This window comes from Neoarius graeffei, chromosome 2 (assembly GCF_027579695.1).
Source record: "Neoarius graeffei isolate fNeoGra1 chromosome 2, fNeoGra1.pri, whole genome shotgun sequence".
Taxonomy (NCBI): Eukaryota; Metazoa; Chordata; class Actinopteri; order Siluriformes; family Ariidae; genus Neoarius; species Neoarius graeffei.
In genome coordinates, this window is record NC_083570.1 from 96,220,325 (window position 1) to 96,292,413 (window position 72,089).

At 40.5% G+C, this 72,089-nt stretch overlaps 1 protein-coding gene across 3 annotated transcripts; it reads right to left on the minus strand.

Annotated features, from left to right (window-relative positions):
* Nucleotides 1-8,892: 8,892 nt before the first annotated feature.
* Nucleotides 8,893-41,961, minus strand: cpeb4a (cytoplasmic polyadenylation element binding protein 4a). 3 transcript variants are annotated; one of them, XM_060910645.1, is made up of 10 exons: nt 41,813-41,961; nt 40,179-41,353; nt 35,064-35,154; nt 24,976-25,026; nt 24,507-24,683; nt 22,375-22,464; nt 21,660-21,778; nt 19,379-19,493; nt 11,134-11,315; nt 8,893-9,180 (listed from the first exon to the last, which is right to left on the minus strand). In XM_060910645.1, exons 2-10 carry the CDS (start codon nt 41,286-41,288, stop codon nt 8,953-8,955), a joined length of 2,163 nt encoding a protein of 720 aa, XP_060766628.1. In that variant the 5' UTR covers nt 41,289-41,353; nt 41,813-41,961; the 3' UTR covers nt 8,893-8,952. The 3 variants fall into 3 exon arrangements, with proteins under 3 accessions (XP_060766628.1, XP_060766637.1, XP_060766642.1); XM_060910654.1 differs by lacking the exon at nt 24,976-25,026; XM_060910659.1 differs by lacking the exon at nt 11,134-11,315 and having other exon boundaries at nt 9,080-9,180.
* Nucleotides 41,962-72,089: the final 30,128 nt, after the last annotated feature.

A 72,089-nucleotide genomic window follows, 5' to 3' on the forward strand; every position in this document is an offset into this window, starting at 1 on the left:
ATGCTGTCAAATTCATCCAGAGGAATTTTTATGTTGATGATGGACTGGTGAGTGTACCATCTGAGACTGAGGTGATTCAGCTCATCAAGAAAGCAAGATGTCTTTGTAGCACAGGCAAACTAAGGCTACACAAGTTCATTTCAAACAGCAAGAAGGTATTGAAATCAATACCAAAGGAAGAGTGACAGAAGTGTACCCTAGCTCTGATGGAAGAGTTAGAAAGGTGATGCTGTTAGTGACTCAACTTTAGACAAGGGAAAACGCACTACTAAACCAGGCAGCCTTGATAGGCCTGTACATAAGACTGTTCTACTGCTTGAAGCAGAATAAAGGTCAGGGTTATTCTCCACAAGTTTGAGTTAATTTGTGAGGTTGAAATGAAAGTGAAGTGAAATCACACAAAAACTGTGATTTGGTGGGAGTGTAACTGCTGTGGATGTTATTTGCAATAATGAATAATAATTTGTTTACATATATGTTTACATATATTATTTATGTGTTTATTTCTTGTGAAGATTTATTTGTATTGTGCAACTCAAGCCCAAGCCTTCTCAGTCCTTCTTTCTACATGTCTGAACATGTCAGAACATGTCTCAGGGTTTACATGTACGGTGCCTTGCAAAAGTATTCATACCCCTTGAACTTTTTCACATTTTTCCACCTTACAACCACGAACTTAAAAGTGTTTTATTGAGATTTTATGTGATAGACCAACACAGAGTAGCACATAATTGTGAAGTGAAACAAAAATGATAAATGGTCTTCAAAATTTTAAACAAATAAAAATCTGAAAAATGTGATGTGCTTTAGTATTCAGCCCCCCTGCATCAATATTTCATCGAGCTACCTTTTGCTGCAATTACAGCTGCAAGTCTTTTGTGGTATGTCTCTACCAGCTTTGCACATCTAGACATTGAAATTTTTGCCCATTCTTCTTTGCAAAATAGCTCAAGCTCAGGGAGATTGGATGGAGAGCGTCTGTGAACAGCAATTTTCAAGTCTTGCCACAAATGCTCAATGGGATTTAGGTCTGGACTTTGACTGGGCCATTCTAACACATGAATATTCTTTGATCTAAACCATTCCATTGTAGCTCTGGCTGTATGTTTAGGGTCATTGTCTTGCTGGAAGGTGAATCTCCTTCCCTGTCTCAAGTCTTTTGCAGCCTCCAACAGGTTTTCTTCCAGGATTGCCCTGTACAGTGGTGCTTGAAAGTTTGTGAACCCTTTAGAATTTTCTATATTTCTGCATAAATATGACCTAAAACATCATCAGATTTTCACACAAGTCCTAAAAGTAGATAAAGAGAACCCAGTTAAACAAATGAGACAAAAATATTATACTTGGTCATTTATTTATTGAGGAAAATGATCCAATATTCCATATCTGTGAGTGGCAAAAGTATGTGAACCTTTGCTTTCAGTATCTGGTGTGACCCCCTTGTGCAGCAATAACTGCAACTAAATGTTTCCGGTAACTGTTGATCAGTCCTGCACACCGGCTTAGAGGAATTTTAGCCCATTCCTCCGTACAGAACAGCTTCAACTCTGGGATGTTGGTGGGTTTCCTCACATGAACTGCTCGCTTCAGGTCCTTCCACAACATTTCAATTGGATTAAGGTCAGGACTTTAACTTGGCCATTCCAAAACATTAACTTTATTCTTCTTTAACCATTCTTTGGTAGAATGACTTGTGTGCTTAGGGTCGTTGTTTTGCTGCATGACCCACCTTCTCTTGAGATTCAGTTCATGGACAGATGTCCTGACATTTTCCTTTAGAATTCGCTGGTATAATTCAGAATTCATTGTTCCATCAATGATGGGAAGCCGTCCTGGCCCAGATGCAGCAAAACAGGCCCAAACCATGATACTACCACCACCATGTTTCACAGTTGAGATAAGGTTCTTATGCTGGAATGCAGTCTTTTCCTTCTCCAAACATAACGCTTCTCATTTAAACCAAAAAGTTCTATTTTGGTCTCATCCGTCCACAAAACATTTTTCCAATAGCCTTCTGGCTTGTCCACGTGATCTTTAGCAAACTGCAGATGAGCAGCAATGTTCTTTTTGGAGAGCAGTGGCTTTCTCCTTGCAACCCTGCCATGCACACCATTGTTGTTCAGTGTTCTCCTGATGGTAGACTCATGAACATTAACATTAGCCAATGTGAGAGATGCCTTCAGTTGCTTAGAAGTTACCCTGGGGTCCTTAATGACCTTGCTGACTATTACACGCCTTGCTCTTGGAGTGATCTTTGTTGGTCAACCACTCCTGGGGAGGGTAACAATGGTGTTGAATTTCCTCCATTTGTATACAATCTGTCTGACTGTGGATTGGTGGAGTCCAAACTCTTTAGAGATGGTTCTGTAACCTTTTCCAGCCTGATGAGCAACAGCAATGCCTTTTCTGAGGTCCTCAGAAATCTCCTTTGTTCGTGCCATGATACACTTCCACAAACATGTGTTGTGAAGATCAGACTTTGATAGATCCCTGTTCTTTAAATAAAACAGGGTGCCCAGTCACACCTGATTGTCATCCCATTGATTGGAAACACCTAACTCTAATTTCACCTTCAAATTAACTGCTAATCCTAGAGGTTCACATACTTTTGCCACTCACAGATATGTAATATTGGATCATTTTCCTCAATAAATAAATGACCAAGTATAATATTTTTGTCTCCTTTGTTTAACTGGGTTCTCTTTATCTACTTTTAGGACGTGTGTGAAAATCTGATGATGTTTTAGGTCATATTTATGCAGAAATATAGAAAATTCTAAAGGGTTCACAAACTTTCAAGCACCACTGTATTTAGCTCCATCCATCTTCCCATCAACTCTGACCAGCTTCCCTGTCCCTGCTGAAGAAAAGCATCCCCATAGCATGATGCTGCCACCACCATGTTTCACAGTGGGGATGGTGTGTGCAGGGTGATGAGCAGTGTTAGTTTTCCACCACACATAGCGCTTTGCATTTAAGCCAAAAAGTTCAACTTTGGTCTCATCTGACCAAAGCACCTTCTTCCACATGTTTGCTGTGTCCCCTACATGGCTTCTTATGCCTGTCTTTCAACAATGGCTTTCTTCTTGCCACTCTTCCAAAAAGGCCAGATTTGTGGAGTGTACAACTTATAGTTGTCCTGTGCACAGATTCTCCCACCTGAGCTGTGGATTTCTGCAGCTCCTCCGGAGTGATCATGGGCCTCTTGGCTGCTTCTCTGACCAGTGCTCTCCTTGCTTGCTCTGTCAGTTTAGGTGGACGGCCATGTCTTGGTAGGTTTGCAGTTGTTCCATACTTTTTCCATTTTTGAATGATGGATTGAACAGTGCTTCTTGAGATGTTCAGAGCTTGGGATTTTTTTTTATAACCTAACCCTGCTTTAAACTTCTCCAGAACTTTATCCCTGACCTGTCTGGTGAGTTCTTTGGTCTTCATGATGCTGTTTGTTCTTCAGTGTTCTCTAACAAACCACTGAGGCCTTCACAGAACAAGTGTATTTATGCTGAGAGTAAATTACACACAGTAGGACTCTATTAACTAATTAGATGACTTCTGAAGGCAATTGATTGCACTGGATTGTATTAAAGGTATCAGAGTACAGGGGGCTGAATACTAATGCACACCACATTTTTCAGATTTTTATTTGTTTAAAATTTTGAAGACCATTTATCATTTTTGTTTCACTTCACAATTACAGGTATGTGCTACTCTGTGTTGGTCTATCACATAAAATCTCAATAAAAAAAAACTTTTAAGTTCGTGGTTGTAATGCGGAAAAATGTGAAAAAGTTCAAGGGGTATGAATACTTTTGCAAGGCACTGTAGATGTGAGACTATTTAAGACACTTCTGCCAGTGTAGTGAGTAACAGGTGCTGAGGGAGAACCATGTGAGGACAAACAGTGCTAATTTCTGCTGGAAAGCACCACATCTGGTGGGATCACAGCAGGACGCAATTAATTGCAGGAATCCACCAAGAAAGTTTCAAGAAATTGTTTATCCTCTGTGTTCAAGGTGATCCTAGTATTTCCTATTTTGAGTTTGAGTTTTTTTTTTTTGTTCAAGATTCATTCCCCCTGTGTTGTATGCAGCCAGCGAGTTCGACGGTGGATTGTTGACGGTGAATTGGAATGAAGAGAAAAATAAATTCATCTGTATAAAGAACCAGCATCACTTATTTCATGGAGGGAGTTATAGGTATAATGGGGCCAGTGTAATTGGCGCAAGCTGTAGTGATTTCCCAGACATAATGTGTACATACACAAATTTTATAATTCTGTATTTGACTGCTTTGTACAGTGTATAAGTGATACTGTAATGCAAAATAAAGCATGTGTTTGTTCATATTGTCAAAAAAAAGCTAAAATGTTGGAAATTATGTGAAAGTCATGTGTCATGCACCCAGTGCTCATGACAAGCATGCAGCTATGTTTTTGTTTTTTCCTCTCTCCACATTTTATTGTGAATGGGAGGCTTTTGGGAAATGGCCTGAAAACAGTGTGGCCAAAACATAAAAACAGACTTTTCAAAATTACCAATTTCAGTACATGGCATAATATATGAAATGGCACAATTCTAGGACAGTTAGGCCTGCAGCACCATAAACTGCCTGAAGGAGAATTTGTATTGTCACGAGAATACATATTCTGATTTCTTAAGACACACATTTATTCCATGTGTTTTTAAAAATGCCTTAGGCTGGTACTGCATTTATGTCTGTACTGCTCCACTTCTGCAGCAGCACACCCTTTAAGACAAAATCTAAAAATAGATTTGACCTTGTGCCAGAAAACCACAAGCTACCTGACTACCTGGGATTTAGGTTACACACACACACACACACACACACACACCAAGGGCCATTTCATAATCATGCATTTTCCGATCAGAATCGACCATTAAGGCAGTTCTTGCTATTAAGTTTATTCATTCAACATATCACAATACAAATACTTAAAAATTAGGCATACTGTTATAAATAGCTGGCTGCAAATAATCAAGACATCGGACTCAACTACAACAGCACACTGACTAACCTGACTATAAAACAATGGATTTTTCCCCCACAATTCCATATGGTGGTAAAATATATAAAAAAAGAAAATCTAAACTTATAAATGGCATAGCAAAAAAATTAGACCTCTTATAAAAATCTATTGATAAATACAACCTTCTGATAGTTATAAACTATGTCAATTTAAATTAGCAGTTACACCGAGAATATTCTGATACTTTTCTTATTTTTCTGTAGACATGATGCACAATATTGTGATTAATAAAACTTGAAATTCTAAGTGTACTGTTTTACCAATCGCTAGTTATGTTTGAATGACAAAAGTTCAACATTCCAATTGAAAATATAACGTTTCATATGTTCGTCACTGAATATTTACAGGTTTTAATCACAGTAGCATAAAATTAAGTAGGAAAATATGTGAATACACAAAAAGTAAAAAATAACTTTTTTTTTTACACATATTAGTGGCATTTTAGTACAAATCAGAGAATGAAGAAAAAGTTATAATGAGAAGAGGTGGGTGTGTGAGCAACTCAAGAAATACACTGTAGAGATTGGTTTTGGAGAGACAACCATATTGCACATAATTTGAGGTTATTTTGCAAGATGTATCACATTCAAGTCTCAGAGGCCCTAATCACTGTGGGCTTTATGAAAAAAAGAAAAAAAAAAAGACTCTTTGAGGTCCGGGGTTCTGGATGTTGGAGTATATTGGAGAGAGCTAATATTGGAGTTTACCCATCTTGAGAACAAGAAAGCTATAATTCAGTGAGGCTGGAAAATGTTTCATATAATAACTGTAATTTTAATTTTATCATACCATATTAGCTTAAATTTAGCTCATGCATGTTAATATACATATTACCTTTTCTTGCATTCGGGTTTATACTTATTATAATTTATATACACTACCAGTCAAAAGTTTGCACACAGTATGGCGAGTAGATATTTTACATTTGTCTTGAAGACATTTTGATTAAAAAAAAAAGTTAAGGTTGAAAATTGCTTCTAAGTCAAACGTACATATTAAAGTTAGCGATTCAGATATATTTCTGAATCAAAATATATTTTAATAAGAGGTTTTTAACTGAAAAATGAGATGATGGTTTCTCCCCCAATAAGTAAGTGTTTATTTTGAACTTTGGAGAAGGAACGAGGAGCTCTAGGAACTTTAAGAAAAGCTCATGAAGCAAGTTGAGATGATGCCGAGAGTGCAAGATCAGGAACAGTGTGTAGGAATTTAAAATATAAAATGTTTTTTGATGTTAAAACTGTGTCACTATATAATTCCAAATATGCCATTTCGTTGTGTTAATTATAAAATGTTCTCAGTGTTACTTGAAAATAATAAAGTATATAATAGTAACAATGTATGAGTCAGTGTGTCCACACTTTTGCCTGGTAGTGTACAAGTACACTTACTTCTATAGTGATAAGCATTGATATTTCACTATGAAACATTCCTAATTGTGGTATAAAGTACAGTCTATCATAAACCTTATTTACATGTAATTTTATTTCCACAATCACTAATGAGGAACATAATTTCATTATGGACAGCAGGTTGGTGTTTGATATATTTCTAAAAGTATCACATTTCAAAATTTCCTCCTTTTGAAGTCAATATTTACTTCTGCAATTATTTATAAAAAGCTTAACTGAAAAATAATGACTTTTTTTTTTTACTTTCTTAATTGCTTACTTGCCATATTTCCAGGTGTCTTCATAACAAAAGGTACAAAATCTCTACCCAACAACTGAAAAAGAAAAAAAAAATGAGGTATTGCAAAAAGACATTGTTTGTGGAAAAAAGTGCCTAAATGATTTGAAAAAACAATGTATAGAAAAAGTAGTGCATATGTTCATGTTAATGAGAAAATAACCATCTAGAAAACACAGTACAAAAATCAGCGTACCATGTATAAAACAATATCTGTTTCTCTGTGACAAAATTCTTCAAAATGCGTTCAGCTACTACACTGTTCAATCAGAACGGCAAAAACTCTTAGGGGGGAAAAAACATGCAATAAAGCACTATCAATACACCACATGGTAATTCTCATTAGCACTACAATATTTGCACAAATTCCCTGACAAGTGAGCAATGTTACCGCTGTTACCATCACAAGCATTATTATTCTTAAGTAATCTTATTAGATGTGTTTTTTTTTTAATCAAATGACATGAACACTAGTCTGTCCTACTTGCTTTGCACAACAGTAATTTCAGGGAGGTCAAGACATTTATCATCTCTAAGGCTTATCTTTGGTCAGTCTGACCTGTGGAACAGGCAACACAAGAGCGTGTGCTTACTCCTTGAGATCTTTAGACATACTGAGCACATCATGCGAGTATAATCCAAGATGATCATGTTAAAGTGATTGCAAGTGCCTGCAGTGAATGAAATTAATATGCATATTTATATAGACTATTAGCAGTATGTCTGCCTCAGTGGCCAATGCAGTTCCACTTAAACATGCCAGTGATGCTCAAACAGCCTTGTAAAAACCTGCATCTTGTTAGTTTTACAGTAGGTTTGGTCTCTTGCTAGTAAGGTCTGAGTGTTTCTTGCTAGAATAGTTACTACATATGTTTATTTGTGCAACTATTTGAGCTTACGGTCTCAAAACTAGTCAATACCATATGTTTTTTTTAATTACAGTGAAATGTGCACCTTTAATAATCCTGCCGCTTTTTTCTGCCCAGTCAACTACTCTTTTAAAGTGTAGTTCTGTCCATGTCCTAAATGCAATCCATCACAACAAAAAAGGCAAGGTCTCAACAGTAGTATGATAAAAGTAAAACAGAAATTTAGAGTCAAGTCACTCTAAACACCTATATTGAGAAGTCTAAAGCATTCAAGTTTTCATGCACACCAAATTAAGACATTCATTAAATTAAAACTTCATTAATCTAAGTTAGCCGGACTGCAAATGCAGCCAACAGGCTGATAAATTACTTCCCGGTTAACATGTGTATGCAGGTTCCAGGTGATCCCCCTCTTCCTCCATGTTGAATGTCAATGAGACAAAGAAAAATTGTCATGCTTTGGGTCAATATCAAAAATGTATGTGATGTAAAATATAGATCATAGAAATACAGATCCTATATTCCTGGTATAGATCATTTTGTTTGGCCTAATCCAGGTTTCTAGTATTTCTTTAACCAAATAGCTTTCATTATCTATGTTCAAGTGTATTAGCTAAGTATCATAATGGCTATATAGTGGTGAAAGGATCAAATTTAGATTTGCCCAGATCAAGCTTGAATCTATTTCATAATAGCTAGTGTGACTGAGATATACATGTTGTGTTCACTCCTTAGTTGTAAATAAAGCCCTGTTGGCTATTATTCAACTAACACCAAAGAATATAATCAATCATTCTTGGACATGATTCAAGTGTCTATATAAGTATCTGTCCATGATTAGCAGAGTACCAATGTGTGGCAGCCATTTATTGCTGCATGCAGTGTTCACTGTTTTTAAACTATTTTTTTTTTGCATGTGAATATTGCAGCCTCAGCAAATAAATAAATAATTGTTCATATTGCCAGTCCAAACCAAAAATCAGGATCTATATTGTATGAGAACCCTTTAAGATCTTTTGCATGTGTGATTCAACAATAAGGAATTAGTCAGTCATTCAGTCAGTTAGGGATATTTACTATTCTTGGCCAATCTATTTGGCAGTCCGGCAAAAAACAAAAAAACAAACAAACAAAAAAACCCCACAACCCCACCCAACCAACCAAAACAAAAAAAAAACAAAAAAAAAAAAACTGAGATTACACTTTTTTTTGACATTTCCAAAAAATTAAAAACTTAAATTAAATTTTAGACTTTAAAAATAAATCTAAATAAAAATAATGGAACAAACAAAAGGGAAAAAAAAGGAAAAGTGCATGTATGCTAGGTCAGTCATCCTGTGTGCTGGGTCAGTTCCAGCGGAAGGAGATATGGCGAGGCCGGTCTCCTCCCTCTTTCACCAAGGGCTTGTGGAACTCTCGCCCTGCACGTGAATGTATGGCTGCCCAGCAGTATTCACAGTAGTACTGCAGACATGTGACATTAGCACAGAAGAAGGGTGCAAACTTGCCCCCACAACGTGTGCCCTGGCACTCATCACACAGCTGGTCATCCAGGACATATGGCTTCACTTCCACCTGAAGAGCAAGAAAGATCATTAGCACCAAATAGAAAGGAATGGAAGATGGCTACAATAACAAATAAATAATTTGATTCTGAAGAGTACAAGATTCTCTCTTCTAGGTTACAAGCAATGTTCACTGGTGTGACCAAGAAGCTAACCCTGCTAACCCCTGAAATACTTCCTAAAAGTACCCAACCAAAAAAATGAGATAAAAATATAATTATTTGAAACTCTACTTTAAAAATGTGATTTTTTTAATTACAGTAAAGGTTCAAATAGATTGGCTGTAATTTTGCTCTGTGGCTATATAATTCAAAAACAGGAAAAAAACAGTCATTGATTATTCTGATATGAGCCACAGTAGGCATATTCTTGCGTAGAGACACCAGCAAGACAAAATGTGCGTTTTTGTCAATCAGCTCATGCATTGTATATTCTGACACACCTTTGACTTTTTCACAAAATGCTGTTCCATTTGTTACCGTCTTTGTGTTCATATTTCCTTAAACAAAACCATGGCCTACTAAAATATCACAAATATTATTTGATTGGCACTATTTAAGGTTGTACAAACCGAGTTGCACATGACAGACAATTAGTATGCTACTGTGAAATAATATATCTGAACCAAAACCTACAATTTTTCGGTCCATCAGATGTTTCAGTGTCAACAATTAAGAACACAGTATAATGTTTTCCTTCCATATGCATGACGTAAATGACATTATTATAATGTCATTTATGTCATGCACATTCTATCTGGTTTTAGAATGAATAGGAGATAATATAAAGGTCAGATTTCCACCTTAGCCATGCTCTTTAGCAATTTGAATGGAAGACCATCAGATTAAAAAAAATAATAATAATTAATTATACAAGTCTAATGCCGCTTTTCCACTACAAACGCGGCTGAGTCGGGCTGAGCCGTGCCGTGCTGAGTCGAGCTGAGCGGGGCTATTGGAGTTGCATTTCGACTACAACCGCGCTGAACCATGCTGGCTGGAAGTGGGTGGACACATTGGGTGGAGTTAGCGAAAGTGGGTGGACGTCACGTGATGTCGTTAAGCGGCGCAAACAGTGACATCAGTGACCTTTTAAGCGGTAGTCTCACGACCCGGATAGTAAACAATAAACATGGAGGACATGGAGTCGTTAGTGTTGCTGGTCTTGGTTCTGTGGCTTGTTGTCACCGACAACGCCAACAGATACTAGCAAGAGCGTATAGATGAGGCGAGGCGCGTAAGGCTTCAGAAATTCTCGTAATTCTTCTTCTTCCGGGTTTACGGTGTTTACAGATCCCAGCGTGCTCGCGGGGCGTGTGTGGGCATGTGAGGACACTCCTCCTCACCAATCAGTGCACAGCGGAGTGTCTCCTCACGCCCCCAGCCTCACTCAGCTCGGTTTGGCTCGCTTCAGCCCCACTCCAAAACCGTGCGAGTTTTGGGTGCTAAGCAGGGCTGAAGCGAGCTGAGTCGTGCTGTTCTGAAGTAGTCGAAACGCGAGCCGTGTCGGGCTGAAGTGAGCTGAAGCGAGCTGAAGTGAGCTGAAAAAGGGTAGTGGAAAAGGGCCATAACTGACTGTTGTCAGGTACCCCCCGTCCCCCATTATAAAATATTACCTGCACTACTACTGGTTATTTGGTGCATGATTAATTTATTTGCAAACAATCTTTGCATCAATTATAGGTCCCATTTTCTGAATATCTGACGGAGCAGCTTCTATAAATCGGAGTGAAGTCATAGTATAGCCACACTGTAGCTGCTGTCGTCCGGTTCTCTCTGATTACCAATGTTAATTATGGTGTTGGAAATGTAATTGCATCTTTCCAGCCTTGTGTGGGCCATGAAGCTATGTGATTGGTTGTGTGAGCCATGAGCTTTAAAATGCTGAGCTGGAGCCTCTGATCTAGTTATTTGTTTCTCAACTACACCCCCATCCCCCTACCCCATTGTGCACCCTCACCAACCCGTTTATCAATCTCGCCATGCTGCAACTGCACAAATCGAGCACTGATAGCAGCTATGTAGCTCTGCTGGTTGGAGAAGGCCACGCGTCCGGCTCCCTTAGGATATTTCAGCTCAGGGTCAGTGTCAATGCCAGCATAACACACCCCTCCATACAGCCTGTCCATAATCATCGCCAGCTCCACTGCCACAGGGAAAAACACACACACACACGTACGTCAGCACAACTGAAACATTTCTGTCCCAGAAGACACGCTATAACCAGTGACTGCAGCACTGCAGTATTAAAACCTTTCATGTCTTAGCATACATTTCTGAGAATGATCATAATCACAAAAAATAGTGGAAAATTAGTCTTCTTTTGATTCCATAATTAAATCAATAAGGAGCCACATGACATGAGCAATACTGAGATAAAGTTATCCTACTGACTGAAGTTAGATATGTACTGACTTTTGTGCATTAAATCACTATGGCTCATATCAAACTCTGATGCTGTAACCTTGGCATGCACTACTAGCTCACAAAGCTTGCCATACACTAAACATCAGCCAGTGATGGATTCTGGACATCAGTAGTAACTTGTATTACTCATTGGATTAATTAGCCTACACAAATGACAGATGACCTTTTCAGAATCAGGAACATGTAGAAATGTAGAGACACTGACAAAACAGAGTTAAAAAAAAAAAAAAATGTACACTGCAGCGTAAACCTATAACATGCACCAATGAGCCATAACATTAAAACTATTTACACTGTCTACACACGATCTGCATTTTTGGCCTATTTTTCTTGCTATTAACAATGCCAATTGCAACTAATAACCCAAACAGCCCTGTTCAGGGCCAAAGCTCCCGGAACATCGGGAAAGCCCTACGTATCTACCAGCTGAACATTTAAGGACTGTCAAGTGCAAAGAATGACATCTCAAGATCTGCAAAAGATCTTGAAGATGATGTTCTCCTTCTTCAAGAGACACGCATCACTGATATGACGTGTGCTTCTAAGTTCTGTATCTACGGTTACAAGCTTGTGGCTGCAGTGTGCCATGAAAAATATGGTATTGCCACCTACATAAGGCATGGCATAGAGGACTTCAGCATCCTGAATGAATCTAGCTCAAACAAGAGCTTCACCGCTACAGTGGGGATTGGGGACATCGCTAGACTTAGACAACCTTTATTGTCATTCAGTATGCAACAAGTGTACACCGAACGAAATTTCATTGCAATTTGGCTCAGCACAGAATTAAATATGAAGTGTATTAAATTAAATTATGCAGCAGCAAAAATATTATAAAAGTGCAATAGTATAAAGTAGGGCTGGGCGATATGGCTGAAATCTGTATCACGATATAAGTGTTTCATATTGGTCGATATCGATAATTATCGAAACATTTTATGACCTATTTAAAATAAGGACCAGGAGAGAACAATACTAAATTCAAACATTTATTTTAAACTTAAACTTCCTCTGACAGCCAATAAGCAAGGAATGTCAACACGCATGTTCAATGTTACGATCACAACAAAAACTGAGCAATTATCAATAATAAAGTGCTTAAAAAACTCAAGTGTTATAAAAACATGAGCAAAGTGTTAAATGTAAACATAGCAAAACCTGCTATGTGAGAATGACTGTCATATTTTTAATTTTTTACTGCGAGTTTAGTGCAAAAAAAGTTCACCCTCTGGTGAATAACATTTAAAAACAAATAAAAATATGCAGTGCTTTATAAACATAAAAGAAATTGAGTGAAACTGAGGTAGACTTAGACCATTCTTAAACTCATCTCATCTCATTATCTCTAGCCGTTTTATCCTTCTACAGGGTCGCAGGCAAGCTGGAGCCTATCCCAGCTGACTACGGGCGAAAGGCGGGGTACACCCTGGACAAGTCGCCAGGTCATCACAGGGCTGACACATAGACACAGACAACCATTCACACTCACATTCACACCTACGGTCAATTTAGAGTCACCAGTTAACCTAACCTGCATGTCTTTGGACTGTGGGGGAAACCGGAGCACCCGAAGGAAACCCACGCGGACACGGGGAGAACATGCAAACTCCGCACAGAAAGGCCCTCGCCGGCCCCGGGGCTTGAACCCAGGACCTTCTTGCTGTGAGGCGACAGCGCTAACCACTACACCACCGTGCCGCCCCCATTCTTAAACTATTCAAGTATATTTTCATTGAAGGTTTAATAAAATAAAAATAGTGTTTTGTAAACATAGAAGAAATTAAAAGTAAAACTGAGGTAGACTTAAGACTTTACATCTGTAACATCTGACCTTACTGACTTTATCCACAATTTCCTCGCTCGTTCCGGCACTCATCTTTCTTTTCTTGGCCACGCTGTTTCTGGAAAAAAAAAAAAAAAAAAAACACGACCACGAGACAACGAGGTGGCGCAACCAAACGCGATACTGTTACATGATTGGCTATCAGCGTGTCACTCCCTATGCGTTGCTAGGCACCAGAGGACGAGTGCCTTTGCTCATGCAACCAAGCTTGCTTCGCAACAACAGTTGATTAAAAGCGGACCTAAACCAGAGAGGGCTCTGGCTAACGCTTGTTTCTTGAAAAAAAAAAAAAAAAAAAAAAAAAAAAACACATTCTATCGAAACGTTCTATCGAATGCATTTTCTATTGATATCAAGTATGTGTCTATCGCGATATGCATCGTTATCATTTTATCGCCCAGCCCTAGTATAAAAGTGACTTGTGGAATTAGGAATGTTCCAGTATAAACAGAAGTTTAGAGTTTGGAGTTCAGCAGTCTGATGACCTGGGGGAAAAAGCTGTTATAGAACCTGGTGGTCCTGCACCTAATGCTCTGGAACCTCTTTCCAGAGGCCAGAGGTGAGAACAGTCCATAATGAGGGTGTGAGGGGTCACTGATGATGTTTTTGGCTCGAGACATGCAACGCCTTGGTGCAATGTCCTGAATGGAGGGAAGAGAAGTCCCAATGATTTTCTCTGCAGTCCTCACCACTCTCCTCACGTTCTTCCAGTCAGAGGCACTGCAGCCTCCACACCACACAGAGATGCAGCTGGTTAGAACGCTCTCTATGGTGCTTCTGTAGAATGTAGTGAGGATGGGCAGGGGCAGGTGGGCTCTCCTCATCCTATGCAGGAAGTGCAGATGTTGCTGTGCCTTCTTGACCAGTGACGCAGTGTTCACAGACCAGGTGAAGTTTTCTGTGATGTGCACCCCCAGGAACTTGGTGCTATTGACCACCTCCACGGCTGTGTTGTTGATGAGAAGTGGAACGTAGCTGGGTTGGCTTTTCCTGAAGTCAACAATGATCTCTTTGGTTTTGTCCACATTCAGGATCAGGTTGTTTTCCCTGCATCAGCTGCTCCACCTCCTCTCTATAGGCCAGGTCGCCATCATCCCTGATGAGGCCCACCACTGTTGTGTTGTCCGCACACTTCACAATGTGGTTGCTGGTAGCCCTGGGGACACAGTCATGTGTCATCAGAGTGAACAGCAGAGGGCTCAGGACACAGCCCTGAGGGGAGCCTGTGCTGAGGGTGAGGACACTGGAGGTGTTCTGTCCGACCCTCACTGACTGGTCTTTCAGTGAGGAAGTCTAGCAGCCAGTTGCACAGGGGGGTGCTGAAGCCCAGGGGACCCAGTTTGTTCACCAGATGCTTTGGAATGATGGTATTAAATGCTGAACTGAAGTCCAGGAACAGCATCTGCACGAGTGTTCTTCTCCTCCAGGTGTGCAAGGCTCAGGTGAAGAGCAGAGGAGATGGCGTCTTCAGTGGAGTGGTTTGGCCGGTAGACAAACTGGAAGGGGTCGAATGTGGGAGGGAGCCTGGAGGTGATGTACTCCTTTACCAGCATCTCAAAGCACTTCATCATAATGGGAGTGAGTGCGACGGGCCGGTAGTCATTGAGTGATGTGATTTGAGTTTTTTTTGGCACTGGGATGATGGTGGCAATCTTGAAACATGATGAGACTTTGGCTTGATCCAGTGAGGTGTTGAAGATGTCCGTTAGAACATGAGCCAGCTGGTCTGCACATTCCCTGAGCACCCAACCAGGAATATTATCGGGGCCTGGGGCCTTCCGTGTGTTGACTCTCCTCAGAGTCCTCCGCACCTCAGCTGTATCAAGACAGAGTGCCTTTTCATCCTGATGAGGAACAGCTTTCACTGCAGGAGTGTTATTTAGTGCCTCAAACCTCCTGAAGAAGTTATTGAGTTCATTGAGGAAGTCTGCATCATCATTACACTTGAGAGGGGCTATCATGTGGTTTGTGATATCCCGTATGCCTTTCCACATATCCCTGGTGTTGGTGTCGTCATGGAAAAAGTCCTGGATTTTTTTGACTGTGAGCACACTTTGCTAATCTGATGGCACAGTTCAAGTTTGCTCTTGCTGTTCTCAGTGCCTTCTCATCGCCAGACTTGAAGGCTGAGTTCCATGCCTTTAGCATTTTGTGAACTTCATAAGTCATCCACGGCTTTTGGTTGGCCCGGGTGGTGGTGATATTTATGTTGCTGATGTCCTCCATGCATTTGTTGATGTAGGCCGACACAGACATGGCATACTCATCCATGTTGGTATGATCATTATAAGTGGCAGCTTCCTTGAACATGTCCCAGTCCGTGCACTCAAAACAGTCCTGTAGTGCCTCCATAGCCCCCTCAGACTACACCTTCACCTGCCTCACTGTAGGTTTTCCTCTGATCAGCAGGGGCTTATATGCAGGGATCAGCATAATGAATAAATGGTCAGAAGAGCCAAGGTGGGGGCGGGAGGCTGCTTTGAATGGATCCTTCATTTTGGTGTAGGCCATGTCTAATGTGTTCACTCCCCTGGTTGCACAATCCACATGCTGGTGAAAATGAGGGAGGACTGTCTTCATATTGGCCAGGTTAAAATCCCCAGCCACAATAAAAAAAGCCGTCAGTGTGAGCAGATTGCAGCTCACTGATAGTCCAGTAGAGAACACTCATAGCCTCCTTTGTGTTAGGACTGGGAGGGCACATGCACAGCAGTGATGGAAACTAAAGTAAACTCCCTGGGCAGATAAAATGGTATACAGTTTACAGCCAGAAGCTCAATGTCCAGTGAGCAATGGCTCGAGAAAAACTTAGCATTTTTACACCAACTGTTATTGATATAAATACACCACCCCCTCGGGATTTACCGCTTAGTGCGCAGGTCCTGTTGGAACGAAACGTAGCTAGCCCCTCGATGCTAACAACATTGTCCAGGACTGAAAAGTTAAGCCATGTCTCTATCACTATCACCAATGTCTACAAGCCCCCATGGACCATATGGCCAGTCTCTGTGCTACCCACATACCAACACCCAGAGATACATGCTGAAGCCATAATTCTTCTTGGGGCTACCCAGCCGGTGACCAAAATGGGGAACTACTGGATGAATGGGCATCCAACAATGACTGCTACCTTCTTCATGATGCCAAGCAACCAGGCACTTTCCATTCGAGCAGATGGAGCTGTGACCATTTCTGTTTTACATCAAAAACTGTCAGTGGCCTTCCTTTTCATGCATCATGCCAGATCCTCTCACATAGCCAACACAGACCAGCACTGATAAGCATCAGAGTGCAAGTCCCTGTGATCTCATCTAAACCATGCAATGCTGGAATTTCAGAAAAGCATATTGGGAAAGCTACATGGCAGAGGTGGGGAAAAAAAAAAAAGATTTCAAACCTTGAACCTGTCCCAAAGAACTACAATTCTTTCTGGATGATCTTGAAGGATGCGGCAAAGAGGCACATTCCCAGAGGTTTTTGAAAGGCCTTCACTCTTTGCTGGCTCCTAGAAACAGAAGAACTCTTGAAGCAATAGGTGTCCACAGGCAATCCAGACATTGGCACAGAACTTCTAGATTCCTTGGATGCAGCAAGGCGTTAACACTGGCGAGAGACAGTAGATGATTTGGACTTCACACATTCCAGCAGAAAGATGTGGTCTCTTCTTTGTCACCTTGGTTCAGCTCCTCCAACTCAGTACAAGCTCCCCCAAGCTGTCTGCAAACACGGTTGCTTCTCACTTTGTAGCAAACTCAAAAGGTACCCTCCATCAAAGAAGCTCAGCAAACAGTAAGAAAGGGACTGGAAGAGTCAGTCTCTTCTTCCCCATACTCAAGTCCCAAATAGAGGTAGACAAAGGCCTGTCTTCAACCAAAGCCTGGAAAGCTGCATGAGTTGATGGGATCTACCCAGAATTTCTGAAGAATCTTGGCTGCAAAGGTCACAACTGGCTGGCTGCCTTATTCACTTATGTCCCACCATCAGAACCACTCCTAAGGTCTGCAGAGAGTCCAAGATCATTCCCCTCCTCAAACCTGGGAAGCCTGCAGAGGATCCGGCCAGCTACCAACCCAGTTCCCTCCTTTGTACAACATACAAGTTGTTTGAGTGCCTACTCCTAGCATGGCTCTCTATTTTGGTAGAGTCTACCCTGCCAAGAGAACAAGCTGGCTTTAGACCTGGTAGAAGTTATGCAGATCAAGTCCTGACCCTCACTACCAACATTGAGGCTGGCTTCCAACACACCCAGAAAACTGGACTTGCTCTTATTGACTTATCAGCTTATGACACTGTCTGGAGACATGGACTACTGCTGAAAACATCCAGGATTCTGAAGTGCCAAACTACTATGCGCTGCTCATCATCCATCCTCAGCAATCACAAAGTCCTTGTATCACTAGGGAATCAGTCCAGCTTTGTCAGGACCTTGAACGACAGCCTGATAGTTCTAACAATATATAAACAAAACCATGCTCCTTCTACATTAACTGCATTGAATTTTCCTTTAAGGCATATTCCTTTAATTATAGTGATAATTATTCAGCTGTTTGCCTGTGTATGGAGTAAACATACATCATAGGGCCAAGTTACCAAACTCACATTAAATCATAGGCACTTGTTTCTATATAACTATTTGATCACCCAGAATGATGTACAAATGAATTTCAGCTGGATTCATGAAAATGTGCAGTGAATTGAGCACAGCTGAATCAGCTTCAAGTGTGTGGATGCAAGCTTCTGCCCACTAGTCCCATATTTACGTCATATGGATATGGCACACCCTAATGGACTCTCATATACAGGGGGCTGCAAAAGTAGGTATACAGTAAGAATTATACGTGAACAACAGCAGCAGGACGACTTCTACTTTCAGCAGGATGGGGCGCCACCGCACTTCGCACTCAATGTGCGTGTGCTACTTGACAAGGAATTTTCCAACAGGTGGACTGGATGTCGGGGAGCCGTTGACTGGCCACCACATTCGCCAGATCTCACCCCATGGACTTCTTTTTCTGGGGATGTGTAAAAGATAGGGTTTTCACACGCAAGCCTCGTCCTGTTGATGCCATGATTCAGTTCATACAGGAGGCTTGCCGGGAAATTGATGCTGATGAAGACCTTTGTGCCAGTGTATGCATGAGTGTCCACACTCGAGTGGAGTGTGTGAATGCTGGGGGCAAACAGTTTGAACATTTGAGGGATTAAAATGTTTATTATTGATATGTTTGTATAATCAATAAAATAACGTTTTGTGCGAATGTTTGGTTTTTCATTACTATATACCTACTTTTGCAGCCCCCTGTATGCTATATGGCAAAAAGTTTGTACACACCTGTCCATCACACTCACATGTGATTTTTGTACATTCCATTCCAGATTTAATCCCCTTTTGTTGTTATATCCACCTAGAAAGATTTTCCACTACATTTTCAAGTGTGGCTGGCTTATTATATAGCATTAGCGAGGTCAGCTGCTGAATGTCGGGCTAGGAGGCCTGGAGTACAATGCGTGTTCTAATTCATCCCAAAGGTGTTCAGTGGGGTTGAGGTCAGGGCTCTGTGCAGGACACTCAATTTCTTTCACTCCAAACTTGACAAATCATGTCTTCCTGAAGCTCACTTTGTGCACAAGAGCATTGTTATGCTGGAATAGGTTTGGGCTCCAGTGAAGAGACATCCTATACGCCACAATGTGCTTCCAACTTTGTGGCAGCAGCTTCAGGAACGCTCATATATGGGTGGAATCTCAGGCCATATAGTGTACATCTAAATTTAATGAAACACCTTTATTTAAAAGCATTCATCAGGCTATAGTCATTTCCAGATATACGAGAGAGAGAGAAACAGGTCAGTGAAACTGAATACAAGTTTGGCTTTCACACCGTGTTCATTTGAGGCGGGGGAGGGGTGGATTATGTCTTAAAACCCCCAACTCTGTACCTGCTCGAAGAGGTCGCGGAACTCCTCCAACGAAGATGGTTTTCCTGGGATCCAGAGGCTGAGAGCCATCCATCACAAAATCACTGTCATTCAGATTCCATGGACGGATTTGTACCTAATAATACACACCAATATTCTTGACCTCAGCTGTAAATAACTTATTATAAATAGGGATGCACTAATAACTAATCCAAGGTAAATAACATGGTTAGCTAATACACTTATGTACCCAACATTACAAAGCATGAGTCTTGTATCATGTGTGCATAATGTGTGCATGGCCATGTATGTGCTTTTCATGGCCACTACATAAACTGAAGAAACACAGACAGACAGAGATAAATAACATGGCTTCACAAAGTTGTTGTGAATTTTGCATTTTGAACAAATGAAGGACTGAAAAGTTTAGACCAGAATGTTTGTTTACTTTTGCCAGTAAAAAACTACAACCCTGATTCCCAAAAGTTGGGATGCTGTGTAAAATCTAAACAAAAACAGAATGCAATAATTTGCAAATCATGGAAACCCCATATTTCATTGATAATAGTACAAAGACAACATATCAAATGTTGAAACTGAGATATATTGCTTTTTGAAAAAATATGCTCATTTTGAATTTGATGTCAGTAACACGTTTCAAAAAAGTTGGAACAGGGGCATGTTTACCACTGTGTTGCATCACCTCTACTTTTAACAACACTCTAAATATTTGGGAACTGAGGAAACCAACTGCTGCAGTTTTGAAAGAGAAATGAATGTCCCATTCTTGCCTGACATACAATTTTCAGTTGCTCAACAGTTCGTGGTCTCCTTTGTCATAGTTTACGCTTCATAATGCACCAAATGTTTTAAATGGGAGAGAGGTCTGGACTGCAGGCAGGCCAGTTTAGCACACGGACTCTTTTACTCTGGAGCCATGCAGTTTTAATATGTGCAGAAAGCGGTTTGGCACTGTCTTGCTGAAAGAAGGAAGGCCTTCCCTGAAAAAAAGATTTTGTCTGGATGGCAGCACATTGCTCTCAAACATGTATATCATTCAGCATTAATGATGCCTTCCCAGATGTACAAGCTACCCAGATTATGTGCACTAATGCACCCTCATACCATCACAGATACTGGCTTTTGAACTGTGCACTGATAAACCAGATGGTCCCTCTCCTCTTGAGCCTGGGGGATGTGGTGTCCATGATTTCTGAAAAGAATTTCTACTTTTGATTCATCAGACCTCGGGCCAATTTTCCACTTCGCCTTAGTCCATGGTAAAAGAGCTCAGGCCCGGAGAAGGTGGTGGTGTTTCTGGATATTGTTTATATATGGTTTTAACTTGCATTTGTGGATGCAGTAATTAACTGTTTTCACAGACGATGGTTTTCTGAAGTGTTCCTGAGCCTATACAGTGATTTCCACTACAGACATGTGTCTGCTTTTAATGCAGTGTCGCCTGAGAGCCTGAAGATCACAGGCATCCAATGTCAGTTTGCAGACAGAGATTTCTCCAGATTCTCTGAATCTTTTAATGATATTATACATCACAGATGTAAGCCCCAAATTATTTGCAATTTTACATTGAGGAATGTTAAACTGTTGCACTGTTTGCCCATGCAGTCTTTCACAGACCGGTGAACCCCTCCCCATCTTTACTTCTGAGAGACTCTGCCTCTCTGGGATGCTCTTTTTATACCCAATCAAGTTACTGACCTGTTGCTAATTAACCAAATTAGTTTTTTTTTTTTTTTTTTGTAGTATTACAGTCTTTTGTTGCTACTGTCCAAACTTTTCTGAAACGCGTTGCTGACATCAAATTCAAAATGAGCATATATTTTAAAAAAAAAATCTCAGTTTCAACATTTGATATGTTGTCTTTGTACCATTTTCAATGAAATATAGGGTTTCAAGGATTTACAAATCTTCATATTTTGTTTTTATTTATGTTTTACACATTGTCCCAACGTTTTTGGAATTGGGGTTGTAGAATTCCAAAAGGTGGCATAATGCATTTCATGCTAATACCCTCAATTTCACATCTTTTCAGACTATAAAAAAACCCTGCAAGGAACCTGATGATGTGAGTTTTGGCACTGCAACACAGGTCCACTGACCCATATGCTTTGAAAATGGAGCACTGTGTGTGCAGAAATCCAGACTTACTCTGTAGGTTTATATTTAACTGCACCTACTTTGAGAGCACTGTTGCAAAGTGGCCACCGCCTCCTGTCATGGCTCATGTAGAATGTTAAAAATACTCTGAGGTGAAGTGGATATGTAGGCTGGTGTCTCTTACAGGCTTGTCTTTGATGGTGGGGCTTGACACACACAGGTAGAGCTTCCCTTCCTCCTCCATGCAGGCATCTATCAGCGCTTGGACTGAGCTCTCCTCTTGAAACAGTAGAAATGCATAACCTGGAAAAAGAGGACATGTTTGCATACTTATTCAAAGTAGAGAAATAGCAACTTCTATAGATTTACCCCCAAAAATGTTTATTTCTGTATTAACTTATGTGGTGATGTCTGTATAAGGCTAAACATGTACCTCCAGCATGGATTACTTACAGTGCTTAGACCTAATGACCCAGGTCAGTAGGCTTTTAAAATTAGAGCATTTATCTTAATGAGCTCCTATATGAAAATGGACTTGAATTACAATAGCTTTAATATCCTGCTTAACTTGCAACTAGCATCTGACCATTAACCCATTTATTGTACCTTGTGCTGACTGCAACCTTTGTCCAATCCAGGGACAGGCAGGTACAATTTATTTTTTGCCAATTAATTTGGAGAAAGTCCATGAATGTACATCTCCTTAATGTAAATATATAAACAAACAGGACTCATTTGGAATGAGAATTACAACTGATGACAGGGATTTGTGACTGCAGGGTTTACGTCAACATTTATGCTACAAAAGTGCTCATCTTGTGTGGATTTGATGATTTATTCACCAATATGGGATAGTCATATGCATCAGGACAGAGCATGTACAACTTTAAATGATTTACCTTTGGGTGGAAAGTAGGACTTGCTCTCTGCTTTGTGAGGCCAATCCACAAACAAGTGTCCAAACCGACGGAAACTAGCAGTGATTTCATCTAAAAATAAGACATTAACACCATTACCAACAATACTATTGTTTGGATATATACACACACACAAACAGACTTGAGTGTTTTCCTGGGAAATATGGCACTAGTATTTTATACGAACTACAACTGTGACATAATTAAATAATATTGGCTGAATGGTATATCTGATGTACTCCATTCAGCTAGCATGATATTGAACGAGTCGAAGACAAGTTTTTAAGAATATCCACTGAAGTTTTAGTAGCCTTTTGGGTGTTCAATACGTCTTTCTCTTTCAAAATTGTCTCAAAATCTTCTGTATTTAATTAAACAAACCTGGCGGCCATGTTTGTTTACAAATTGTCACAGTCGCTCACCAGCACGGAAGTTGTGTGTAATACACATCTTATGGCATTTTCAATCCACTGCAACAGTTTACTGCCGGTGAACAAAGAAATGCTTCAGCGCATGCACAGCAGAAAACTCTCTCATTGAATATTTGCATCAGCTCCGATGTGTGACGTTGTCTTGACAATCATGCAATATCAAAAACCATATTCAACGCTCATTCTCCATTGGATAGAGTGACGTAATACATGTAGGATAAGTGATATGATAATATTGCATGCTATCAAACCAAATGAGTGAAACCCGCTGGAAGGGAATAGAATACATGTTTTCATTCCATTGAAAAAGCGTCCTGTACGTATAAAAATTCCCAATATTTCACTCTGATGTCACTCCCAGTTTTTTCCTGCTGACTTGACGCGCGTTGTCAAAATGGCGAATTGGTTCAAAATGAAAAGTCTTAACTTGCATTTTTGTTTGTGGATGTATCTATATAGTAGAAAGAATATTACATGGTGGTGTGAAGATATCAAGTTTATCTTCTCATGTTGAAAAATATTTCACTCGTTCGCTATGCTCACTTGAAGTATGTCCACCACTCGAAGATAAACTTCATATCTTCGTGCCACCATATAATATCCTCTCATTCATCCATCTATCTATCAAAAATACAAATCTACGTACACACACGCACACACACACACTTCCCCACAGGAGCTTTAGAGCATTTCCACTGCAGGAACTAGGGATGATTTTATTTCTAGAGCAATGTGTTAAGGAAACTTTTTAGTTCCTGCATCAAATTATGTAATTGCCTGTGGACTAGAATCATTTGGGCAGAGCTCGATAAATCCTCTTACCCAATTTAAAAAAAAAAAAAAAAACACTAGTTTTACATCAAACAGCACAACCAGCAAAGCAGAATGACCCTACAGTGCTTTTGGCTTTTAGTGAGGAGTCAAAAACAAAGTATAAAACCTTAACATAACTTCAATCTCAACTATATCTATGCCCACTTTGTTGCTGTAATTTTGCTGTGCACAGTTTGCATCATTCTGTTAACGGTTGCATAAGCTCTGTCACAGTAACAGCACAGTAACAAGCATGGTTACTGCAGTACAGCGGAAACACAAAACAGGAACTCATCCATGAGTTCCACCGGCATAGTAGTGTAGTGGTTAGCACGGTCACCTCACAGCAAGAAGGTTCTGGGTTCGAACCCAGTGGCCGGCGAGGGCCTTTCTGTGTGGAGTTTGCATGTTCTCCCCGTGTCTGTGTGGGTTTCCTCCGGGTGCTCCGGTTTCCCTCCACAGTCCAAAGACATGCAGTTAGGTTAATATGGGACGGCCTTGGGCTGAGGTGCCCTTGAGCGAGGCACCTAACTCCCAATTGCTCCCCGGGCGCTGTTAGCATGGCTGCCCACTGCTCTGGGTATGTGTGCGCGCTCATTGCTCACGTGTGTGTTCACTGCAGAGAGGAAATTTCACAAGTGTGTGATGAATAAAGTTGTGCTTTCTTTTCTTTTTTTCTTATAGTTCTTATTCAGGAGAATTTTTGGAACCTTGGTAGAAACATGCATATTACAAAGTAACTGAATAGAAGAAACAGCAAATATATCATCCAAATCAAATTAACATAAACTGCGCAAGTTGCAATAAGCCGGTGTGCCCAATAAGCACAATGGGCAAAAGTTAAAATTACAGGTTACACTTTTAGATTACCTTCATCTATATCAGGAGGTAGTCCACCAACAAACACTTTACGAGAGTAGCGCTCGATACGCTCGCCATTCTGATGAGGAAAGCAGTGTGGGGAACCCAGGCCACCAAGACTCTGCTCAGACCTCTCATCATCCCCAAAACTGCGCTCATCCTCCATGGGGAACAGGGATGAGGGACCTAGCACACACATGCATAAGCCATTATTATCATTCAGTGATTAAATGGTAAAGGACAAAAAGATGTGAACAATTGGGATGTATAATAGGTAAGAAATTTCAACCTGAGCATATACATATAGTCAAAGACCTGAAGCCAAACTAAACACAAATGCACCATGCAGCATTTACCTCGTCGTCTTCCATAATTCCTTGCTGCATGCAAAGTAGGACAAAATAGATTTCAGGATAGATCTTACTCTGTGAAGTCTAAATGTGCATGGTAAAGGGAAACTTTGAGAAATATGGCATACCATTCCCAGAGAGAGAGCCTTCCTCAGGTGGATGGGAAAAGCCAAAGCGACCTACAGCAAAGCCAAGCACAGACTATAAACATCCTATGAGCCAACACATAAAATTAGTTCAACACTGGTCTGCTTTGTTCAGTACAGTTAATATTGACTGATAGATCTAGGCATCTGGAAAGCCGTCACTTCTGAGCACCAGATCACTGAATCTCTGGAACTGACCTTTGGGTCCTAATACTGTTTGACGTTTCATGTCAAGTGACAAATCACTTATAGTTAGTCACTTGTGAGAGTGTAGTGAACGCTACTGTTACTACTTTTGGATATGCAGTGTCCAACTTTTTTTCTTTTTAATTCAAGTCAGTTTATTTGCAATAAATTCTGCTTGATGTGATGTCAGTGCCAGATCTTGGCAGACTTTTACGGCAATGGTTCCGCTCACCCACCAGACCTCCCTGGTTCATCTTGAAGCTCTATTCCTGCAGCTTTGCAGCACCAGATAAAGCGGCAAATTGCTTCTTGTAGCTGTGAATAATCTCACCTGAACATTGTAGACCTAAGAAGAAAAGACTTTGTCTTTTCTATATATGATTGTTTTGTAAAAATATATAGATGACTATAGAAAATCACGCACACTGATTGGTCGAGAAATTCGGACTATTTCTTGATAATCACCTCAAGCAACTTGGCAAAATGGCTGCCAATTGCTTCGTCACTGTAAGTGAGGAAGAATTACAAATTATGCTGTTCCTAAAAGCACTTAAGATACAAAGAAAGTTTGGTTTAAATCTATTCAGATGTAAGGTGGAATTGTGATTTATTTTATCCATTTTAAAGCAAAATATTTTTTGTGACTTGCACAGATTAGTGACACCTCTGCACCATGCCTTTATTATATTTGCATGCTATTTTTGAAGATTGAAAAATATTTAATACAATTTTTTTTAAATAAAAATCACCCATGTATTTATACTAAAACAATTATCTACCCCAGGCTCAGTGAACATTGGTGAATAACAACCTCGACTTCATCTTGGTTACCATTCACCGATATTCACTTCGCCTTTGGCAAATAATTGTTAAATACTGTAATGATTTATAAACACCACTATCCAGTGTCACCCAAGAAAAGAAGACTGGTTCCCCTCAAGGTTTCTTCCTCATGTCATATCTCAGTTTTTCCCCCCTCAACACCAGCTTGCTCATTTGAAATCTAAACCTACAGCACATCCAGATTTCTGTAAAGCTGCTTTGTGATGATTTCTGCTGTTAAAAGCACTATACAAATAAAAACAAACTGAATTAAAAAGTAGAAATAATTGTTTTAATATTGACACTAAATAGGCTCATTTATGAGTGTATTTGTGGTGCAGTTCTATTGGAATATATTCTTGATGAACGTTGTAAGTAAGGTAAAATAATTTCAAGTTAATATGTCATGTCACATTAGTGATTAATATTCAGTAAATTTAGTCAAATTGGTGTTTTCTGATATGTAGTTATGTACAGTGGTGCTTGAAAGTTTGTGAACCCTTTAGAATTTTCCATATTTATGCATAAATATGACCTAAAACATCATCAGATTTTCACACAAGTCCTAAAAGTAGATAAAGAGAACCCAGTTAAACAAATGAGACAAAAATATTATACTTGGTCATTTATTTAATGAGGAAAATGATCCAGTATTACATATCTGTGAGTGGCAAAAGTATGTGAACCTTTGCTGTCAGTATCTGGTGTGACCCCCTTGTGCAGCAATAACTGCAACTAAACATTTCCAGTAACTGTTGATCAGTGCTGCACACCGGCTTGGAGGAATTTTAGCCCATTCCTCCATACAGAACAGCTTCAACTCTGGGATGTTGGTGGGTTTCCTCACATGAACTGCTCGCTTCAGGTTCTTCCACAACATTTTGATTGGATTAAGGTCAGGACTTTGACTTGGCCATTCCAAAACATTAACTTTATTCTTCTTTAACCATTCTTTGGTAGAACGACTTGTGTGCTTAGGGTCGTTGTCTTGCTGCATGACCCACCTTCTCTTGAGATTCAGTTCATGGACAGATGTCCTGACATTTTCCTTTAGAATTTGCTGGTATAATTCAGAATTCATTGTTCCATCAATTATGGCAAGCCATCCTGGCCCAGATGCAGCAAAACAGGCCCAAACCATGATACTACCACCACTATGTTTCACAGATGGAATAAGGTTCTTATGCTGGAATGCAGTGTTTTCCTTTCTCCAAACAGAACGCTTCTCATTTAAACCAAAAAGTTCTATTTTGGTCTCATCTGTCCACAAAACATTTTTCCAATAGCCTTCTGGCTTGTCCACATGATCTTTAGCAAACTGTAGACGAGCAGCAATGTTCTTTTTGGAGAGCAGTGGCTTTCTCCTTGCAACCCTGCCATGCACACCATTGTTGTTCAGTGTTCTCCTGATGGTGGACTCATGAACATTAACATTAGCCAATGTGAGAGAGGCCTTCAGTCGCTTAGAAGTTACCCTGGGGTCCTTCGTGACCTTGCCGACTATTACATGCCTTGCTCTTGGAGTGATCTTTGTTGGTCGACCATTCCCGGGGAGGGTAACAATGGTCTTGAATTTCCTCCATTTGTACACATTCTATCTGATTGTGGATTGGTGGAGTCCAAACTCTTTAGAGATGGTTTTGTAACCTTTTCCAGCCTGATGAGCATCAACAACGCTTTTTCTGAGGTCCTCAGAAATCTCATTTGCTCGTGCCATGATACACTTCCACAAGCATGTGTTGTGAAGATCAGACTTTGCTAGATCCCTGTTCTTTAAATAAAACAGGGTGCCCACTCACACCTGATTGTCATCCCATTGATTGAAAACACCTGACTCTAATTTCACCTTCAAATTAACTGCTAATCCTAGAGGTTCATATACTTTTGCTACTCACAGATATGTAATATTGGATCATTTTCCTCAATAAATAAATGACCAAGTATAATATTTTTGTCTCATTTGTTTAACTGGGTTCTCTTTATCTACTTTTAGGACTTGTGTGAAAATCTGAAGATGTTTTAGGTCATATTTATGCAGGAATATAGAAAATTCTAAAGGGTTCACAAACTTTCAAGCACCACTGTAATAAGCTTCATGTTGAGGTCCTGACTATTTTGCTTTTAGGTAATCCTGTACTTCATTCTTCACTGTTGCTTTAATGTTGCATTAGTTACAACTTTCTGAGGAAATACAGCACTGAAATGAAACGGTTTCTGATTTAATGGAAACTAAAAACACAGGTACAGCTTCATCAGAATCAGATGTCTGCTTCCTGGGCTGAATTAGACTACATCTGAATTTTGGTACATAAACATATTGCATTTATATACATTAAAAAGTGATTTAACATGTCTATGCTTTTTTTTTCATTTTATTTAGCATGTCTAAAGCTTGTTGAAGAGCAAAATCTGATAGTTAAACATATTTAACAATACTTAATGCTTCCTATTAACTATCCACACATATTGGGTTTGCCTATGAACAAATATACCAGAACAAACTAAAGAAAAACTTTCAGTGATTGAGGGGTTGTACCTGATCATGCAGAATAAAATTAAACTGGTTTAAATACTTAAAGGCATTAGGATTTCATATATCTCACAACCTGCCACAGCTGTGGCCTCAAGGTCCAACACAGATACCCGTCTTGGAAAACGCAGCTCTTATCAAGTCCTGATATCAATGAAGTGAGAAAATTTAGACTGACTTCAGTGTACTATATTATTGTTGTGAGGCTGAGCTTTGCTCAGATTAAAACCCTTGCCAGAAAAGCTTGTCATGAGGAATTTTTATAATCCTGCCACCTGTCATGTTTCAAAGTTGAACCAGATTCAGTGCAAGCTAAATATCTGCTTTTATATCAAGTGACTGACAGACATTATGTCCAGAATCAAATCAGTGCATCAAGTCAGCTGAATTACATTCACATTTTCACTGCTGCTGTCAGTAAAGCAGAAATGCTAACACCTGCTATAACAGGGCAGGCCTGAATAATTACCGAATGAATATTCAAATATTTCTTCATTACCTTGGCATTTATTTAGTATTCACAAGCCTTGTACTTTTTAGTTCCTGTATAACCGCACAATGGTTTCTCCACTTATGTAATGCACTATACAGTATGATGAAACTGAAAGCTATTTGGGAAATCACCCAAAGGCAGATCATGTTTAGGAACACTCGTGACCTAAAATCACCTGCTACTTTATAAACTGTTAAAGACAATTTCAGACATATACAGTGCCCTCAACAATTATTGGCACTACTTGTAAAGTCTAGTTAAAAGGATTAATAAAAAATAAAAAGAAACCCTACCCACACCTTTTGGTAAAGTAGCTTCATTTCACATTTGGTGTGTGTGTGTGTGTGTGTGTGTGTGTGTTTAAAACCCGATCTTTAATTGAAATAAAACGAATCCCTCATCAAAAATTATTTGTTTTCAACAAAAACACGTGTCACTATTATTGGTATCTCAGGAAATTACAGCAAACACAATGTAACTGAAGCATGCTTCCCCTTTAAACTGTACATTTTTGAGTTGATTGGAGTATGCAAGAGCTTTCAAGTTGTAATCCATGACTACCCAATTAACTGGTGTGTTGACCATAAGTCAGGGAATGGTTATTTAAAAAACACCACACACTACTCCTCATTTGAAAATGCCCATTTCTACTATTTGGGCAATACAAACTTGCTTGGAAAAGGACACACATTTATTTTGCCCCCACGTACAGGTAAGAGACTGCTGGTGAATTACAAGAAAAAGTAAAATATTGAAGTGACCAAGTCTCTAAAACAACCATCAGATGTCACCTCTATACTAACAGATTATTTGGAAGGTCTGAGAGAAAAAAAGCCTTTTCTGTCAATTAACCACAAAAGTAAAACACTTGAAGTTTGCAAAATGCTACAACTTTGATTGGAACCATGTTCTGCGGTCTGATGTAACACAAATGGAGCTTTTTGGCAATAATCACTCAAGGTGGATTTGGCATAAAAAGAAGGATGGTGATAATGAAAATAACCCTGTCCCAACTGTAAAATATAGGGGAAGTTCTGAGATGTTTTTGGGGCTATTTTTCCTCCAAAAGGTCCTTGAAACCTTGTTGGGGTACATGATATCATGGATTCCATGAAATACCAGAACATTTTAAATCAAAACCTGTCTGCCAGGAAATTAAAACTGGGTTGTCATTGGATCTTCCAGCAGGACAATGAGCTGAAGCATATGTCCAAATCAACACAAAAATGACCACAGAATCAAGCTTCTCAGTCCCATTGAGACTGAGACTGGCCATCTCAGTCCCCTGACCTGAAACCCATTGAAAACCTGTGGGGTGAGCCGAAAAGGAGAGGGCACAAGAGAGGGTCTAGGACCCTGGATGATCTGGAGAGATTGTGTAAAGAGGAATGGTCTCAGATGCCCTGCTCTGTATCTCCAACCTTATAAAATGTTATAGAAGACTGAGGGCTGTTTTACTAGCAAACTGAGGTTGTACAAAGTATTAAATGCAGGGGTGCCAATAATATTGGCACGTTATTGTTAATATTTCTTTCTTGCTGAGGGATTTGGTTTTCTCTGAATAAGTTTTTTATTAATTAAAATTAATATGTTGGATTTTTTTTCTTCAGTGTGAGATGAAGCTACTTCACCAAAAGGTAGATTTGTTTCCCTAACCCTTTTTGCTAATCTTTACCAGGGACACCAGTAATTGTGGAGGTTGCTGTAGGTTATCTCTCTCTCTCTGTCTCTCTCTCTCACACACGTCCAAAAATATTTGGAGAATGACTTTCATAATTTTTGCCTCTTTACACCAGCACAATGGATTTGAAATGTAGCAATCAACATGTGATTGAAATGTTGACATCCAGCTTTAAGTCAAAGGGTTTAAAACATATTTTATTAATTGGAGTGGCCAAATCAACAATTTGTTACATTCTTAAGAAGAATGAATGCACTGGCGAGCTCAGTAACATCAGAAGGCTGAGAAGATAATGGAAGACAAACAAAAATACAACCCCAAATCAGAAAAAAGTTGGGACAGTATACTGAAATTGAGATTAAAACTGAAAACGATTTGCAAATAATCTTTGACCTGTACTGCACTCAAAACAATACAACAGCACATTATTTGATGTTTCACCTCATGAGTTTTACTGTTTTTTTTTTTTTTGAAAAAAAAAACCCACTTATTTAAATTTTGATTCTTGCAACACATTAAAAAAAGTTGGGACAGTAACGCATTTACCACTTTGTAATGGTCCTTAATTCCTTAGTTGCCAAAACTTAAAAGATGCTTAGGGACTGAAGGCACCAAATGATGACGTGTTTCAGGTGTTATTTCATCCCATTCTTCCTGCAAACAGGTTCGCAAGTTGGTCTTCATTAAATATTTTATTGCACAATTCACCACACACTCTCTACTGGGGACAGGTCAGGACTGCAGGTAGGCCAGTCCAGCACCCACACGCTCTTCTTCCACAGACATGCTTTGCATGTGTGCAGAATGTGATTTTGCAAATGTGTTGTTGAAATATATTTGGGAAAAAAAATTATGCCATCTTGAAGGCAGCATAGGTTGCTCCAAAATCTCAATGTACTTGTCTGCATTAATGCTGCATCACAGAAGTAGAAGTTACCATTGCCAAGGGCACTGACACAACCCCATACCATGACAGACCCTGGCTTTTGGACTTGTTGCTGGTAACACTTTGGATGGTCCTTTTTGTCTTTGTTCCAGAGCACACAGTGTCTATTTCTTACAAAAAAAAAAGGCCTTAAATACTGATTTGTCTGATCACAATACAAATTTCCACCATGTGATGGTCCATCCCAGATGCCTCTGAGCCCAGATAAGTCAAATGGTACTTCTGGACACAGTTAATATAAGGCTTCTTTTTTGCAAAGTAAAATTTTAACTGGCATTTGTGGATGTAACTCTATATTGTAGAGCTTGACAAAGATTTGCCAAAGTAATCCCGAGCCCATGTGGTTATATCAGCTATAGATGAATGACGTTTCTTGATTCAGTGTTGTCTGAAGGATTGGAGATCATGGGTGTTCAGATTAGGCTTGCGCCCTTCACGCACCAAAATTCCTCCAGATTCATTGAATTGTTTAATGATATTATGCACCATAGTGTAAGAAATAGCCAAATCTCTTCCTATCGTTCTTTGAGGAACATTGTTTTGAAACATTTCAACTGCTGACAAACTAGACATCCTTGGCCCATCTTTGCTCCTTAAAGACTAGGCTTTTCCTGGATACTGATTTTGTACCAAATTATGATTAAATAATGATGTGATTTGAAAACAGATGATTGTTTTACCTCATTATTAGCTCCAAATCGCCCTCGCCCCTCCTTTTTTGCAATGTGTTGCAGGCCAGAAATGCAGGAATGGATGTTTAGTAACAAATGAATTAACCCTTTGACCATTGCGTAACTTTCCAGAAGGGGTTTCCCTATTACAGGGAGACTGGAATAGCTGTCTGCAGTGGTGAAAGGGTTAAAGTTGACCAAATAAAACATGAAATATCTCAGGTTCGTACTGTCTGCAATGAAATGCAAGTCAAAGTAAATTTAGAAAATCACTGCTTTCTTTTTTATTTGCATTTCCATACCATCCCAACTTTTTCTGATTTGGAATTGTAGATGATCATAGAATTCTTTCCTTGGTGAAGAAAAACTCCTTCATAGCATCTAGTGAAGTCAAGAACACTCAAGGAGGTAGGCCTATCATTGTCAAAGTCTACAATCAAGAGATGCTTTCATGAACGTAAATACAGAGCGTTTACCTCAAGATGCAAACCACTGGTAACACTCAAGAAAAGAAAAGCCAGATTAGGCTTTGCTACGTAGAAAGTCTGCTAAGTGTGGGAAAAGGATTATTTAGACAGATGAAACCAAGATTATCTTATACCAGAACAGTATGCAGAAGGAAAGGAAAGGGCTCATGATCCAAAGCATACCATATCATCTGTCAAACATGGTGGACTTGGGCATGTATGACTGCCAATGGAACTGAGCCACTGTCACTAGTGTTTGTTGATGTGACTGCTGATAGGAATAGCAGGATGAATTCTGAAGTGCATAGAGCTATAATTCCTGCTCAAATTCAGTCATATGCTGCAAAACTGATAGGATAGCACTTCACACTACAAGCAGATAATGGCCTAAAACATACCACTAAAACAACCCAAGCAAAGACATATGTGATATTCTTAAATGGCCAAGTCAATTAACCCAACAGAGCATGCTTTTCACTTACGGAAGACAAAACTGAAGCCAGAAAGACCCACAAACAAGCAGCAACTGAAGGCAGCTGCAGTAAAGGCCTGGCAAAGGATCCCAAGGGAGGAAACTCAGCATTTGGTGATGGCCGTGGGTTCCAGACTTCAGGCGGTCGTTGACTGAAAAGGATTTGTATCCAGGTATTAAAAATTATGCTTATAATTATTTTAGTTTGTCCAATTACTTTTGAGCCCGTGAAAGTGGAAGGACAATGAAAAAAGGCTCTAATTTCTGAACGCTTAATGCAATAGTTTTGTTAAACCGTGTAAATTAAAGCTGAAAGTCCATGTTTCAATCACATCTGGATTGTTTCACGTTCAAATCCATTGTCGTGGTGCACAGAGACAATTTACAGAAATTGTGTCAATGTCCAAATACTTATGGACGTGACAGGGACATGAATGTCGTCATGGACATGAATCATGCTAACATATGTGTATGTAAATTTCTGAGGGAATCTGTATTTTTTTTTTTAAACACAATCAAAATTTTACAGGCAGAATGAAGAAATATAAAATGTTAGGAGACTTAAGTTGGGCACACCAACAGCACTAATTTTCAATTCTCACCTTATTACACTTCTGCTGTTGCAAATCTACTTAAACTTTTACAGTGAAAGCTAGTTTCCTAAGTTCCCTAAAAACAAATAGGCTATTGTTGATTTTTCGTAACAACGACTTGTATGGTATTTTGCACTGTCAGACACATTATAATGGCTTATTATTTGTTTAGACTCATATGTTCCTGATATTCTGTTCATGTGCTAAAAAAATAAAAGTTGCAAAAATAAATCTTGATGTTATTTCATATGTACAGCTAATTGCAGTTTATTTGCACCATTACCCATCTACACTTATTGCACTATTGCCTTTACTGGATATATTTTAATTTGTAAACATACTTGTTCCACATGACTACTGAATTAAGTGAACTGGAGCATTTGACAATTTGACGAGTCCTAATTTGTCTGTATTTTAAGCTGTTATCAGACTTATTACCAAGACAACAAGCTCATAAACTCAAACCTACTCAGAAGCAGGTTTACTCACTGTCTATATTTACATTCAGCCTAATAATCCATTAGTAATCTGACTGATGTGTGTTCTTATCAAAGAAGCTTACAATTGATCATTTCTTTATTTTATTTTTAACTAAATTACCATGGATGTTCCTGTGCAAGGAACATATTTCACTTACAAATTTCTGTGCTCATGCAAGGAAAATATCTAGGAAAGGCATAGGAATATGTCTAAATTGACAAATAAAATGATTAATAGGCATGTAGACACTTCCTTGTCCTGACTGGTTGGACACTGGTGTTTCACATCTGTGTTTTTTTCCCCTCCCACCCAATTATACAGTCTGGGGCTCTGAATAGGTATTTTCGTGAAAGCTGTCTGAATACAGTATATGGGGAACTTGTAGGGGAACTCCTATTGCAAAAATGATTATTTAAATATCACATTACCCCATTACACTCCAAAATACACAGGGGAAAAGGAACCAAAGAACAGTAATCAATTCAGTCAGAAACACAGAATCAAGCATTTATTATTAAAAAAAAAACGTCGCCACACATACACTTCAAAAGTAACTTGCAGGAAACAGCATCTTTTAGCATTCCTGGATTGGTGTGCATTTTTTTCAAAATTGAGCACCAAATATTTATATAGCTTTAATTCCCTCAAGAAAATATCCACAGTGTTCGTTTCAGATGCATCGGTTATTGGTACAAGTGATAGTTCTTTAGATGGCAGCATATTACATACCTTTCAAAGAATCTTGCTCAGCTCTCATAATGTCAATCAGTGAGTTCTCCAGAGAGTGCATGCTGAAGCCATCAAAGGACCGACTGCGCTCCTGCTGAGAGCCCAGGAAGAACTGTTAGTAATCTTTAGAAATTGAGAGCCCCTTCTTTCTGTTCATTTTTATACCCAGGCACCTCTGCACTGAGGGATACACACTGTCACATGTCTGCATTTGGTAGTGTGGCAGAGGTGCTATCTGAGGAGCACAAAGTAAATTAATTTTATCAAAAAGTAATACATAAATAAATGAAATAAATGTTAAAATCAAAGTGCAGTAAGAAAGAAAAATGACCATGATTAACAGGAAATTAGAAACGAACATTTATTGAAATAAAAGACGACATAACGAAAGGAGAAATTAGCCCAAATAAGGCTTATATAGGTGCAGTTCAGGATATTAAACTGGAGCCCAGCTAACCGACAACATGCCCTTTGGACCCAAGTTGCAGGCTTTTCAATAGCTGTTTTGTATGTCTGAGTAATTGTAGGATTTTTTTTTTTTTTAACAGTAAGAACAATGAGTATTATAGTAGGGTTTTCAGTCCATACACATTTGTCTGTGCACCAACATTCACTTGCAGTAAACCCATAAACCTGATACTGTATACCCTGAGCACTGCAATGCAATGGAAGATCTTTAAATACTTAAACAGGTCAGCCTCAGAACCTTCTGATGGATTGTCTCAGCAAGTCTTAAGTGAGATGATGAAAAAGAAATAATCCTCATACTGTGATGGATTGTACAGGCATATGAAGTAGAGCAATGCATTGCAGATCACTACCATTTTGTACAATAAGGCTGCTATGAAGAATAAATCCCCATTAGCGCTGCGCGTGCGTGCACAAGCAGTCAAGATGTGAAGTCAGGGTTAGCTCTGGGTTTAATTAAATAATGTCCAATCTTAAAATTAGCTTTTAGCGTCATCTGCATAGGCAACTCCAGAAATATTGTCACCCTGCAGGAAAACTGAGCAGAAATAACATACGTCTCCTTTCTTTGAGCTTTTAAAAGTGAAGATGCTGTATGCATTTTATAAATTATGTTTTGCAAACAACTTTTCTTAAACAATGGAGGCTTTTTTTGTTGTTGTTTTTGGTTAAATGCCTAGTTCAAACCTTATGCCGCTATAGACCCTATTCCCGTGATGTTGTGCATACGTTACTGCTAGGTCAAAATGTCAACACCGCCATTTTGGATGGAAAACAAACTAGCACACAGACCCGTCTAATACTGTTAGTATAACTGAAATTCACAATGACAGTCAGTTGTTCAGCATTTGGATGTACAAATATTCAAGCAAAAATCCCCAGCTGTCATTTTATAGATTTTCTAAAGATCCTGAATACTGGAATAAATGGATATCGGCTGTTAAGCGTGTGGTATCAAAGGCTGAAAACAGTACAGGGGAACCATAGAAGTGTACAGTATAGTAGAATTTGCAACACACTTTATATCTGGTTACTATTTAATCTCAGTCATATTAAATGACCAGTTTTTGTCGTTATAAAGTCAGAGACACAAAGTATACACAGACATCTATATGCTGACTTCCTGGAAAACCGTTAACATTTATGCGATAGTATATGGCCGATATTAGAAACATTATATGTATCGGTATCGAGTATGTAAGTTTGTTTATAAAACAAAGTGACAGCAGTATTTTAACACCACATGCTCAGCAGGTAGTGTTAACACCAGATAGTTGACAATATCCATGCCGTCAGCTGCTGATACTTCAGATCTTGTATCAGATTAGGAATTTGCCATCTCTACTAAACCGTTTTTGTCTCAAGCAGTTGGTATTGCTGCTGGGACTGAATGATGGTCTGTAGTACCAAAGCCCACTTTTGCGCATACCTTGATTTACATTTTTCATCTATTTTATGAGTTAATTCATGGAAAATGAAGCATGGATTCGCATGGCAAGCATTGAATGTAGTCACCATTTTGGTAATATTGTCACCATTTTGTTAATGTCATGTCCAATATGGCTGGCTAGTGGTTGCTATATTAGATAAGTCACGTGACTGAATAAGCTCTATTAGGTGCAGCCTCCCCTTGAGAAAATAATAGTGCTGAGCCACATGTCTACCAAGGTTAGAGTCACTTGTAGAGGATCTTGGGCCCTCCTCTATACAGAAAGCTTTAAGCTTATGTTGTTAGACAGTTGTGCATGTGTACTGTCCTTTTCAGTCTGAACTACTTGTTTTCAATAGGGTTCACATCTAGACACTAAGAAGAGTGTATAGACAAAAATTGTGTGTCCCACATTTATTTCTGTTAAATCTGAAAGATTCATGAACATCCAAGTCTGAACCTCCTGACAGAGGCAACCAAATTTTGGACTGAACTATCCACCTCAGCAAAATTCATAATGCCATCAATCTTCACAAGAGCGCCTGAACCACCGGCCACAACACAGTCCCAATGCATCAGTGACCACCATATTTCACAGCGGGCATCAAGTACTTTTCCTTGTATGGAAACTCCCTTTCCCCCCCCAAAAAAACAGGCTGATAACCTCAAGATTTGACCCAAACCTGTGACTGCAACATACAACACCAACTGTAGTTCCAATGATGTTTAGTGAGATTCAGGAACCACATTTGGTAGGTTTCTCTCTGGAAGTACATCATTTGTGCAACTCTTCCAAACAACTGGGTGTTATGGAAACGGCATAAATTAGCTGATTTTAAAAACTGACAACCCAAAGATTCAGCCAGTGTGGTTTTAAGCTGTGATATTTTGGTTCTTCTACTTGTAAATTTATACTCCAAGGAAGCAACATGTCAAAGGCGACTACACAGTTCCTGAAAACAGATTGTATCAAGAATGACATTTAATTTAAACATTTGAAATATTGTTTATTATTATTATACATACAGGACACTTTTTGGATGGAATAAAAACATGTATGCTATTCCCTTCTAGCAGGTTTCATTCATTTTGTTTGATAGCATGCAATATTGTTAGCATATCAATATATGTGTGGCACGGTGGTGTAGTGGTTAGCACGGTCACCTCACAGCAAGAAGGTTCCGGGTTCAAACCCAGCAGCCGGCGAGGGCCTTTCTGTGTGGAGTTCGCATGTTCTCCCCGTATCTGTGTGGGTTTCCTCCGGGTGCTCCGGTTTCCCCCACAATCCAAAGACATGCAGTTAGGTTGACGTGGGGCAGCCTTGGGCTGAGGTGCCCTTGAGCAAGGTACCTGAACCCTGACTGCTCCCCAGGCGCTCTGGTGTGGCTGCCCACTGCTCTGAGTGTGTGTGTGTGTGCACGCGCATGTTCACTGCTTCAGATGGGTTAAATGCAGAGGATGAATTTCACTGTGCTTGAAATGTGCATGTGACGAATAATAAAGGTTTCTTAGTTCATATCGCTTACCCAATGGAGAATGAGCGCTGAATATGGTTTACGACATGGGATGTTGGCTTGACAACCATGCAGTGTCGGAGACGTAAAACTTCCGCGCTAGCGAGCGACTGTGACAATTAGTAAACAAACATGGCTGCCAGGTTTGCTTTGTTAAATATGGAAGATTTTGAGAGAATTTTGAAAGAGAAAGACGTGTTGAATACCCAAAAGGAATGTGTATGTGTAATAGTAATGTTGGCTTTTTTTCGTGGTATATCAGATATAGTCCATTCAACTAGCATGATATAGAACTTGTCTTCAACTCATTCAATATCATGTTAGCTGAACGGAATACATCTGATATACTACTCAACTCCAGCTAATATTATTTAAATAGATTTTGACGTTTAGATTTTTGTTTCCTAAAGGAAAAGTAAAAAGAGTTTGAAAATTTGAATTGTCGTGCTTATTTTATACAGTTTAGTTAATTTTCAAGAATTTTCATGAAGAGTACCAATAATTCTGGAGTCGACCATAGCTAGCATTGTATGTTATAGTGTAGTGTATAGAAGATTGCACTGGAGGATGCATCTAATTACCTGAGGATGTGCTCAATCTGGGGTGTAGCCATCAAACACAAGTGATCACACAAAGTTTAAAGACGTCAAAGGTGTTAATGTAGGTCCAAAGTGGAGCAATATATACTGTGTATATTTTCACAAGATCAAATAATGCCATGCAGTTCCTCATCGTTGTGAACTGTCTGTTAGTAGAACAGGCCTGGTCTAAAAGAGGAGGGCAGAAAAGCTTGCAGGCACAATACGAGCTCTGTTCTTGGAATTAGGCTAGAAGCTGTGCAGAGGGGAGGACTGACTAAGCATATGAAACAACAGTGTGTGTTTTCAAAGTCCCCACTGTTACCACTGGGTTCAAATGAGAACACCATCTAAGTAAACATAAATGGTGCATGCAACAGTAAATATTAGCTAGCTAGTATAAGATTGTGTGCGTACACACACACACACACACACACTTCTAATTTATATGAAAGCAGAACACTGGAATAATGTTTAAATGTATTTGTAATAGTATTTGAAAGCAAAATAATCAAACCCCATATGTGATTGGACTATTACAAATTAGGTCACAGTTCCACTGTAGTACCCGGTCATTACAGCATGACAGGTGGTGGAAGAAGTGGTGCCCGTTTTTCCCCTTCCTGAAGTCCAGAATTACAGATAATCATGCTGTCCTGAGCCATTAACATCAGACACTATTTATCTTCCTATTTCCGTCTAGCTCCACGTCATAGAGCCCATCCTCTGACACTGACTCACGCATCCAGGTCTTTTTATATCAGTGACACACTCTGCTTAGAGAAGTACAATAGCAGAGATACATTGCACATCTGGGATGTAATCTAACATAGCCAACAAACTAGACCTTAGGAGTGCCTACTAGTTATAACGAGATTGGTCTGAAAGCAGGTGTGGATAGCAAACAGCTATAAACATACATTGACGCAATGTGTTTTCATGTATCATGTGACTGGGTGTCAGTGGTGGTTAAGTTAATTTAGTTGGAGAAAATTAATTTCAAACCATTTTTGCTGACAGATGCTCTATACTCCTACTCTCATGGTCACTCACAGCACAGATCCATGCCTTGTTCCTCAATAGAAAAATGAAAAATAAAGTAGCCCACATGCACAAGGCCTCTTACCTGAAAAGGAAAAAAACTGTCATTGCGGTTTATGCTGTCCTCCATCCATGGCTTGGGGTTGAAGCTTGAGCTGTTGCGGGCATACTTCTGTGAAGAAGTCTGGCTGTTTGGGAAGGATTTCTTCAGTGGTGAAATGGAGTTAATTGTAGTCATGCCTCCATTGAGGCCTCGTCTATATTCTCGCCCCTGAGAGCCTCCCCATCCACCATAACCTCCACCTGGACTCCACGAGCTGGAGGAAAGGGTGGAGGATTGGCTCTGATAATTCCCCCATGGCGAAGGTGGTTTATTTAGGTTATTCCCCAAATGAGACAGCTGGCTGAATGCAGCATTGCGGTGGTTAAAGGGAGGAGGGTGTGGGCTGGCGGGGGACCTGCGATTCTGCTGGTGCTGATTGTGGGGGTGCTGAAAGTGAGGAGGAGGGTGGTGCTGCGACAGTGGGCCGATTTGATGGGAAAAACTCCCCCCAAACCCAGGACTTGCATGATGAGAGAAGTTTTGGAACAGCAATGGAGGTGCAGCATTAGCAGTGGTGGCGGTTTGGCTAAAGAAACCCACTTCTTCCATCATGGCAGAAGGGTTGGCGGGAATAGCCGTGGACCAGCTGCTGAAGCTGGGCAAAGAGGAGCTGCTGGAATGTGCCAGTGTCCCGATGCCAGCTGGTTCTTGGTAATCAAACCCCGATAACACAGGAGATTCAATTCGCAGACCTTCTTTTCCACTGCCATTTTCGACAGCGCCCTTGTCCAGCTGTCCTTCCTCTGGCATGGTGTTTTCCAGTTCAGACATGATGCTCACTGTTTCTTGGTGGCCCTGAGGTGTACGAGGCCGCTTTTCCTGTCCTTCTTGGTCGTCTTGTTGCTGCTGTTGGGCCTTGGCTTTGTCAGACTCCAGTATCTCATCTTGCGTATTAGCATGGGCTGTTACAGCAGGGAAAAGCCAAGCAGAGCCTGCATTTCCACCACTGCTTGAAGTATTACTGTTTATGAAAGAAGGTGGGCTTGAAGGTTGGTGGACCGGATGTTGCAGGTGTGGGTGGATTCTGACTGGGAAAACGGTTTTGTTAGACGTGTTGTTTTTAACCAGGACTCCAAAACTGTAATCCCCCATTTAGGAATCCTGTATATATTGAGTCCTTATTAATTTTTTTTAAATCCTTCTATTTCTTTGAATATCTTGGGAGAAAGGGAAAAAAGACGTTTTCAATCAATCAATCAATCAATCAATCAATCAATGTATCAATGTATCCTGCATTTGATACAATCCATATTCATTCATCCATCCATTTGATCATTCATCTCACATCCAAACAACACAAAAACCTTTGGTTTTAAAAAGCCTGTAGAAAGCATCTGATGTAATCATTAGAAAGAAAAAGAAATGCTCAGTGCATATGAGAAATCCCAATCGACAGCAAAACGTGCAGGAAGTTAATCGTTTAGAAAGTCGAAATTTCATCGACTGCATCGTATTATGGGCCAGATAAAGATGTATAATGTATGGTACAAACGCCAAATAGGGTCCACCTTACACCAAATGGCTCATTGTGGTGGTGGTGATGATGATCTATGCAAAGCAATGCAATACCCTCCCGGAACCGTGATATCAAATCAGAGAAAAGATAATCGACCTACCTTTTTTTTTAATCCTTTTTTCGCCAGTGACCTCGGTTTCGACCATTTAACTACAGGAAAATGCTGATGACGTTTCCCGCATGTGTGTGTGTGGAGAGAGAGAGAGACAGATAGACATGGGGTCGTTTCCCTTCTGCTCACTGTCACAGCCACACCGACGGGTTTTCGGCCATTGGACAGCTCTCTGAAGGGCAGCCGGTGGATGTCTGGCCACGTTTGCTAATATCCGGCTCTGAAATCTCGCGTGTGTGTGTGTGTGTGTTGCACAGCCTGTGAAACAGCACTCAGTGTTCGTGCTCTGGTTGCTTGACGACACAACGCATCACTTTTAGTGAACTACAACTGTGAGAAGCTCTGTGTGTGTGTTACTGCTGCTTCTCCACAATACATGATTCACACAACGTATGCTTTCTGAATCAGGGTATTTGTTCACTTTAAACCATGCAGTGAAATTATAATATTGTTCTAAACCTTACATCTGACAGCTGAACACCCAATACAACCACACTTCCGGATTTAACCACGCCCCGTGTATTCTGAGCCCCTCCCAGTTTAAGATCAGTGCAGTCTGATTGGACCTAAACATAGTATGTGTTAATTATTGGAGAGTATATGTATAGATACAATGCACACTCTATACATGGGTACATAGCTTTTGGGGGGGTGCCTGTGACCCCACCTTTGTCGGACCATACATTTTTTCAATAGCTGCATAAGAAGAAAGAAGAAACCTTTATTTGTCACATGCACACTTCAAGCACAGTGAAATTCATCCTCTGCATTTAACCCATCTGAAGCAGCGAACACACGCACACACACCCAGAGCAGTGGGCAGCCACTGTCAGTCCCCTACTCGCTTGCTCACTAGTTGTTAGCGCTGTCGCCTCACAGCAAGAAGGTCCGGGTTCGAGCTTCGTGGCCGGCGATAGCCTTTCTGTGCGGAGTTTGCATGTTCTCCCCGTGTCCGCATGGGTTTCCTCCGGGTGCTCCGGTTTTCCCCACAGTCCAAAGACATGTAGGTTAGGTTAACTAGTGACTTTCAATTGACCGTAGGTGTGAATGAATGTGAGTGTGAATGGTTGTCTGTGTCTATGTGTCAGCCTTGTGATGACCTGGCGACTTGTCCAGGGTGTACCCCGCCTTTCGCCCGTAGTCAGCTGGGATAGGCTCCAGCTTGCCTGCGACCCTGTAGAACAGGATAAAGCGGCTACAGATAATGAGATGAGATGAGACAATGCACACTCTATACATGGGTACATAGCTTTTGGGGGGTGCCTGTGACCCCACCTTTGTCGGACCATACATTTTTTCAATAGCTGCATAAGAAGAAAGAAGAAACCTTTATTTGTCACATGCACACTTCAAGCACAGTGAAATGCATCCTCTGCATTTAACCCATCTGAAGCAACGAACACACGCACACACACCCAGATCAGTGGGCAGCCACTGTCAGTCCCCTACTCGCTTGCTCACTTGTTGTTAGCGCTGTCGCCTCACAGCAAGAAGGTCCGGGTTCGAGCCTCGTGGCCGGCGATAGCCTTTCTGTGCGGAGTTTGCATGTCCTCCCCATGTCCGCATGGGTTTCCTCCGGGTGCCACACAGTCCAAAGACATGTAGGTTAGGTTAACTAGTGACTCTAAATTGACCGTAGGTGTGAATGTGAGTGTGAATGGTTGTCTGTGTCTATGTGTCAGCCCTGTGATGACCTGGCGACTTGTCCAGGGTGTACCCTGCATTTCGCCCGTAGTCAGTTGGGATAGGCTCCAGCTTGCCTGCGACCCTGTAGAACAGGATCAAGCGGCTAGAGATAATGAGATGAGATGAGACATTGTTGCAAAGCAGCTTTACAGAATTTGAACGATTTAAAATACGAGCTAATTTTATCCCTAAACTATCCCCAACAAGCACGCTTGTGGTGATGGTGGCAAGGAAAAACTTGAGGAAGAAACCTCAAGATGAACCAGACTCAAAAGGGAACCCATCCCAATCCGGGCAACAACAGGCAACATGACTATAACATTAACAGTCCTAACGTAAAGTCAGCTTCGTTGATGCTATAAACCCCCCACCGACGGAAACCCGAGCGCAAAAACGTTCACGACAACCATAGTCCCAAAGTCAGCAAGTCAATTGCAGTCCTAAAATCAGCAAGTCAGCTGCAGTCCCCAGCCACAAAAGCACCACTGCAAGAGTCCAGAGCGTCCTCCAGGTGTGACCCACAGCTGTCCACATGGGGCCGCCCTCCACAGGAGTGATGCGATGAGACTCCAACACCAGGATGGATCAGGCAGGTCCGAGGAGCAGAAGAGGTCAGCATCTCGATCCCAGGACCGACATGTAACTCAGAGGGACAGATTTGTGGGGGGGGAGAGAGAAAACACAGGTTGTTAGGTATGTCCAATGTCACCTGAATAAGTAGGAACAGTATACATATTGCACGGAGTATAAGCAGGGACTCCAGCAACTAACTATGACAGCATAACTAAAAGGGGAGAGCCAGAAGGTAACACAGGCATGAGGGAGCCCCGGGACATAAAGCAGCAGCCACTACACCGTCAACAAACTCGGTGCCTGTGACCCCACCTTTGTTGGATCATACATTTTTTCAATAGCCGCATAAGAAGAAAGAAGAAACCTTTATTTGTCACATGCACACTTCAAGCACAGTGAAATTCATCCTCTGCATTTAACTCATCTGAAGCAGTGAACACACACACACACACACACACACACACACACACACACACACACACACACACACACACACACACCCAGAGCAGTGGGCAGCCACACTACAGCGCCCAGGGAGCAGTCAGGGGTTAGGTACCTTGCTCAAGGGCACTTCAGCCCAAGGCCGCCCCACGTCAACCTAACTGCATGTCTTTGGACTGTGGGGGAAAACAGAGCACCCAGTGGAAACCCACACAGACACGGGGAGAACATGCAAACTCCACACAGAAAGGCCCTCACCGGCAGCTGGGTTAGGACCCGGAACCTTCTTGCTGTGAGGCAACCGTGCTAACCACTACACCACTGTGCCGGCCCATGGTGGTGTAGTGGTTAATAGAATCTCTCATCTCATTATCTCTAGCTGCTTTATCCTTCTACAGGGTTGCAGGCAAGCTGGAGCCTATCCCAGCTGACTACGGGCGAAAGGCGGGGTACACCCTGGACAAGTCGCCAGGTCATCACAGGGCTGACACATAGACACAGACAACCATTCACACTCACATTCACACCTACGGTCAATTTAGAGTCACCAGTTAACCTAACCTGCATGTCTTTGGACTGTGGGGGAAACCGGAGCACCCGGAGGAAACCCACGCGGACACGGGGAGAACATGCAAACTCCGCACAGAAAGGCCCTCGCCAGCCGCTGGGTTTGAACCTGGAACCTTCTTGCTGTGAGGCGACACCACCGTGCCACCCCGGTTAATAGAATATTAACGAATATTAGAAAAGCATCCACTGTAATTTTTCTAACTGTTTTTTTTAACCTAGATTGTCACCTCAGCCTCATTAGGGTTTCTATAACCTTGTATGGACTTCCTGTGGTTTGGGCGCGAAAACTCAGTTCTGTACAAGCGCAACACGGTCACACTAGAAAGCATGGTTAAGCTGCCAGTGTAGCTACAGTGGCGAATTATGAGTATTTCATCTTGTGTTAATAATTCGCCATGTCAAAACAAGCGAAACTTTCCTCATTCTTTGGACGTGAAGAGAGGTAAGCAATTTATTATTATATATATTTTTTCCGGGTGGCACGGTGGTGTAGTGGTTAGCGCTGTCACCTCACAGCAAGAAGGTCTGGGTTCGAGCCCCATGGCTGGCAAGGGCCTTTCTGTGCGGAGTTTACATGTTCTCCCCGTGTCCGCGTGGGTTTCCTCTGGGTGCTCCGGTTTCCCCCACAGTCCAAAGACATGCAGGTTAGGTTAACTGGTGACTCTAAATTGACCGTAGGTGCGAGTGTGAATGGTTGTCTATGTGTCAGCCCTGTGATGACCTGGCGACTTGTCCAGGGTGTACCCCGCCTTTCGCCCGTAGTCACCTGGGATAGGCTCCAGCTTGTCTGCGACCCTGTAGAACAGGATAAAGCGGCAAGAGATAATGAGATGAGATATATTTTTTCCATCAAAGTTGCATTTTGTGGCTTTGAAGCTAAATTTTAGTGTGCTGTTTCTAGAACACAACATCAAGAAAATGTGGAAGAATACACTATGGCAGAGCGATCAACATTGACAAGATCGTTGACATCTTTGTCATTTGTCATCCACGACGCCTTTTACTTAGAAACATTTTGGCCGATGAGCAGTAAGACAACAAGAATAGAGAGATCTGCATCGGTTGACTAGGGTAAGCTGTCGAGCCACTATCCATACACTGCCGGATGAAACTGATTTGGCCTAATCATTGTCCGACATCTCAACAGCTCGCAACATGAGATGAAAGAATGATGCAAAGACCGCGTTATTTTCTCAAATGTATTCAGTGTATTTTTTCATTTACAAACCTGCGGGTATGTATCAGGCTGCCAGTCAGTGTGTGACCCCCCCCCCTTTGAAAAATCCTAGCTATGCCCCTGGATTACATTTTTAGCATCCTGCCTGATGGCAGGTCTGCTCTGACGGCTTCAGCCATCAAAGTTTCTAGGGAAGAATTACAGTAGTGGTTTCCCGTTGTGTTCTACTGGATCATTATAGAGGTTTTCTCCTCTTGACCATTCAGACACTCCAGTAAGCTGGAGCCTATCCCAGCTGACTATGGGCAAGAGGCGGGGTACACCCTGGACAAGTCACCAGGTTATTGCAGGGCTGATACAGAGACAAACTACCATTCACACTCACATTCACACCTATGGTCAATTTAGAGCCACCAATTAGCCTAACCTGCATGTCTTTGGACTGTGGGGGAAAACAAAATACCCGGAGGAAACCAATGCAGACATGGGGAGAACATGCAAACTCCACACAGAAAAGCCCCCGTCGGCCGCTGTACTCAAACCCAGAAACTTCTTGCCGTGAGGCGACAGTGCTAACCACTACACCACGTGCCACCCAACTGCATAATAGTATTACAGTAAGGTGTGCAAATTGTTAAACTGATTTGCTTAAATTCTACATTCATTTAAAACCTCTTTAGCTTTAAAACCACTGTCAAGCTTTTATTTTTCATATTACAGTTCACTTTACATTACATTAATGGCATTTAGCAGACGCTCTTATCCAGCACAACATACAACATACAGCCTAGGGAGCAGTTGGGGGTTAGGTGCCTTGCTCAAGGGCACTTCAGTCATTCCTGCTGGTCCAGGGAGTCAAACTGGCAACATTTTGGTTCCCAAAGCTGCTTCTCTAACCATTAGGTCATGGCTTCCACTTCAGAATTATTTGCAGCCAATATAAAAATAAACAACAAAACAAAACACACAATGAGTGATAGACTGATAAACATATCAAGATTTAAGACTGTATATCTTTTTCATTCATCTTCCGTAAGTGCTTCATTCTAGTCAGGTTTGCAGTGGATACAGAGCCTATCATGAGAACACCCAGAAATACACCCTGGATAGGACACCAGTCCATTGCAGGATAACATGCACACACTCCTTCACACCTAAGGGAGACCTTAGTATAGCTAATCTGCCTACCAGCATATAAAAATAATAAAAATTTAAAAAAGGAGGTGGGAGGAAACCAGAGAACCAGGATGACATTGACATAGATATAGGGAGAACATGAAACTCTATACTCCAAGCTCAGTAACTTGAGCTTGGGATTGAACCACTAACCCTGGAGCTGTGAGGTGGCAACACCACCCAGTGCAACACTTACAAAATACTTTAAATTGGTTTGTTTGTGTTTTGTTTAGCAAAACACTGGTATTAATATGAAAAGCACTCATACAAATACTATTTGTTTAAAATTTTCCTTGCTGAAAATAACAGCACTACTTACAGTATGTGTCCAGTTCTTGGCCAGGATTGTTTTTATTGTGGCTCTGATTATGTGTACTTCAAACTGCTTATGTATTTTTTATATCCATTGGCTGACTTGTAGGTCAACTTACATCCGCCTCTTTGTGTTGAAAGCTCTTCAGGTTTCATCGTGATAACAGATATTTTACATATGTGCAACGTTGGATTTACACACCAGGAAAACAGGACATGGTCAAATGCAATGGAGGTTCTGGAGTCAGGGAGCAATTTTAAAAATCAGATTGTCCAAGTGGAAAATGTGAAGCATTGTGCGTCATTATTGTTTTATCCAATCATACTGTGTATGGTGCCCATTCTCTTGAAAGGTGCCAATAATTGTAAAGTTGACTGTGTTTTGTTGGTATGGCATTCTATGCTTTTATAAATTCTTAAATAGTTCCTATTTGACTTGGGGACATGCTTTTCCCACTGAGTGGTCAAGTTCATTCCATAAGAGCTTGATGGGTAAGAGTTCTGGCCAGTGCCTTTTGGTAATACACGTTGCAGTTCTTTCCGATATAAATAGTTTCAACATAGAATTGAAGTGGGTTTTGATGGTTTATGCTGTTTCATAGTGAAATAATGTTTTGTTCTATTTTATTGTTCATCTCTGTTCCTGACCTGGCGACTTGTCCAGGGTGTACCCCGCCTTTCGCCCGTAGTCAGCTGGGATAGGCTCCAGCTTGCCTGCGACCCTGTAGAAGGATAAAGCGGCTAGAGATAATGAGATGAGATCTCTGTTCCTTTGATATACAACCCCAATTCCAAAAAAGTTGAGACAAGTTGCTCAAGTTTAGGGATAGGAATGTTAACCCATTCTTGTCTAATGTAGGATTCTAGTTGTTCAACTGTCTTGGGTCTTTTTTGTCGTATCTTCTGTTTTATGATGCGCCAAATGTTTTCTATGGGTGAAAGATCTGGATTGCAGGCTGGCCAGTTCAGCACCTGGACCCTTCTTCTACGCAGCCATGATGCTGTAATTGATGCAGTATGTGGTTTGGCATTGTCATGTTGGAAAATGCAAGGTCTTCCCTGAAAGAGACGTCGTCTGGATGGGAGCATATGTTGCTCTAGAACCTGGATATACCTTTCAGCATTGATGGTGTCTTTCCAGATGTGTAAGTTGCCCATGCCACATGCACTAATGCAACCCCATACCATCAGAGATGCAGGCTTCTGAACTGAGTGCTGATAACTTGGGTCGTCCTTCTCCTCTTTAGTCCGAATGACACGGCATCCCTGATTTCCATAAAGAACTTCAAATTTTGATTTATCTGACCACAGAACAGTTTTCCACTTTGCCACAGTCCATTTTAAATGAGCCTTGGCCCAGAGAAGACGTCTGCGCTTCTGGATCATGTTTAGATACGGCTTCTTCTTTGAACTATAGAGTTTTAGCTGGCAACGGCGGATGGCACGGTGAATTGTGTTCACAGATAATGTTCTCTGGAAATATTCCTGAGCCCATTTTGTGATTTCCAATACAGAAGCATGCCTGTATGTGATGCAGTGCCGTCTAAGGGCCCGAAGATCACGGGCACCCAGTATGGTTTTCCAGCCTTGACCCTTACGCACAGAGATTCTTCCAGATTCTCTGAATCTTTTGATGATATTATGCACTGAAGATGATGATACGTTCAAACTCTTTGCAATTTTACACTGTCGAACTCCTTTCTGATATTGCTCCACTATTTGTCGGCGCAGAATTAGGGGGATTGGTGATCCTCTTCCCATCTTTACTTCTGAGAGCTACTGCCACTCCAAGATGCTCTTTTTATACCCAGTCATGTTAATGACCTATTGCCAATTGACCTAATGAGTTGCAGTTTGGTCCTCCAGCTGTTCCTTTTTTGTACCTTTAACTTTTCCAGCCTCTTATTGCCCCTGTCCCAACTTTGAGATGTGTTGCTGTCATGAAATTTCAAATGAGCCAATATTTGGCATGAAATTTCAAAATGTCTCACTTTTGACATTTGATATGTTGTCTATGTTCTATTGTGAATACAATATCAGTTTTTGAGATTTGTAAATTATTGCATTCCGTTTTTATTTACAATTTGTACTTTGTCCCAACTTTTTTGGAATCGGGGTTGTAGACAGGTAGACAGGATATCCCACTTTACCCCAACCTTCACTATGTTTTTAAAAGATAGTGATGTAAAGTTGGGCGGCATGGTGGTGTAGTGGTTAGCACTGTTGCCTCACAGCCCAGTGGCTGACAGGGGCCTTTCTGTGTGGAGTTTGCATGTTCTCCCTGTGTCTGCGTGGGTTTCCTCTGGGTGCTCCAGTTTCCCCCACAGTCCAAAGACATGCAGTTTAGGCTAATTGGTGGCTCTACATTGACCATAGGTGTGAATGTGAGTGTGAATGGTTGTTTGTCTCCTATGTGTCAGCCCTGCAATGATCTGGCGACTTGTCCAGGGTGTACCCCGCTTCTCGCCCATAGTCAGCTGGGATAGGCTCCAGCTTGCCTGTGACCCTGCACAGGATAAGTGGTTACAGATAATGGATGGATGGATGGATGGATGTAAATATGTTTCCATCAGTCCAGAGTGTGCCCTTACAACCATCCACTCATCAGTCTTTTGCCCACTGGAGTGTTTTTTTTTCTTGTTGGTTGCTTGAAGAAGTAGTTTCTTGGCAGAGACACATCCCTTAAGACCAGTTTCTCTTCAGGAAGCTGAAGTGCCTCTCTGTCTAAGACAAAGGGTTATCCCCATTTTCTCCATTTATTCTCTCTTTAATTTCTGAAGATGTTTTGATTTGTTCTTTCTTGCTAGTACGTATTTGCTGAAATTATATAATCAGTTCTTCTCCTTCCTGTTCTTGTTTCTTGACAAGAAACTTGCAAAAAGAAACCAAAAAGTTGCAGTAACTTTTGGTTTCTTTCTGAAGTGAATGCCACTTGTTTGACACAAACAGCTTCTTTGTTATTACTCCTTCTGTAAAACATCCTTCCCTTTAGGTACACATATTTATTCTCATTTAAATGAATACACATACATAATATACAATTATCAGGTGCTTTCATAGGTACACCTGTACACCTGCTCATTTATGCTGTTATCCAGTCAGATAGGAGCACCGCCATGCATAAAACTGTGCAGACACAGATCAGGTACTATACTGTCATTTTTGCTAAATATAGTAAGTAACTTTATTAGTTAGTACTTTACAGGGTTAGTCAAAATTATGTTAACACTTAAATGGTAGAAACCATTTATTCACAAAACATACATCATATGTGCAAGATGATTTACAGGATGGTCTCAACCTGTTCGCCATTGTGTTCAACACACAAAAACCAGCGAGCAACAGTACCATTTAAAGCCTGGACACACATTTTGCAGGAAAATGTCACCCATGGTGTACATCTATCTGCAGGAGAAAAATAATCCATTAGTGTTAACATAATTTTGACTAACCCTGTATTAGTAATCCTGTATTGTATATACATCCACTGGCCCATTTATTAGATTGATCGACCTTATAAGAACACTTGCTGGCAATCTATAACTGACTGTAGGCCAAATGTGGATGTGCACAATATAAGGATCACCACAGGACCATTTTAGGACCAGATATTATTTGGGTTCAGGACTATTTTTAGCAATGCTATAATGAATGAGCATTGCATTGATACAGCTGTATCAGATCACTTACTGTCCATTTTATTAGACATGCCTACCTTGTTGGTCCACCATGTAAATGTACATTTATAGATTATAGCTCATTTGTGTTATTCTTTTTTTTATTCTAGATCTTTGTTTGGTGTGCTATTTCTCAGCCCAGCAGTGGCATCGATGTATTTGAAAACCTGATACAGATACACTGCCATGTCACTCTAGCATGGTTGTTTATAATTTTATAATTAGTCATTTTCATCCGTTAGGACAATAAGGACATTTGTTAGTTATAAGTTCAAATAAATAGCCTCAATGAGGCTGTAGCTCATACCAGCCAAGATGTCCATAAAATCGTAAATATGACAGGTGGCACTACCATCTTGACAACTTTTATGCACACCCACCTGGGGAACATTATATGCGAGTTTGATTGAAATCCGATCAATCCTGTAGGAGCAGTAGCGATTTTTGTAAATTGTGGATGGACAATGACGGACGGACAACGCGTGATTGCACAAGCTCCAAAAAAACACAAAAGAAACAACAACAACAGCAACAACAACAGCAACAACGAATTAAGCTCACAAAGTACATAGAAATTCATATGTGCTAAACAGCAGCCAGGCACTTAGCCTGTGTCTGCTACTCAGCTTGGGTAAATAAAGTTTTTCCATATTCTTTGATACAAGGAAAGGGAAGACTGAAACAGACACTTTTAATGTGCTGAGAAATAAATGGTGTGATGAATGTACTCTGATTCAGACAGATTTATTTATTTATTTTCCTATGAATTCCTCTGTATTCATTGCTGTTTTTATGCATTGAGCATGTCTTTTTCATTTCAGTCCTCCTGCATTCTGGGCGCTGTATATGAGCTGTGCATGTCTTTTTAATGATGGGTTAGGAGGCTCTGAGAATGTTGTGCAGGGGCATTCTAGTGTTTACTGCAGGCTGAAATCTCATTAAAGTAAGCTGCTGCTATTTCCAGCCTGTAATTGAGCTTCAGCGTTTGATTATCTATGTCTGGGGCAGATCAAAATCACTGTTTCTCGGCAGCATTAGTTTAAAAATGGTTGTATCACTCAAAAGGTGACTCAGATGGAATACAAAAATGTCTTCCAGTTACACTGCACAGTCTCTGATGCGAAAATGAAGAACAAACAAAGAAACAAGAAAAAAAAAAAAACCTGTGCATATACCTCAGAGATGAGAGCATGGCTTTTTGGTTGCTTTTAAAATCAAAAGATGTGTTTGTTTGTTTATTTATTTACCAACTGTAAAGAACCTTCCAATTTCCAGCATGGAAGCCAATACCCGTATTATCCTGTGCGATAAACTAGCTCGTCTGTTGTTTGTTGTTGTGATTAAGCGATGTCTGATTGCACAAAATACTTCAGCTGCTCTTGATAGATTTATGCTGATTATATAAAGCATTGCCAATCATGCATAAATAAACCACAGATATATTGACCTGGAAGGATTTTTTTGGTTCTGTCTCACCACTGTATCATTAACAACAACAAGACAAACAGAAGCTGCCATAAACAACACAGAAGCACCATATGATCCACTCTCCAATTAAAGTGCATGCATGACTGGCATCGTTCGTTGCTCTGTTTCCCAGAAACCAGGCTGGCCCTGAATAACCATCTTTCGGCAGCTGTGTCACAAGATCCGAGACGCAAGGTCACCCTGCCGAGAGACAGACAGGTGTGCGCAGCCACAGGAACAAATCAGTCTCAATGCACTGTTCACAGTTACTTGACACACTTAGCTTAGCTCACCTGCTCTCCCTGAGTCTGATAGATGATGAACCACTACAAGTCATGAACTTTAACGGTAGGCACAGTGGTTCTTATTGCATAAAGTTGAATTTGAGTGTATGCAATTACACCAGCAGTTTTGTCTTTTTCAATTTTTATCCTTTTTAATAGGGGTTGATTGACACATCATGATGTGATGGATCACAAGGCAAAATGTTGAGAATGCACACTGTGGAAATGTGCAGTTGACATTGTGGAACTCAGCATTCTGTTAATTATGCAATGAAGAAATCAATTAATGCAATGGCACTTGTTGAGCAGTAGATGTCCCAATTTGCACAACCCGTCCATGCATCTGTTATACCACTTATCCTTCAGGGTCATGGGGTAAGTTGGGGCCAATCTCATCCTGGGCAGGTCACAATCTATCACAGGACTAAGTCAAGTCAAGTCAAGTTTATTTGTATAGCGCTTTTAACAATAAACATTGTCGCAAAGCAGCTTTACAGAATTTGAACGACTTAAAATATGAGCTAATTTTATCCCTCATCTATCCCCAATGAGCATGCCTGTGGTGACGGTGGCAATGAAAAACTCCCTCAGACGACATGAAGAAAAAATCTTGAGAGGAACCAGACTCAAACGGGAACCCATCCCCATCCGGGCAACAACAGACAACATTAACAGTCCTATTTAATGTCAATGGGGAGGGAGTTCCATACTTGTGGAGCTGCATCAGTAAAGGCTCGGGTCCCAATCTGAGTCCTACACCTAAGGACCTTGAGGTTGCCCTGGCTGCTGGATCTTAGTGTTCTTTGTGGAGTGTAGATCTCAATAAGGTCTTTAAGGTAATTTGGTGCCAGCCCATTCAAATACTTGTATGTCAATAATGCGATCTTAAATAAGATACGATACGAAACTGGCAGCCAATGGAGATCCTTCAAAAGTGGTGTCATGTGATCGTACTTCTGGGCACCACACACAACTCTGGCTGCACAATCCTGCAGCTTTTGTAGTTTGTTGATCACACACTTTGGGGCCCCATACAACAGGGCATTGCAGTAATCTATGTTAGAAGTCACAAACGCATGGACAATTTTCTCTGTGGCTGGTTTGTCCAAATATTTCCGTATTTGCCTGATTCGCTTAAGTTGATAATGACCTTTCTGACATATATAGTTCACATGATGAGTCATTTTGAGCTGCTGGTCAAAGACCACACCGAGGTTTTTTAGTGACTGCACAGGCTTGATGTAAGAGTTTCCAACTTCAAGATCTTGAATTGTCACTTTCGCAAGCTGTTGTGGAGTTCCAAGTATCATGAACTCAGTTTTCATGTCGTTTATCTTCAACCGATGGGATAACATCCATGCCCTGACCTTGGAGATACAGGCACGAAGGTTGTCGACAGCACCAGTCTCAGAAAAGTGGTCTCCAGGCTTGTATGACAGATACAGCTGATGGTCATCTGCATATCCGCTGACCTGGACCACAGGCAGGTGCTTCTCGATGATGTCGTACAAGGAGCACAGGTATCCCAGGAAAACCCCCGGACCAGCACAGCTTCCCTGGGGGACGCCATACTTCAGCTTGTGATGGTCAGAGATCGCATTGTTAATGATGACACGCTGGTCCTTATCTTGTAAGTAGGACTGGAACCATGAAAGTATGTTTCCTGAGATGTGAAACTGGCTCCTAAATATACTGGTGAGTATGTTCAAGCTGACCGTGTCGAAGGCGGCCGACAGGTCCAATAGGACCAGTAGCGTCACCTTCTGAGAGTCCATGTTGTTGATAATATCAGAGTGAATTTTTACCAACAATGTCTCCGTACTATGGTACTCCTTGTATGCAGAGTTCATGCTGGAGAATCTGTCAATCTGCTTCAGGTGAGCTACATACTGTGTGAGGCCAGCCTTCTCAACTAGCTTGGACATGAATGACAAATTACTCACTGGTCTAAAATTATTGAATATAAGCTCAAGTCCCATCTTCTTAAGCAGTGGTATGATGAGTGCAATCTTCCAGTTGCTGGGGAAGACACCTTCATGCAAAGAAGTGTTCACAATATCAGTGATTGGCTGGATTAGCACATCAATACACTGCTTCAGGAGGGCTGTGGGTATTGGATCCAGCCGTGATGACTTGGTTTTGGACTTGTTGATGAGTTTCCTAACATCATCAGTGGACAACATGTTAAAGTCAGTAAATTGGTAATCTCTAGGAGCACAGCTACCATAGTTACACATATTAGGAATAGTCTCTGAGTGAATGATGTCCTCGATATCACTCATTATCTTATCAATTTTGTCAATGAAAAAACTAGAGAAATCTTCACACAGTTGCTGATTGCTGTTACACTCAGGGTACAGAGAAACTGCAGCACCCTCTGTAAGGTTCTTAATCAACTTAAACAGCTTCTGTTGGTCACTACCACATTTCTGAACCTCGTTGCTATAGTATATAGTCTTTACTTCATTACACCTCCTGATGTACTCAGATCTAGCTTGCCTAAATTTCAGATGGTCATCAACTGTCTGTGATTTCAACCAAGCTCTCTCTAACTTTCGTTTCTCTCTCTTCATAGATCTGAGTTCTGTGTTGTACCACGGTGGGGTGTACTTGATCCTGATAGTCTTAGAGATCAAGGGAGCATGTACATCCAGTAAACTTCTCAAGGACTTGGCATACAACTCTGCTTTCTCTGTAGCAGACATGTCTTTCATGTTACCCAATTCACTCTGTGTAATGTCTCTCTTAAAATGGTTGCGGTCAATGCTCTTAATTCTCCTAAACTGAATGTCTTTGGTCTCACACATTGACTTGCGGATCTTCATATGAGTCTTGACAACCGCATGGTCTGACAAGAAATGCATAGTCTCAGGTGGATCCAGCATGATGTCATCACAGTCTCTAGTAATCAGCAAGTCAAGTGTGTGGCCCTTCTCATGTGTTGGTGACTGCACATGATTCCGTAGGTTAAGACACAACAAACTCGAGTGAGCAAGCGAGTGGGGACTGACAGCATCCATACATCCCAGTTTACCAAAACACTCTATGTCTGAGGACCCTCCAGATCTACACCTTTACCTCATAAACACCATTAACAAAAGGCTTGACTAAACAGATATGTTTTCAGCCTAGACTTAAACAATGAGACTGTGTCTGATTCCCGAACACTACTTGGAAGGCTGTTCTATAACTGTGGGGCTTTGTAAGAAAAGGCTCTGCCCCCTGATGTAGCCTTCACGATACGAGGTACCAGCAGATAGCCTGCACCTTTTGATCCAAGTAGGCGTGGCGGGTCATAGAGGAGCAGAAGTTCACTCAGGTACTGTGGTGCGAGACCATTCAGTGCTTTAAAGGTCAATAGTAGTACTTTATAATCAATATGCAATTTGATTGGGAGCCAATGCAGTGTGGATAAGACAGGGGTGATGTGGTCATATTTTCTAGTTCTAGTAAGGACTTTTGCTGCTGCATTTTGAACTAACTGGAGCTTGTTTATGCATTTATTGAACATCCAGACAGTAAGGCATTACAATAATCCAACCTGGAGGTAACGAAAGCATGAACTAGTTTTTCCACATCATGTAGTAACATTAAATTTTTTTATCTTAGCAATATTTCTGAGACGAAAGAAAGCTATCCAGGTAATGTTATCAATGTGAGTTTTGAATGAAAGACTGGATCAATAATCACTCCGAGGTCTTTTACTGCTGCACGTGAAGAAACAGAAAGGCCATCCAGAGTCACTGTGTAATCAGAAAACTTACTTCTAGCTGCATGTGGTCCTAGTACAAGTACTTCAGTCTTGTCAGAGTTAAGCAGAAGGAAATCAATAAGCATCCAGTGTCTAATGTCCTTTACACATTCCTCAATTCTATTAAGCTGGTGTCTCTCATCAGGTTTTGCAGAAACATACAACTGTATGTCATCAGCATAACAATGGAAACTAATACAATGTTTACGGGGGTGGCACGGTGGTGTAGTGGTTAGCGCTGTCACCTCACAGCAAGAAGGTCCAGGTTCAAGCCCCGTGGCCAGCGAGGGCCTTTCTGTGCAGAGTTTGCATGTTCTCCCCGTGTCCGCGTGGGTTTTCTCCGGGTGCTCCGGTTTCCCCCACAGTCCAAAGACATGCAGGTTAGGTTAACTGGTGACTCTAAATTGACCGTAGGTGTGAATGTGAGTGTGAATGGTTGTCTGTGTCTATGTGTCAGCCCTGTGATGACCTGGCGACTTGTCCATGGTGTACCCCGCCTCTCGCCCGTAGTCAGCTGGGATAGGCTCCAGCTTGCCTGCGACCCTGTAGAACAGGATAAAGCAGCTAGAGATAATGAGATGAGATGAGAGACAATGTTTACGAATAATATCACCCAGAGGTAACATATATAAAGAAAAAAGCAGTGGACCCAAGACAGAACCTTGTGGAACACCAAACTTTACCTCAGTATGTCTAGAAATATCACCATTTATATCAACATACTGATAGCGATCAGTTAAATAAGACCTGAGCCAGGAGAGGGCCGTTCCCTTAACTCCCACAACATTTTCTAGTCTATCCAGATGAATGGAATGATCAGTGGTATCAAATGCTGCACTAAGGTCAAGCAACACAAGCAGTGAGACACAGCCCTGATCAGACACCAACAGTAAGTCATTTACTACTTTAACCAGAGCTGTCTCTGTGCTATGATGAGGTCTAAATCCTGACTGATACATTTCATGGATGTTATTCCTATGTAAATATAAGCAATATAAGCATAACTGCTGTGCCACAGCTTTTTCAAGGATCTTGGAGATAAAGGGGAGGTTTGATACTGGCCAATAATTGGATAGCTGACAGGGATCAAGGTCAGGCTTTTTAATCAGGGGTTTGATAACTGCTAGTTTAAAGGATTTGGGTACATAGCTAATCGTAAGAGAAGAATTTATTATTTTTAGAAGTGGTTCAATTACTTCAGGTATTATCTGTTTGAATAGACGTGTAGGTAAGGGATCTAGTACACAAATTGAGGCTTTTGATGCCGAGATTAATGAAAGTAATTCAGTTTCTTTTAGGGGAGTAAAACATTCGAACACTACGTTCACACTGCAGGCTGAAGTGACTCAAATCCGATTTTTTCGCCCATATGTGACCTGTATCCGATCTTTTATTGACAATATGAATGACACAGATCCGATTTTTTCAAATCCAACCCAGGCCGTTTGGATATGTGGTCCTAATTCCGATTCCTGTCCGATCTTTTCATATGCGACTTCAGTCTGAACCGCCAGGTCGCATTCATCCGACTTACATGTCATCAACAAGCCACAAACATCACTATTCTGCACTGAAGTAGGCGGCGGGTCTCTCAAAAAAAGTTACAACAACATGGCTTTGATGTTCCTTTGAACGGAGGTTGCAGTCACTACCCCGCAGAACGCCTGAGCCAAAACCCTTGCCCTCTTCCTTCTCAACCTCCTCCTTAACATCAGGCTATTGTGCATGTTCTGGCTCCGTCGCAACAACAACTGCATCATCGCCAGGTACTCCATGCTGGCTACTGTCATACACAGGAAACTTTAGGTTACTTCCGTAAACACTGGCCATGCTCACTGCGTGTGACGTCGTCGTATCCTGCAATGCACATGCGGAACACTTTTAGGTCGCTTTTCGTTCATACTGAGGATCACATACAAGTCGTATATATTTGTTAATGTGAACGACCTCACAAAAAAATCGGATTTCACAAAAAAATCGGAATTGAGCATTAAGCCTTGCAGTGTGAACATAGTGTAATTGATGATCTGATAGTTATATTGTTAACTACAGGGTCATTTACATTGTCTGACCTTAAATTAGTAGTTTGAATTTTTTGTCGGATATTCTCAATTTTGTCATTAAAAAAATTCATGAAATCATTGCTACTACATACTACAGGTGTGCATGTGTCTATAGTGGACTTATTCCTGGTTAATTTTGCTCCAGTATTAAATAGGAATCTAGGATTATTTTTGTTATCTTCTATTAGGGAGGAGAGATATGTTGATCTCGCAGCACTAAGAGCTTTTCTATACTTCAGGAAGCTCTCCTTCCATGCTAATTTGAACACTACCAATTTTGTTTGACGCCATTTATGGTACGCTCCAATTTTCGAGTGGTCTGTTCTAATGTGCGAGTGTCATCATTATACCAGGGTGCTAATTTTTTTGTCTCTGACCATTTTCCTTTTTAGAGGAGCTACATTATCTAAGGTATGGCGGAATGTTGACTCTAAGCATTCAGTTGCCTGATCAAGTTCTGCAGGGGCTGACAGTGACCCAATCAAAGTTGATAACTCTGGGAGATCATTTATAAAGCTCTGTGCAGTAGTTGGCATGAATGTATGTTTAATACAGTAGCGTGGTGAAGTGCATATATTATTGCTCAGACATATTTTGAATGAGATGAGATAATGATCTGAGATAACTTCAGACTGTGGAAGTATGACTATATTTTCTACATTTAACATGAATTTTAGTATTAAATTGAGGGTGTGACCACAATTGGGTCGGTCCTATGACATTCTGATTAATCCCTACTGAATCTAAAATGGACACAAATGCTGTTTTCAAAGGGTCTTCTGGGTTATCGAAGTGAATATTAAAATCTCTGACAACTAAACCTTTGTCTAAGGAAATAACCAGATCTAAGATAAAATCTGCAAATTCAGAAAGAAACTCAGAATATGGCCCCGGGGGCCTGTAAATAATAAGTAACAGAATTAACTGGATAGACTTATTTTTCAAAGCTACATACATTATATGAGTATGAAGAACTTCAAATGTATTAAATTTATAACCAGGTTTTTGTGTTACACCTAGATAATCATTATAAATAATTGCAACGCCTCCTCCTCTGCCAGTTAGACGAGGCTGGTGTATATAACTGTATCCAGGAGGACTCGCTTCATTTAATGCTATATATTCATTTGGGGGGCGGCACAGTGGTGTAGTGGTTAGCGCTGTCGCCTCACAGCAAGAAGATCCGGGTTCGAGCCCCATGGCCAGCGAGGGCCTTTCTGTGTGGAGTTTGCATGTTCTGTCCGTGTGGGTTTCCTCCAGGTGCTCCGGTTTCCCCCACAGTCCAAAGACATGCAGGTTAGGTTAACTGGTGACTCTAAATTGACCGTAGGTGTGAGTGTGAATGGTTGTCTGTGTCTATGTGTCAGCCCTGTGATGACCTGGCGACTTGTCCAGGGTGTACCCCGCCTTTTGCCCGTAGTCAGCTGGGATAGGCTCCAGCTTGCCTGCGACCCTGTAGAACAGGATAAAGCGGCTAGAGATAATGAGATGAGATGAGATATTCATTTGGCTTAATCCATGTTTCAGTTGAACAAAGTACATTAAACTCCTGATCAGTAATGAGTTCATTATCCATTAGCGCTTTAAATGTAAGACATCTAATATTTAATAGCCCCACCTTTAGATCAAAGGTGCTGGCAGCAGCTGTACAGTCAGTATGATCTAATTTTATATTGATTAGGTTACTGGAACAAACTCTCTGAATATTTCTACCTTTTTGTTTAGCTCGGGGAACAGACACAGTCTCGATGTAGTGGACCCTGAGTGACGACTCTATGCAGCTAGCAGACAGTCAGTTTAGCCTGTTCGTCTGCTCCCTGGCCTTGACTCTGGATTGTCAGAAATTAACTAGGCTTGTTCTGAGACTATGACCTATGCGGCAAGAAATGAGAGCAGCACCTTCCCGAGTGGGATGGATACCGTCCCGCCCTAACAGGCCAGCAGTGCCCTCAAAATTAGCCCAATTATCTATAAAGCCCACACGGTTTTCAGAGCACCACTTGGACAACCAGCAGTTCAGCGACCATAACCTGCTGTAAGCTACATCGCCAAGCCACATTGGGATGGGGCCAGTGCATACTACAGCATCGGACATCGCCTTCGCTAATTTAAACACCTCTACAAAGTTACTCTTAGTAACCTCAGACTGACAAAGGCGTATATCATTAGCTCCTGCATGGATAACTATCTTTGAGAACCTGTGCTTGCCTAGGACCCTAAGATTACCTGCTATGTCTGGCACCCTGGCTCCCGGTATACACCTGACTAAAGCTGCTGGTGCCCCAAAGGCTGAGCTAATTTCACGTGTCGTATGATAGAGTCCCCTATAACCAGAGCTCTTTCAGGTTTATCAGTGGGTGCATCACTAAGTAGAGCAAACCTGTTTGACACATGACACGGAGAGGAGTGGTGCGCCCATGGGCGAGCCTCAGCAGTAGCTTTGGCTCTAGCTTATGCCGCCGAGTCGTCACCCATTCGCCTCACTGTAAGGGTTTTAATGCCAGAGTTGGGGGATTACTAACTCCACCTAGGGCATCCAGACTTTCCCTTACAGAAACTACACTGTTCTCATTCTCACTGGCCTTCTCTAAAGCCTGGACACGCGCTTCTAACACTGTAATCTTCTCCATCAGAGAGATAACTAATCTGCACTCATCACAAATAAAGCTATCACTAGCGATGGAGGAAGAATGACTAAACATCCTGCACTCAGCACACTGAACAGGCTGAAGATGTGCCATGATGAAAAGGTTCACGTACCTTAATCAAAGATCTGTTGATATTAAAGCAGATCCGATGTGGATGGCCTCTGCTTGTGGTCTTTAAGCAGGAGGAGAAAGAAAAAGAAAGCTTCCGGTCTCTGCGTTCTTCTGAAAAAAGAGAGAGAAAAAAGCAGAAAAAGGAAAGCAAAAGTGGAAAGTACAAAAAGGAAAGCAACAGTACAATAAAAATGAAGAGGATCTGGAAAATTATCTGTAGAAAAAAATTAAAAAAGATTTAACTAACACAGAGATTGACAACCATTCACAGTAGCCATTTGACATAATCCAAATGTCTTTGGACTGAACAGGAGCACCCAGAGAAAACCCACACAGGTACGCAGAGAACATGCAAACTCCACATAGAAGGGATTCAATCGGCCATGAGTTTAGAACCAAGGACGTTCTTGTTGTGAGGCGAAAGTGCTAACCACTGCACCATGCTGCCTCCATCTGTGCAACCAATAGAGTTAAAATAGAGAGCAGACTGGTCATGTGATCACATTCTTTCATGGAGAGCCTGGAATATAATGGTAAAAAGAACTCATACAACACCAGAGATTTCAGAAATCAGCCATTTTAGCTGACTTTGGATCTCTCTTTCTGCTTTGGAGCTCATTATGTTTCAGTCGAGCATTTTCAAAGTCCCCAGGTCAAACACTTTGTTTACCCATTCAAAATTGGGAGAAAAGTTTTTAAAAAAAAGTATCTGTATTTATTTTTAATGGATGGTGAACCTGTAATCCATTTACAATATTAAACCTCTGTTTATTGCAATCTTTTGATTTATTTAAGTATATACCTACCAAAATTTTATATTGTTTTGCTTTGTTTATGATTCAGAAATAAAAATGTCTTTTCAGTCATAATTTTTCTTCATTCAGAATGTGTTAAAAATATTCTGAGAATTGAATGGAATCTTAATCATAAAGCCAGTATCATGAATCAAATGGAGTTGAATCATGACCAGAGTGTATCAGTACAGTGTCTTGAAGCATTACATTTTAGCAACCTGTGACATGCTTGACTGGTAGTTACAGTAAATCCCCTAAATACATCTCAATATCAAGTGATAATAAAAATAAAATATTAGATAGACGATCACAATTGTACACTCCAAGAATCTTGTACCAAAACATTAATTTTAGTTTTGTTCACACCGTGCTATTATTTTATTTCAAGTTTTCATATCATGCACCTCTTTTATGTCATTTCTGTGGTGTCCAAATATATAAAATTTTGCAGGAGCCTCACACTCAAACCAACTGACCAACACAAACACCTGCAGCTTAGCCTTACTGAAATGCATTTTTTTACCCTGTTTCTTTACTTCATTTCTTTCAAAATTGGATAACTGTAGCCTGTTATATGGTTTTCCTTTATAGCTCACGGTCCCGAGACCTGCACAAATTAGGGTGCGTTTAATGTAAATTAGATGTATGGGAGGGTAAATTGGGGTGTTCCATATGCTTCTGACATGTAAACAAGGCACTAGTGAGTGAGAAACTGAGTCTACGCAGCTGTAATGATTCACTATTTGCACTCAAATCACAACTTGTTTTGATGGTGGATGAGTTTGATGAATCAGATGGAGATTCATTTATATCAGTTTGTTCACTTTTTTCTGTGCAACATAGATTAAAAAAAGCCAATATGGATCACTGTTAATTATGATATTAAAGTAAATGATATTCTGCAGGTTTTACCTGTCTCACAGTGTGATTAGATATCTGATGTGCTGGGCCAATGGTAGCTCAAAAGTTAAATAAAAATTCTAGCATTTTAATGACCTACTTTCCATCTTCTCTATGTGTATTACAAAGAGACAAGAATGTCTATATATTTCTGAGCAAAGCAGATTAAGACAAGTCTGGAATATTCCTTTAATGCTCTGCAATAGTCAACTGTCAATAGGTGTAATTGTATGCTTGCATTGAATTCTGTCTTGTTTCTTTTGATTAAAAAAAGTACAAACCCCATTTCCAGAAAACTTGGGATATTCAAAAATTCAGTAAAAACAAAAATATGTGATTTGTTAATTCATATAACCTTTATTTATCTGACAAAGGCACAAAGAAAAGATTTTCAATAGTTTTACTGACCAACTTAATTGTATTTTGTAAATATAAATGAAGTTAGAAATTGATGTCTGCAACACACTCAAAAAAAGTTGGGACAGAGGCATTACTCCCCTTGTATCACATCACCTTTCCTTTTAATAACACTTTTTAATTGTATGGTATCTGAGGATACTAATTGGAGCAGATTTGCAATTGGAATTTTTGTCCATTTTTGCTAGATACAAGACTTCAGCTTCTCAACAGTCTGTGGTCACCATTGTCTGATTCTCCTCTTCATGATGTGCCATACATTCTCAATAACAGACAGATCTGGACTGGCAGCAGGCCAGTCAAGCACACACACTCTGTGTCTACAAAGCCATGCTGTTGTAGCCCATGCAGAATGAGGCCTGGCATTGTTTTGCTGAAATAAGCATGGACTTCGCAGGAAGAGACATTGCCTTGATGAATATGTCTCTCTAAAATCCCAATATATGCCCCAATATATCAATAATACCTTCACACACACACACACACACACACACACACACACACACACCTTACCCATGCCGTGGGCACTGATGTACCCCCATGGCTTCCTCCTTGCATAATATAGTTTCAGGTTGCATTTCTGGATGCAACAGTGGACTCTTAAGTGGCAATGGTTTTCTGAAGTACTCCTGAGCCCATGTGGCTATATTTGACACATTAACATGATAGCTTATCAGGCAGTGCCATCTGAAGGTTCAAAGGTCATGCACATTCAACAGTGGTTTCCGACTTTGCCCTTTACACACTCTGATGTCTCCAAATTACCTGAATCTTTTCACAATATTATACTGTAGATTCTGAAAGACCTACAATCTTGCGTTAAGAAATGTTCTTTTTGAACTGACTAACAATTATCTCATAAATTTTGGTACAAAGGAGTGAGCCACAACTCATCCTTGCTTGCAAAGACTGAGCCTTTGGGGCATGCTCCTTTTATACCCAATCATGTTACTAATTAACCTGCTTATTGTGGAATCTTTCAAAATGGTGTTACTTGAATATCCTGTAAACTTTTTAGTCTTATTTTGCCTCTATCCCAACTTTTTTTTTGAGTGTGTTGCAGGCATCAAATTCTAACTTTGTTTATATTTACAAAATAGAATTAAGTTGGTCAGTAAAACTATTGAAAATATTTTCTTTGTACTTTTGTCAGTTAATCCTCTGGGGTCTGAGGGTATTTTCTGGCACTCTAATGACTTTGGCATGCTCTGATTTTGTTGTCAGTTTCAACAAATCTAAGCAATATTTTCAAAGTCATGTGACTTTTTTGTATTCAGCACAAGTTCAGCTACAATAATATCTATGTAATATGTATGTCATGATTGCACTTTCAAAAAATAACAGATAATAATAATAATAATAATAATAATAATAATAATAATAAGTTCAATTTATATAGCGCCTTTCTCAAAACCCAAGATCGCGTTACAATTATAGAAAAAAAAAAGTCCACCAAATAAAGGTCAGGATGTCATTCCAATGGTGTAGCAGCCACAGTCCCACCAAAAGGCACATGAAAACAAGTCCCACACCGCCAGCATAGCCCCCGCGATGCTGCCGGGCAGCATCACTCGGAACACCATGCCATGGATCCACAATGCGAGCACAAACGCACCACCACGCAGAGCGCTGGTATGTCCCAAACCACCTGCACAGCCACCGTGATGCCACTGAGCAATATCACTCGGAATATCACGCCAAGCACTAAAACACTGCTGCACAGAGCGCTGGACAACCACGATGTTAAAAGAGCAATGAGCTCACTGCATTCCATAGCGAGGAGCACAGGCATTACCCATGGCAAACCAAGGCCTGGAGAGAACCAACGCCCAAAACTGGGTCCGGAGCTACACCACAACCGGCAGTCAAAAACACTCAAACAAAAACAAAAATCAAACTACACAAACACAAAAAAGAAAAACAAAAGAAAAAATAAAAATAAATAAAAAGCTCCAGTGAGAAGCGGCAGCCAGAATGTGCATGGTATACTCTCAACTGGATAAATTAAGATGTTGTAAAAAGTAGTTTTAGAACTGTGTTGGAATGTGTGAAAAAGCATTACCTTGCCCATTGTGACAAACCATTTTGGTCACTTGAGGTGATTCTGTTCAGTCTTAGGAATGTATCAAGCACAAAAACTTAAATCTGCTCCATTGATTTGGACAATTAACTGGCCATCCAAAAAATTATGTCCTGTTGTTTTGGGATAAGGAGTTGGCAGTAGGAGGGGTATTCAATGAGAAGAGTAAAAATTCCATTCTATTCAGTGAGAAGAGTGAAAACCCCTCCCACTGCCAACTCTTAATCCCATCAGGTCAAGTGATCAAAATAGTTCATCACAACGGGTAAGGTAATGTTTTTCACACATTCCAACACAGTATTAAAACTGCTTTTTACAACATCTTCATTTATCTGCTATTTTTAAAAACTAAAATCATGATAAACATACTACATAGATATTATTGTAGCTGAACTTATGCTGAATACAAAAAAGTCACATGACTGAAAATACTGTTAAGATTTGTTGAAATTGACAACATCAAAACATGACAACATTAGAGTGCCAGAAAAAGATAAAAAGCTTGTTTCAATACCATTTTGCAAAGAGTACTAGTTAGAAATAAATGATGTGTCCTAAAACAATGCATCCTACTGCTGTTGTCCTCATTTAACATAAGGTTTCAAGCTAGCCCATTCTTGACTTTTGATGTATTAGTTTCTGTCAGTGCAAGCTGAGCCACCAGTGCATTAGCCATAGTATCTAGCATTTGTTTGTACTAAAGGCATTGACTGCCTTTACTAATAGTTTGATGTAGACATGCAAGAATTGAAATAATTTCTATACTTAGTGTATTGCACATTTTAGAGTCCTGGAATCACTTTTAGCCTCAAGTGAAGGCACGAGTAGTTTAAATGCTAAAAAGACATAGATGAATACCCAGATACAAATGTAGCCAATAGGCCTCAGTTATCAGGCTTTAATTGTATGTACATATTTGCATAAGCCAGACTAAACTAATAATTTCTCCCAGATTTATAAACGTTTCGGAAACACCAATTTTCTTCATACTCAGTTGTGTATGTTGATGAATACCAATTACCTTTAAATTACTAGAGTCATACAAGTTATTTTTATATATTTTAATATGCCATTAAAAATACACTATATGGCCACATGCATGTGGACACCTGACCAGCACACCCTGTGGTTCTTCCTCAAACTGTTGCCACAAAGTTGGAAGATAACAGATGTCTTTGTATGCTCTAGCATTCAATTTTCACTTCTCTGGAACTGAGAGCCTGGTCCAATCATGTTTTGGCATAAGAATGCCCCTGTGTTCCATGAAGACATGGTTTGCCAAGGGTGGAGTGGAAGAACTCTAGTGGACTGGAACAGAGTCCTGACCTCAACCCTATTGAACACCTTTGGGATGAATTGGAATGCTGACTGCACCCGAGGCCTTGTTACCCATCACCAATGCCTGACTTCACTAATACTCTTGTGGATGAATGATCACAAATCCTCACCACCATGCTCCATAATCTAATGGAAAGTCTTCCTAGAAGAGTAGAGATTATTATCACAGCAAAGGGGGGCTAACTCTAGAATGGCATGTTAAAAAAGCACACATGGACATGATGGTCATGTGTCCACAAACTTTTGGTCATAGAGTGTACATAACCTATATAAACTCGACAACATAATCCATATATAAAAGTGAAGTAACGCATTGCAATTTGAAGCCAATTAATTGAGGATTGCATTAGTTTGTCTTCTTATGCATAAATTGACAGACACTCAGGAACACAGTAAGGATACAAATGTTTTTATGACATCACATGATTTTCATGAATTCCACAATTTTGTGTGCAAAAGCTCAAACAGTTTGCAAATAAATTCATTCATATCCAACTTGAAAAATTAAGCTCAGTGTGTTGCAATTATGTTTCAATGATGTCAAATGCAGTTTGTTTGCTAATTGTGAAGATCTCAATACACTCTCTGTTAAAATCTGTCTCTGTTTATGCATGTTCTAATAATCTGCTTTAGGCAAGTTTCAATATTTAGTTAGTTGCTGATTATAGTCAGCAAAATGTAGCCCCCCAAAAAGTAGGTTATGTTGATTAATCATGGGAGAAAATTTGCATGGAGGGAACTTGAGATGAATCTGCTTATCACTTGGTGAGATTGGGGAGATTAAATAAATCAACCCCAAGAGTGTGTGTTGCCTTATATCACTGATGAGTTTAGATGCGAAAGACTAATTGAACCATCTAGTAGCTGGTTCCCTCCGAAGTTTCCCTCAGGATAGCTGGTACTCGAGAAAGCTTTGCAGTTTTATCCGGTAAAGCTAATGACTAGAGGCCTTGGGGCCAAAACGACCTCAACCTATTCTCAAACTTTAAATGGGTAAGAAGCCCGGCTCGCTGGCCGATGCCCCTCCTAGAAGTGGGCATCGGCTGCAGTGATGCAGTCACTTTACTGGTCCATCGTGGTGAAGAAGGAGCTGAGCCAAAAGGCGAAGCTCTCGATTTACCGGTCGATCTACGTTCCGACTCTCACCTATGGTCATGAGCTTTGGGTAATGACTGAAAGAACAAGATCATGGATACAAGCGGCCGAAATGAGTTTCCTTCGCAGGGTGGCTGGGCGCTCCCTTAGAGATAGGGTGAGAAGCACAGTCACTCGGGAGGAGCTCGGAGTAGAGCCGCTGCTCCTCCACATCGAGAGGAATCAGCTGAGGTGGCTCGGGCATCTCTTTCGGATGCCTCCTGGACGCCTCCCTGGGGAGGTGTTCCAGGCATGTCCCCCCGGGAGGAGGCCCCGGGGAAGACCCAGGACATGCTGGAGGGACTATGTCTCTCGGCTGGCTTGGAAACGCCTCGGTGTTCTTCCTGAGGAGCTGGCGGAGGTGCCTGGGGAAAGGGAAATTTGGGCTTCCATGCTCAGACAGCTGCCTCTGTGACCCAGCCCCGGATAAGCGGAAGAAGACGAGACGAGACGAGATGAGACGAGAGTTTGGATGCACATTATACTCTAGGATTAGTCTTGCAAGGCCAGATGTGATCTCTAACAAGAGTTCATGCCTGGTGACAGACTTTCAAACACATGGCGATGAATTGTGGTGAAAACAAACATAAACAGCAGTACAGGCTTTATTTCTAAAACTTGCCCCAATTTCCAGTCTGTGCACTTTTAATGTCTGGAGGAATAAACTCTTTCTAGCAAGATATGTAAACGTTTAACTGAATCATTCTTGCCTTGCCAAAAGATTTTTGTTTTTACTTTTACTTTTTCAGCCAACCTGGCTTGCATTTATGATACAGTATTGTTATTGGCTTTCTTTGAGTGCTACCTTCACACACCATTTGATTAGCTTGGAAATTTAAAAATTTTCTTTGTTGCTCACTACATTTCACCACAACCTCAAGTCAAATTTTTTTCTCCAGATATGTCTCCAGATATGTATTCTCATTAGAGATCACACTTGGCCCTGTGAGGCTACTAAATGTTGGTTGAAAAAGCAACCAATTTTCATTGCTGGTGTAGGGTAAAATGTGATGATTTCAAAGTAAATATTTTACCTAGAACCTTCAGTATCTTTAAGGATTAAAAGAATCTACAACTAGAAATCAGAAAAATTTGGGACAGTATGGTGAAATTGAAATTAAAACTGTAAACAATGATTTGTAAATAATCTTTGACCTGTATTTCACTCAAAACAATACAGCAACACACAGAGATATCCACAAACACTGGTGACCGATGGTTTCCTCCGCCTACTCAGACAGTCTGCGCCGGCTACTCGATCCCAGAAAAAATAAAAAATTGCCTTTCAATGTTCAAGCAATTTATATTGTCTGTGCTGCCCATAATTTTCTGCAAATCCAATTATTCCACCATGAAATTGTCTTTGGTTCAGGTCTAACACAATCGGAAGTGATGCCATATTTGTTGATCGATTCTCGCACTCTGATTGACTGAGCTGGACCACGTGACCATACCATAGCGTATGTAGTTATGTTACACCATGTAGTTATGTTACAGAGCCAGGCAGCATACTACAGAGGGTAACTGAGAAAGCCAAGCACACATATATCTGGAGGGAAATTTCATGCATGTTTTGCAAGTATTTTACAGGGAAATGGTTAGTAATTCATTAGCTGAGAATGCACCAGAAGTTACCAGAAGGCATATAAATTTAACATAAAAACTTTTCTGCATGCCCCCAGACCTCCCTGGCATTAGCGCACCTTTGGTGTGCTGCGGCGGCTTCACCACCACAAATTCCAGAGCTGGCTACTACTTTTTTTTTTTAGTTGGCTACTTCAGGTTTTCTGATGTTTTACCTCAAGAATTATTTTTCAGAACAAATACATTTCAATTTTGATTCTTGCAACACATTTCAAATAAAAAGTTGGGACGGTAAAGCATTTACCACTTTATAATGTTGCCATTCCTTCTCACAATAATTTTGTTCTTTAGGGACTGAAAACACCAATTGATGAAGTGTTTCAGGTGTTATGTTGTCCCATTCTTCCTACAAACAGGTCTTAAGGTGTGCAAAAGTACAGGGTAATCATTGTCATTTTTCATTTCAAAATTCACCACACATTCTCTATTGGGGGGACAGGAACCCTCTTTTTCCACAGCAATGTCTTTGTAATGTGTGCAGAATGTTTTCATTGTGCTGTTGAAATATCCTTGGAAAAGATGACATCTTGAAGGTACCATATGTTGTTCCAAAATCTCAATGTACTTTTCTGCATTAATGCTGTCATCAGAGAAGTGTAAGTTAACTTTGCCAAGGGCACTGACACAACCCCATACCATGACAAACTCTGGCTTTTGGACTTGTTGCTGTTAACAGTCTGGATGGTTCTTTTCATCTTTGGTCTGGAGCACACAGCATCCATTTCTTCCAAAAAAGAGCTGGAGTACTGATTTATCTGACAACAATACATGTTTCTACTGTGTGATGGTCGATGCCAGATGTCTCTAAGCCCAGAGAAGTCAACAGTGCTTCTGGACCCAATTAATATAAAGCTTCCTTTTTGCACAGTAAAATTTTAACTGGCATTTGTGGATGTAACTTCATATTGTAGTTATTGACAAATGTTTGCCAAAGTAATCCTGAGCCTATGTGGTTATATCAACTAGAGATGAATGATGGTTCTTGATGCAGCGCCATCTGAGGATTGGAGATCACGGGTGTTCAGCTTAGACTTGCGCCCTTGTCTTTCACTCACCAAGGTTCTGCCAGATTACTTGAATCGTTTACTGATATTATGCACCATCGAAAGTGAACTATACAAATCCCTTTGTATCTTTCTTTGACAAACATTATTTTAAACACTTCAATATTTTTTTCATGCTTTTGTTGACAAACTGGAGATCTTTGGCCCATCTTTGCTCATCAAAGACTAGACATTTCCTGGATACTGGTTTTATACCAAATCATGATTACAATCACCCGCTGACATCACCTGTTTCAAATCACAACATTATTTAATTGTTTTACCTCTTTACTAGTCCTAATTTGCTCTGTCACAACTTTTTATTTTTAGAATGTGTTGCAGGCCTGAAATGCAGGAATGCATTTTAACAAATTAACAAATGAAATGAAGTTGACCAGACAAAACATGAAATATCTTATCTAAAACATGAAATATTCATACTGTCTCCAATGAAATATATTGGGTTCATATAGTCTGCAATGAAATACAAGTCAAAGTAAACTTAGAAATCAACGCTTTCTTTTTTAATTTACATTTTCCATACTGTCCCAACTTTATCTGATTTGAGGTTGTAAACAGTCAACATCCAAACCTGTATTAAGGCATCTCTTCCTTGCATGGAATTCAGATTTAATCTTTGATATCTTCTCTCTCCATGGCAACAGCTTGAAAGAAACTGTAGCCAACAAGGTACGTGGGATGTGGAATATAGTGCACATATTGTGGGTGTGTGTTGAGCCTTCAAGGCTGAAGAGTTCAGTATACTAACACTCCAGTTCTGATTTTTGGAATATTTAGACTAGACAGTATTAAAGATGTTGGTGTGGCTCTTGTTAAAAGAGTCATGCAGTGGAGGTCCCTTAGTAGCTCTGAGGCACAGGCAGCAAAGTCATGACTCTTACTGGTGCCCTCTGGCTTCAGCTGACCCAGTTACATTGTGCCAGTTTGCACAGGATCTCAACACTGTTACATTCAAAAC

Coding starts and splice junctions, on each gene's coding strand:
- cpeb4a (XM_060910645.1), bottom strand. CDS start 41,288: ATGGGGGATTACAGTTTTGGAGTCCTGGTTAAAAACAACACGTCTAAC. Junction 35,155..40,178: donor ACAGTTTTTTTCCTTTTCAG/GTAAGAGGCCTT, acceptor GGCTCTCAGCAG/GAGCGCAGTCGGTCCTTTGA. Junction 24,684..24,975: donor AGGCTCTCTCTCTGGGAATG/GTATGCCATATT, acceptor TGTGTGTGCTAG/GTCCCTCATCCCTGTTCCCC.